The 55,377-nt window shown below is 52.6% G+C and overlaps 5 protein-coding genes across 5 annotated transcripts; all 5 read left to right on the plus strand.

Moving 5' to 3' along the window:
• Positions 1 to 1,692: 1,692 nt before the first annotated feature.
• LOC128047519 (cathelin-related peptide SC5) lies at positions 1,693 to 3,564 on the plus strand. Its single transcript, XM_052639746.1, has 4 exons — positions 1,693 to 1,893; positions 2,524 to 2,631; positions 2,794 to 2,865; positions 3,463 to 3,564. The coding sequence occupies exons 1-4, from the start codon at positions 1,693 to 1,695 to the stop codon at positions 3,562 to 3,564; spliced, it is 483 nt and encodes a 160-aa protein (XP_052495706.1).
• Positions 3,565 to 9,055: 5,491 nt separating this feature from the next.
• On the plus strand, positions 9,056 to 10,604 carry LOC128047318 (cathelicidin-2-like). Its single transcript, XM_052639456.1, has 4 exons — positions 9,056 to 9,253; positions 9,367 to 9,474; positions 9,619 to 9,690; positions 10,503 to 10,604. The coding sequence occupies exons 1-4, from the start codon at positions 9,056 to 9,058 to the stop codon at positions 10,602 to 10,604; spliced, it is 480 nt and encodes a 159-aa protein (XP_052495416.1).
• Positions 10,605 to 21,614: 11,010 nt separating this feature from the next.
• LOC128047431 (cathelicidin-6) lies at positions 21,615 to 23,431 on the plus strand. The gene is made up of 4 exons (XM_052639637.1): positions 21,615 to 21,812; positions 22,443 to 22,550; positions 22,692 to 22,763; positions 23,333 to 23,431. Exons 1-4 carry the CDS (start codon positions 21,615 to 21,617, stop codon positions 23,429 to 23,431), a joined length of 477 nt encoding a protein of 158 aa, XP_052495597.1.
• Positions 23,432 to 28,499: 5,068 nt separating this feature from the next.
• On the plus strand, positions 28,500 to 29,592 carry LOC128044872 (cathelicidin-3-like). Its single transcript, XM_052637289.1, is given in 4 exon segments — positions 28,500 to 28,528; positions 28,530 to 28,695; positions 29,272 to 29,379; positions 29,533 to 29,592. Coding segments are annotated over 4 exon segments (363 nt in total).
• Positions 29,593 to 47,753: 18,161 nt separating this feature from the next.
• Positions 47,754 to 49,819, plus strand: LOC128054233 (cathelicidin-3). The gene is made up of 4 exons (XM_052646851.1): positions 47,754 to 47,951; positions 48,580 to 48,687; positions 48,841 to 48,912; positions 49,505 to 49,819. Exons 1-4 carry the CDS (start codon positions 47,754 to 47,756, stop codon positions 49,685 to 49,687), a joined length of 561 nt encoding a protein of 186 aa, XP_052502811.1. The 3' UTR covers positions 49,688 to 49,819.
• Positions 49,820 to 55,377: the final 5,558 nt, after the last annotated feature.

A 55,377-nucleotide genomic window follows, 5' to 3' on the forward strand; every position in this document is an offset into this window, starting at 1 on the left:
CTCCACCTGCCCAGACAAGCAGGGGGTTGGGGAGGGCAGTGAGAGCATTAATAGAGTCAGGGGTCGGGGGCTACATGCAGAAACAGCACAGTCATCTTTAACAGTCATCTTCAAATTGGTCATTAGTGGTCTGACCAGCATCATCCTGATTGTTTTAGGTACAGTTAATCTTCAGTTCCAGAGTCCATTTGTTCCCATTTCTTTGCAGTCAGTTCTTGGAACTGTGGCAGCTCATGTCCTGGGAACAGTCTGCTCAGCATGTAGTTAACTTCTCCACCTGGGGTTTTGGCATCTGTAAGACAGCTCCCAGGATACACTCAGAATATTATCTATAGCCCTTGGGAAAGAACTAAGGTCCTTGACTATGCTTAATGACTACATTATTTAATCTCCTTTGACTGTTTTTCCTTTGTTTCAGGATTTCTCACTTCTCAGATTAAATTTATCCTTCGACTAAAGTTTTCCATAGCTAAAAGACAGACAGAAGACACGGTAGGGCGGCAAGCCTCATTGGGAAAGAAACTGATGCACGGAAAGATCAAAGACAAAAGCTCCACAGCCAATGCCATCCATCTGGGTCACCACTTTCTGAGGTACAACCAAACTGTCCCATGTGGACAACTGGGGGTGTTCACAGGTGCCTTGAACTCAGAGATACAGAGCAGTGATGCGGGTCCAGGAGAACTGGTGTTTTCAGAAGGGCCGCCCCAGGAACGTGTGAGGACGGACGGGGAGGGGAGAAGCAGCTGGCATGCACCTGAGCCAGCCCTGCTTCCTAAGAGGACAGTCCTTGGAGGAGACTCAGCAGGAGTCCCAGGGAGGAGGAGGGGACCCAGGAGAACAACACTGGGGAGAATCGGCTAAGGGGGAATTTCAGGAGGACAGAGCGATGCCCAGAGTCTGTATAGATAAAGACAAAGCTTGAGTGTGACTTTTGGATCCAGTAAGGAAGGACAAGCAAGCCTGCGGGGGTCTTGAGCATGAGAGAGGGCAAAAAAGTGTAGTCAGTGACCTACATGACTTTTCTTCATACTGGGATGGGAGGTATCAGGGACACAGGCCATATCTGCTAAGGACTTGAGATGGGACATTTTTAGAGTGACAAAGGAGGTGGAGAACAACCCAGGAGAGGGGACAAATGGAGCCAAACCCCTGACTGGCTGAGGGTTGGTTCCAGAGGACTGAATAGTATGGGATGGATGTCGAAGGGGTACTTCTAGAAGGGGTCGGTACTGTTATCTATTCTTCAAGTGTTAAGTGATTGTCTACTGGGTGCCAGGCAGTGCCTAGAGCTGGAGGTGGAAAGGTGAATACACTCCTCTGCCCTGAATCCTGAGGAGACCAGAGTGTGGAGGCAGAGGGGTTGTAGACACTGCCTGGTCCCCGCGTCTCCTGCGGACTCAACCCTCTTGAGCAAGCCTGCCTGTGACATTTCCCATGGGGTCCAGGGGAGGCCAAGGTATTGTAGGAGATGGAGAAACCATTTCTTCACCTTGCACAGGAGACAGAATTCACTCGCTGCCCTGCAGTCCTGTGAGGCAATAGCAGGGGCCGAGGCAAGTCCAGCTCACACCCTGGGAGGAGGGCAGGAATGGGGCGGGTCAGGAAGGCTCCCGGTTAAACTTTTGCATCAGAGCCCAGACTGGGCATAAAGGAGGGTCCCTCAGGTTGGGAGGAGGCAGACTGGGGACCATGGAGACCCAAAGGGCCAGCCTTTCCCTGGGACGGCGTTCACTGTGGCTCCTGCTGCTGGGACTAGTGCTGCCCTCGGCCAGCGCCCAGGCCCTCAGCTACAGGGAGGCCGTGCTTCGTGCTGTGGATCAGCTCAATGAGAAGTCCTCAGAAGCTAATCTCTACCGCCTCCTGGAGCTAGACCCGCCTCCCGAGCAGGATGTGAGTTGGGGAGGGGACTGGGAAGGGGATCTGTCTTCTGACATCCTCGGCCACACTGTCGCCCCTTCACTCAGGCTGGTCATCCTGTCAGGAAGGCACTTTTCCCTCTAGGTGGGCTCCCATCTCTTCCAGGAAACCTTCCCAGACCTGGGTCATCTCCCAGCACCAGGCTTCCTGCCTTAGCCTCTCTGCTGTGGGATCAGGCGCCCTGCACACCTGGCTCAGGCTCCCTGGACTTCTGGGAGCTCCAGGGATGGAGGGGTCACAGGCTCTGTGAGGTGACTTCCCTGCTAATGTCCCCCCTGCTCCTCGGTGTCTCCCTGCCAGGAGGGCCTCTGTCAGCCTGGAGGCTCCAGTGACAAGGGCTCTCCCTGCAGGCGGCCCTGACCTCCCTGGGCCCCTCTGAGGGGAGGCGCTGCCAGCAGCGCTGCTGTGAGGGCCGCTCCTGCTCTCTGTGTGCCCGTGAGGCCGGGCACGGGCTCTGTGCCCTCTCCTGTGCTCCTAGCACCAAGCCCAGGGCCGGACACACAGGGGGCAGGAGAGGCTGCCTTCTGGGTGGGGGGCAGGGACACAGGTCAGAGAAGGAAACATGAGCCCGAGCCGAGTCTTCCCATTTTATTCCTGGATCAGGACGAGAACTCAAACATCCCAAAGCCTGTGAGCTTCAGGGTGAAGGAGACTGTGTGCCCCAGGACGAGCCAGCAGCCCGCGGAGCAGTGTGACTTCAAGGAGAATGGGGTGAGCCTGGGGGCTGGGAGTGAGGGCTGGGATCAGAGCTTCTCAGCACAAGCTGAACTGGGAATTTCAGGGAAGGTTTCCAGCCCCTGGCGGGTGAGGTAAGGTGAGGCTGGGAGGTTATGACCCAGGGTTTCCAGGTTGACCTGGAGCTTCCCTTTCCAGCTGCTGAAAGAGTGTGTGGGGACAGTCACCTTGGACCAGGTCGGGAATAACTTCGACATCACCTGTGCTGCGGTGAGTGACCCCTCCTGGGTTGCGAGGCTTCTGGGGGATAGTGTGTCAAACATCCTTTGGACCAATGACCCACTGCCCTATCCAGGGCAGAGAAAGGCCCTCCCACCCGGGCCTCTCCTTCCCCTGAGCCCCAGGTCTCTAGCCCTGGCTCTGCATCCCTTAGAGCAGGGGTTCTCTACTGGGGTCCCCACCCGGGAACTGAGAGGCAGATTCTCAGCCCCACTGAGATCTCCTGAATCCAACTCTGAGGTGGGGTCCAGCCATTTGTATTTTCACAAGGCCTCCAGGAGATTCTGACTGTGCTGAAGTTTGAGCGGCACTGACTCGAGTCGTGAGCTTTCAGCCCCTGCTGTCATCCAGCTTTGCTGGGATGGACTTGTGACCCCAGAAAACCCTATGTCATCTGTGGGCCTCAGTTTCCTCATATGTCTGTGGTGTGGAGATTCAACCAGAGGCTCCAACGTTTGCAGCCAGAGGGTGTCTGGGCCCTAAAACCTCCTGAAATCGCCCAGTTAGTGGGGATGCCCAAGTGGGGAGGGTTTTGCTCTTACCCTGGGTCCCTCCCTCCACAGTAACGTGTTTCTTCTCGTTGCACAGCCCCAGAGTGTCAGGGGACTTGGAAGACTGGGTAGGAAGATAGTACATGGTTTGAAGAAGTATGGCCCAACTGTTATCCGACTAATTGCAATAGCTGGGTGAATTGTGGGCCCAGGAAAGAGTCCTAAGGGTCTGCCAGCCCTGGTGAAGACTTCTGGACTCTGAGAAATAAATTCTTGTGAGAACAAATTCCTCCAAGCCTCAGTTTCAATTGTCTCCCCTTCTCCCACTTATCATGACTGAGCTGTTTACTCTGGGAGGCCCTCAGTGTCGGGTGTGTGTATGTGTGTGTGTTTAAGTGTGTGTATGTGTTTGTGTTATCACTCCTGTATGTGTATGTGTGTGATCTCTCCTGTGTGTATGTATGTGTGTATGTGTGTGTGTGAACTCACTCCTGTGAACACAGAGAAGTGTGAGGCTCCTGTTCCTTCCAGGAGGGCACGGGGGAGGCAGCAGGCCCAGGAGCTCCAGGACAGTGTCTCCACTCTTGGAGAGTGTCTCCACTCCCTCCCGAGCCCTTCAGCCACCCCTGGCCTCCTCCTCCAACACCCAGTAGGACGTAAGGAGACCTGCTGTGTGTGCAGTGCTGGTGGGAATGCTGCTCCTGCTCATGTGGAGCTGACAGTCCACGAGCGGCCAGGCTTCTCACCTTGTTAAACATTCACAGAGACGAAGTTCAGTCTCAGGGCTGAGCCTGCAGGTGCAACGCCCAGGACATACCTCTTGCCTTCGACAATCTTAATTTTGAAATAGCCCATCCCTCCTGGCTTTTCCTGTGGCATTGAGACACATCACCGTTTTTTCAGCTGGGTCCCAGACTGAAGCAGTGGGCTTGTGTTTAGGGATCAGTTCAGTCTGGTTCAGTTGCTCAGTCGTGTCAGACTCTTTACGATCCCATGAACCGCAGCACGCCAGGCCTCCCTGTCCATCACCAACTCCTGGAGTTCACCCAAACCCATGTCCATTGAGTCGGTGATGCCATCCAACCATCTCATCCTCTGTCGTCCCCTTCTCCTCCTGCCCTCAATCTTTCCCAGCATCAGGGTCTTTTCCAATGAGTCAGCTCCTCACATCAGGTGGCCAAGGTATTGGAGTTTCAGCTTCAACATCAGTCCTTCCAATGAACACCCAGGATTGATCTCCCTTAGGATGGACTGGTTGGATCTCCTTGTAGCCCAAGGGACTCTCAAGAATCTTCTCCAACACTGCAATTCAAAAACATCAATTCTTCTGTATTCAGCTTTCTTTATAGTCCAACTCTCACATCCATACATGACCACTGGAAAAACCACACCCTTGACTAGATGGACCTTTGTTGGCAAAGTAATATCTCTGCTTTTGAATATGCTGTCTAGGTTGGTCATAACTTTCCTTCCAAGGAGTAAGCGTCTTTTAATTTCATGGCTGCAATCACCATCTGCAGTGATTTTGGAGCCCCCCCAAATAAAGTCAGCCACTGTTTCCACTGTTTCCCCATCTATTTGCCATGAAGTGATGGGACCGGATGCCATGGTCTTCGTTTTCTGAATGTTGAGCTTTAAGTCAACTTTTTCACTCTCCTCTTTCACTTTCATCGAGAGGCTCTTTAGTTCTTCTTCACTTTCTGCCATAAGGGTGGTGTTATCTGCATATTTGAGGTTATTGATATTTCTCCCGGCAATCTTGATTCCAGCTTGTGCTTCACCCAGCCCAGCGTTTCTCATGACGTACTCTGCATAGAAGTTAAATAAGCATGGTGACAATATAGAGCCTTGATGCACTCCTTTTCCTATTTGGAACCAGTCTGTTGTTCCATGTCCAGTTCTAACTGTTGCTTCTTGACCTGCATACAGATTTCTCAAGAGGCAGGTCAAGTGGTCTGGTATTCCCATCTCCTTCAGAATTTTCCACAGTTTATTGTGATCCACACAGTCCAAGGCTTTGGCATAGTCAATAAAGCAGAAATCGATGTTTTTCTGGAACTCTCTTGCTTTTTCCATGATCCAGTGGATGCTGGCAATTTGATCTTTGGTTCCTCTGCCTTTTCTAAAACCAGCTTGAACGTCAGGGAGTTCACGGTTCACGTATTGCTGAAGCCTGGCTTGGAGAATTTTGAGCATTACTTTACTAGCGTGTGAGGTGAGTGCAATTGTGCGGTAGTTTGAGCATTCTTTGGCATTGCCTTTCTTTGGAATTGGAATGAAAACTGACCTTTTCCAGTCCTGTGGCCACTGCTGAGTTTTCCAAATTTGCTGACATATTGAGTGCAGCACTTTCACAGCATCATCTTTCAGGATTTGAAATAGCTCAACTGGAATTCCATCACCTCCACTAGCTTTGTTCATAGTGATGCTTCCTAAGGCACACTTGACTTCACATTCCAAGATGTCTGGCTCTAGGTGAGTGTGAGTGATCACACCATCATCATTATCTGGGTCATGAATGGTACAAAATTTGCGCCATTATATACAAGCATCTTGTCCATCAGGGTGAAGAGCTCTGCATGAGGCTGTGAGAGACACAGTAACACACAGATCACATGTCTACTTGCTTATGTGTTTCAGACACTGCCCATGTCCTGCCCACTCCGCGTTCTCTAGTTGACCTTTGCCCTAGGGCAGGCTGGAAGCACTGGGGGGTTTGCACCAAAGGAGTAGCTTCAACCAACCACCGGGGGGACATGATGGAAAAAGACCTCCTCTTTCTGATTCCTTGGGTGGCCCACTCCCAGAAGTGTCCCACCTCTGCCTGAGGTCCCCAGCCTCAGGCCTGTCCAGTCCATTCAGTTTTACCTCAGTGTTGACCATATGTCCCTTGCTATGGACCAGGCCCTCAACATGTATACGTGACCACTGATAGCAGAAGGAAATAATGCCAACAATTTTTCCATCTCGACCCGTGAGAAGGAGACAGAACTGGTCCCGGACAGAGAGGCGTGCAGGCCTTGTCAATGCCTTCTACAGAGATTGGGGCAAGTCTGCTGCTTGACGTTTTGACCTCTCACCCCTGCGAAAACAGGTAACAGACTATTTCATGAATGCCACTGAGCGTCAGTTCGCGGCATGCTTGGCTCCTGTCCTGTGCACTCGGCCTGTGGATGTGACTGTGAGCGGACGAAAAAGCCCCGCCCCCACCTCAGTCAGTCCTAAGGCAGGGGTGCACTTCCAGTTCCAGCATTTTTGTGGGTGACGCTGAGGCTCGTCTCGGGGTGAGCACCTCTCTGCTCAGCTCCTTCCTCTGCCCTCTCCTCCCTTCGTGCTCCCTCCTTATGACCACCCCCCTCAAGGTTCACACGCCCCTTACTTTCCTGCCGAGGTCCTGCTTCTTGAGAACACGGGCTGTGATGACAGTGGGGCGGTGCAGAGTCCGTCCGCTCATCTCAGGTGGGTCAGGTGTGGGGCTCAATGTGCAGATAAGAGAGAAGGGCCTCAGCAGTCCAGGGTGGTGGAGCAGAGTGGGGTGGGGTTGAGGCAGCGCAATAAGCCAAGGGGACATTGAGGGTTTCACAAAGCAGTCAGAGTGGTACAGGTACAGGAGGTCAAGAGGTCCGTGGAGTTGGAATTTCAGTAACCACGTGTATTGCTAGTTAGTTTCTATTGTAATCATCTCCCTTTCCTCCTTTGACTTGGGAAAAGATACAGCTTGATCAAGGTGCCTCTGGGGCAATATCTGGGCTGTGTAACCGGGTTTCACAAAGCCCAACTTTCTTTCCTTCTCCAAGACTGAGTGGGCAACCAGCACCATCCATCCAGGCTGTCACTTTCCAAGGTGGCCTGGCCAAGCCCCCAAGGGTCCCCCAGGGCAACTGAGTCCACGAGCCACCCTGGACCCCTGGACACATGGTGCTTCCCTGCTGGTGATGGATTCGAAAGGGCTCCGTGGTCTCAGGACTCCTCTGTCCCTTGGGAACACTGTTTCTCCCAGCTGTGCTCTCTTGTCCTCCCAGTGGACCCCGCTTCCCCCTTGGTGTCCAACCAGAGCACTGGGCAGGGAGTCACTGAGGTCAAATCAGAAGGGATGTTCTAAAGTCTCTGCGAGCCAAGAGAAGTCTCTTTGTGTGGTTGAGGTCAGGGAAGGCGTCTCAAGGTGGAAGGGCAGGTCAAGCAGAGACATCAGGTGTAGAGATGGGAGGAGAGCAGGAGGCCGCAAGGTGTCTTCCAGTTGGGGTGGACAGGGCACCCTGACACCTGAGAACTGGAGGGATGTCCCCACTGTGTACAGTGGGAGTGTCAAGATTCAGACCCGACTGCCAAGCAGGGATCTGTGTATTCTGAAATCAGGGGATACAATGGTCATTCAGCGTTTTGTCTTAGCACCTAGAAATTGGTATGCAGGGAGGATTGTGCTGTGGGAGAACCTGAAAATCAGGGAAGGTGGAGTCTGGAGGTTGTGACTTCACTGAGAGGAGAGAAGACAGGGTAGGCCCAGGGCAGGGGTGGAGGGAGGTCAGGGGAGTGTCCTCAGGAGGGAGAAGGAGCAGGAGGTTCCCAGGCTTCCAGCTCCAGGCTCCAGCAGCAGCACCCAGCCAACAGCCCAGTGCGGACCATCGGCGTTCATGGGCGTCTTGAACCCAGAGACAGAGCAGTGATGCGTGTTCAGGAGAACTGGCGTCTTGAGAAGGGCTGTCCCCAGGAACGTGTGAGGACAGGGAGGAGAAGCAGCCCGGATGCTCCTGAGCCAGCCCTGCCTCCTAAGAGGAGACTCTTTGGAGGAGAGTCAGCAGGAGTCCCCAGGGAGGAGGCGGGGCCCCAGGAAAGCAGGGATGGGGAGAATTGGTCAGGGGCAACTTCAGGAGCACAGGGGGTCCCCGGAGTCTATGGAGATGAAGACACGGCTTAAATGTGAATATGGATCCAGTGAGGCCTGGGCAGCCTGCAGTGGCCTTGAGTGTAGAGAGGGCACTGAATTGGGGTCACAATGCAGATGACCCTTCCCATGCTTGGTTCAAGAGGGATCAGTGGAACGCGCCATGTCTTGCAGGGACAGGGGGAGGGTTGCTGTGAAGGAGAACTTTTTCAGTGAGAAAATAGTGGAGATGAATCTAGGAGAGGGCACCAAGGGAGCCAAGCCCTGACTGGCTGAGGTCTCAGCCCAGAGGACAGGATGGTGTAGGGTTGATGTCTGCCTAGGGATGGGCTGGAAATGTAAGTCTACAGCAGGAGTTGATGGTCTTACCATCTTCAAGTGGTAACTGAGTGCCTATTAGGTGCCAGACAGGGCCAAGAGCTGGCGATTGAGACGTGAATACACTCCTTTACTCTGGATCCTGAGGGGCCCATGGTGCAGAGTCAGAGGGGATGTGGACAGTGCCTGGCACCTCCTCTCCTGGAGGACACAACCCCCTTGAGCAAGCCTGCCTGTGACACTTCCTATGGACAGGCCAAAACACTCAGGAGATGGAGAAACCATTTCTTCACCTTGCATAGGGTCCTCCCTGCCCACTGCCCAGCAGTCCTGTGAGGCCACAGCAGGGGCTGAGGCAAGTCCTTCTCACATGCTGGGAGGAGGGCAGGGATGGGGCGGATGAGGAAGACTCCTGGTTGATCGATTGCATCAGGCCCAGGCTGAGCATAAAAGGAGGGTTCCTCAGGCTGGGAGGATGAGGACCGGGACCATGGAGACCCAGGGAGCCAGCCTCTTGCTGGGGCGCTTGTCATTGTGGCTCCTGCTGCTGGGACTAGTGGTGCCCTCGGCCAGCGCCCAGGCCCTCGGCTACAGGGAGGCCGTGCTTCGTGCCGTGGGTCAGCTCAACGAGCGGTCCTCAGAAGCTAATCTCTACCGCCTCCTGGAGCTAGACCCTGCACCCAATGATGTGAGTTATGAAGGGATCTGGGGAGGGGGCCAGCTAGTTGGGGGGCAGGGAGACAGATCAGAGGAAGAAGAAAGAGCCCAAACCCAGTTTCCCCTACTTTGACCCGTGACCAGGAGGTCGACCCAGGCACCAGAAAGCCCGTGAGCTTCACGGTGAAAGAGACCGTGTGCCCCAGGACCACCCAGCAGCCCCCGGAGGAGTGTGACTTCAAGGAGAATGGGGTGAGGCTTGCGGGGGGTGGGAAGGGAATGTCAGATGCTTCCCCGGGGTCAGACAGTGGGCTTGGGGATGATTTCCAACTCCTGGGAGGGGGCCGGGAGGTTATTGCCCAGGGGGTTCCTTTGACCTTGAGCCTCCCTTTGCAGCGGGTGAAACAGTGTGTGGGGACAGTCTCCTTGGATCCGTCCAATGACCAGTTTGACATAAACTGTAATGAGGTGAGTGGCCCCTTCTGGACTCAGGGGGTACTGGGCGGGGTAAGTATGTGAACGATCCTTTGGACCAATGGCCCCACTGCCCCATCGAGGGCAGAGAAAGACCCTCCCACCAGGCCCAGCTTCCCTGAGCCCCAGGTCTCCAGCCCTGGCTGTGCATCCCTTAAAGCAGTGGTTCTCTAATGGGGTCCCCACCCGGGGACAGGAAGGCAGATTCTCAGCACCACTCAAACCAACTGAATCCGACTCTGGGGTGAGGTCCAGCCGTTTGTATTTTCACAAGGCCTGCAGGGGATTCTGACTGTGCAGAAGCTTGAGAGGCACTGACTCAGTAATGATCTTTTATGCCCTGCTTTCCTGGGATGGGTTTGTGACCCTGACATACACTGACATTGAAGTCACTCAGTCGTGTCCAACTCCTTGCGACCCCATGGACTATAGCCTACCAGGCTCCTCCGTCCATAGAATGTTCCAGGCAAGAGTACTGGAGTGGGTTGCCATTTCCTTCTCCAGGAGATCTTCCCGACCCAGGGATCGAACCGGGGTCTCCCTCCTTGTAGGCAGACGCTTTGCCGTCTGAGCCACCAGGGAAGTCTTGTGACCCTGGGAAGCCCCGTGTCATCTGTAGGCCTCAGTTTCATCTCTGTCTGTGGTATGGAGATTTAACCATATGCTTCAAGGATCACAGCCAGAGGGTGATCTGGGTCCCCAAGGTTCCTGGAGTCCACTAGGAATGGCCTTTCAGATGTGGAGGGAGGGTCTTGTCTTGACCTTCCCCCGGTTCTCACAAGAAATCTGTTTTTATTGGTTCATAGCTTCAGAGTGTCAGATTTCGTCGACCATTCCGACGTCCACGAATCCGAACATTTCCCCCACCGTTCTATCCACCCTTTAGAAGATTTCTTGGTAGACGGTGAACAGTAGGCAGATAACTCCCTGATAAGAGCTTCTGATGAATCAGAAGCCCAGGGAGGACCTCTTGGGATCTCTTTTGGCCTGAGTCAGCATCCAAAAAATAAAATCTTGTGAAAACAACTTCCTCCAGCTTTCAATTTCAGTTGTCTCCCCTCTTCCAACTTACCATGACCGTTAGCACTGTCTTTGTATGTGTGTGTGTGTGTGCTTGTGTCTGTGTGTGTGTGTGTGTGTGTGTCTGTGTGATCACTCCTGTGAACACAGAGAAGCATGAGGCCCCTGTTCCTTCCAGGAGGGCACGGGGGCAGGCAGCAGCCCCAGAAGCTCCAGGACAGCGTCCCCACACCCAGGTCCCTCCCGAGCCCTTCACCCGCCCCTGCCCTCCTCCTCCAACACCCAGTAGGACATACGGAGACCTGCTGTGTGTGCAGTGCTGGTGGGAATGCTGCTTCTGGTCACGTGGAGCTGACTGACGGTCCACGAGGGGTCAGGCTGCTCACCTTGCTAAACACTCACAGAGATGCAGTTCAGTCTCAGGGTTAAGTCTGCATGAGACACGCCCGGAACATTCCTCTTCCCCATGGTGATCTTAACTCTGGAAAGTCCACACCTCCTGACTTTTCTGTGGCATTCAGACACATCACTGTCTTTCTAGTTGGCTCCTACAGTTTAGTGGTGGGTCTGTGTGACGGAATCCGATGATATAAAACTTCTCAATAAAAAGAAGCATTCTGCTCATCGGGGCGATGAGCTGAATACTGTGTGAGACGCAGAAAGTGACACACAGGTCACATCTCTCTTTCCCCGGGTGTTCAGACACTGTCTATGTCCTGCCCACTCCCCAAGCTCTATCTGACCTTTGCACTCGAGCAGACTGGAAGCACCAGGAAGTTTGTATTCTGGTAGCAGCTTCAACCAGCCATTGGAAGGACTGGGGGGAAAACACCTCCTCTTCCTCACCCTTGGGGTGGCCCACTCCCAGATATGCATATCCCTGTGTGAGGTCCCCAACGGGATTTAGCCCCAACCACCCCCATCAGCGACCTCTTCATTGACCCCTCCTCTTCTGACTCGTGGCCTGCTCTGTCTCCCCTGTCCACACTTCTGCTGGCTTATTTTCTGGAATCTCCTCCCAAACTCCTTCCACCAAAGGTGTGTCTTAGGTCTCCTGCTGGGTCCACCTGAACAAGACACAGATTGCCTTCTCTGAGAGGGACAGAGGGCAGCATCTCACAGAGCATTTACTCTGCTACCTGTCAGGCTTGGCTCCTCTTGGTGAGCAGGTGGGGCTAAGTTCAGGCAGGTTAGAGGAAACTCACGCTTCTCACTCTAGGGAACATGGCCTCTGATGGCAGTGGAGTCGTGGAGAGTCCGTCCACTCGTTCCATACGGGTCAGGTGCGGGGCCTGATGTCGGGACAAGAGAGAAGGGCCCAAGGGGTCCAGGGTGGTGGTGCAGGAGGGGGCGCTCCTGGGGGCCAGTGCTAAAAGCCAAGATGCACTGAAGGTCTCACAATATGATGAGAGGGCACAGGAGGTCAAGAGGCCCAGGGAGAAGACTCGTCATGATTCTCAGTGTTTGTGTACGTGTGAAGGTCACTCACTTCAGGGCAGGGGGCAGCTTCCGTGGTTGCGGCATTGAAATCAAAGACAGAGTGGAGGAGGTCAAGAGATCAGGAAGAGGGGAGCCAATCGGCATGAACCAGAAAGGGCTTCTCCATCCCCCAGACTCATGCTGTATCAAGGAGGGAAACTGGACTGTTAACTAGGCAAGGACCTTGTGGATCTTGATTGTGTTCCTCCGTGCATGAATGAAGCTGTAAGATATACCATGCAGCCCGCTGTTCTCCCATGTGCCACTCTGCCTCTGTGTCACCCCCAGCTGGAGCAGGGTAGGACGCTGGCAGGGGAGGCAGAGAGCTACATTGTTGCTTTCATGGCCCCTAGGCACTTTCAACTGTGTGGACTCATTCATCCTCAAAGACGTATTTAATGCTATATTTTACAACTCAGTTCAGTTCAGTTCAGTGGCTCAGTCGTATGTGACTCTGTCTGATGTTCAGAGCCTCAAGGAGCACCACCCCTATCACCGGAAGGGTGAAAAATGAAAATCTCCACAAAATGACTCTTCCTGGGAAAGAGGAAAACGGGGCACTTGGAGGGAAACATCTAGAGGCAAAGGTGGCCGATCACATTCCAGATGCAGCTCTCTCAGACGTGGGGTCTGTGTCAGAGCTCCCAGGGGGCTTTGGTCCACTAGGGTCCAGAAGATGCCTGGTCCTTCATGGGTGGATGTGCTAAGTTAAAGGAGTTTGCATGGGCTGTGTTGCCGGGGTCCAGCCCCGGTGGATCCAGGGAATTCGAAGGGTGGACGGCGTTGGCGAGGAAAGACTTGTTTATTTATTAGTATAAGATTAGATTAGGAAGAAATAGTGTAGTAGGAAAATTAAGTGGAGAAAAAGGGATTACATGGAAGGCCAATAAAATTCCAGACAAGGAATTTGCACCATCTACGTTGGGTCACCGGCGCTCGCTTGAATATCTAAGGGTGCCTTGCCTTAGGCTCCCTTTCGCACGAGTCTTAACAGCCAGGGCAAGTAAGTAGACTTGGCGAGCCTCTGCGCCCCAGATGGGAATTCAGCCTGAAGTTAAAATAAAGAGGAAAAAGAGAGAGACACGGGGGAAATCAGTCCAGCGACTGGCTCCGTCCTCTATTGTTCAGAAGGCCTTTTATACTTTTGATAAAACATGGAGATCAATGGGTAGCACAAAGTTGTGCAGCGTTAGCAGTCCAGACTCCTATCAAAACCAGGCTTTTCTCTCTGCATACCTAATTGTATACACAAGTCTTAGGTAATTTACATCATCTTCCAGCCAAAAGGGCCAATTAACATTTTACAGCCTTTTTTCTGATAAGGGTTCGTCAACCAGAAGACTTATTTGTGTTGATCTTTGCAAGGTCTGGTGCCACTCTCAGAAAGCACTAAATAAAGTTACATTCTTACACAGCAAAGATACAGCAACTTATAACAAGTAGAGGGAGTACAGTGATTTACAGCAAAAGAGAAGCAATTAACTCAAAAGTCTAGTGTTGCTAACATCAAAACTACTATGTATCTTTTTCTACATCCTGCTTACATTGAGTAACATCCTTCCAGGTGCCTAAAAGATAAAGGATATGGAGGCCTGGCAGCAGTCATTGAGTCAACAGTGAAAACCCTCTACCAATATAATTTTTAACTCTTTAGAAAAGGCTCTGTATCTTTAAGATGCTTTCAAGCTTTGTGCCTCTCGCGACTGGGGGGCTGTAAGCAAATCACAAGCTGTAAGAGGTCCGGGGAACCTGTTAGGCAAGCTAGAGCGCAATCAGAGGGGGTTAACTGAAACATCCCTTTCAAGTGCAGAAGACTAAAGCTCTGAGTTGACTTTTTCCAGAGAATATTAGAAAAGTGGAAAAGCAGAGCACAAAAGCCAGCAGATTTTTATTTTGGGGGGTGGATGCTCAGGAAATGCCAGGGGGAACTCCTGAAGTCTGATCACGGCCTTGCGTATGTCAGCTTCCTCCCTCATGACCTTGTCACGGGTGGGATTCCTCACGCTGGCTCCCGGCACTGTGCCACTGCTGCTGCTCAGCCTCAAAGACATCTTTTGACACCTGTGCCTGAACATGGCCCCTCGGTCAAGAAACCTTCCCAAATTTACCTGGTTGTGTTTCTCACTGTCTCATGGGCAGTACACCAGAGACTGGCAGTGTGGTCTGGTGTCTGCCTATGAAACTGGATGGTCAAGCCTCAGTCTCTGGGGTATCAAACCTTGTTGCAATAGAATGCTCTGCACTCACTATCTCTTTTATGACTCACATTGATATGCAAGGAAAACGAGCATTCATGGGCCATGTTAATGGAATCAACAAATGAATTAAACCTGCACTGGCTAGGTAGGGTCTCGAGGCATGTGGATACACTATCACATGGGACATGGTGTTCCATTTAAATCCACCATCAGACCTCAAAATATTGACACAGTCTAGCGATGCCAGCACATGAGGCCAAGGAAACCTCACCAAAGTGGCTGACTGCCAGCCTCGCGACTGAGTGACAAAGGGAATTCCAGGGCAACAACAGGGGTGCCATCCCTGTCTAAACAGCATACGTGGGATATGATATTCAAAGACTCTCAGATGGTCTGTGTTTCATATCTGGATTCATAGAACACATCCGATCTGCAACAGCATTGCCTTATAGTAAGAAGCTGGTTGTGAACAGCTACCCAGGTGACTCCCCAGACCTTCAGTGCCCCCAATCTCATATCCAAGTAGTCAGTACTATTGGAAGATGAAATGGACACTAGAGGAAACATCGAAAGGATAACTATACAAGGCTCACCTCCCAGTGGAGCACACACTTAGGGAAGGCAACTTGAATTCTAAATGAGTTGACTCCCTGGGAGGCTATCTTCTAGCTAAGTAGAATGTTTAATTTTGAGGCTCGGAAATGAGGGAAGAGGCCCATCCTGATGGAAGACTCTCAAACCACATGAGTAATCTTTCTCAGCCCACTTGTCTTTTTCCCAGGCACTTCTGGCACCTTCTAGTATTGGAATTTGCAAGCTGCAAAGAAGATCCACGTGGTGGGTGACTCCACCCTAGTTCTCATTGTACTGCCAGCTCTGCTGCTGGAAGGCTATTGATGACAATGATCATGAATATAAGGTGGAAACTCCTAAGGCGATCCTACTGGTGTTTCAGGACATAGGGAGCTGTTCTATGATGGGTCATGGCATAAAAGGATGAAGCTCCTGAGCACGTAGGGAGGAGTCTGGGCACATGGTCTAAGACAGGGGGAGGACTGGGGACAGGAGCAGTGATTGCTAAGGGACTGGGTGTTCAGATCACTTGGTTGTGAAGACAGTAACTACCCTGGTGATGGGAATAGAAGGCCTCTGACTCACAGAGTCTAGGGTGGGAAGACGCACCTTTCATTGCTCTCTCAGCGTTTGTCTGCAGGGCATCTGGTCACTTACACCCAGACTCTACCTCATCAACAACCAATGAAGAGTCTTTTTCTAAAAATTAGTTATTTATTTATGACTGTGCTGAGTCTTCATTGCTGCGCTTGGGCATTCTCTAGTGACGGTGAGTGGGGGTTACTCTTTATTGCAGTGCACAGGCTTCTCATCTGGTGGCTTCTCTTGTTGCAGAGTATGAGCTCTAGAAGGTGGGCTCAGTAGCATACAGGCTTATGGTGGGCTGGCACGGAGGCCTAGTTGCCCCACGGCATGTGGAATATTCACAGAGCAGGGATTGAACCTGCGACCCCTGTATTGGCAGGCAGATTCTTAATCACTAGATCACCAGGGAAGTCCTGAAGAGTCTTAATCTATGGGCTCTTGTTACCTTTCCAACAACTGCCACCTCCAGGAGCGGACAGCCTCCACTAAATGTGACATAACAAGGATGACCTTCTAGATACTGATAAGAGTTTCCTAAGTCTCATCATGAAATTTTGAACTCTTTTTCATGTGTTGCCCAGAATATGGCAGCTGTTCCAAGCTTAAAGACTTGTCAGATTCTGATATCACAAAAGCAATATCTCTTGCTGATCTTGTTGCTACTAAGTATGTGAAAGTCTGGCCTGGACTTACCTACAACACCCAGCTCGTCTCAACTCTCTCTTGTGATGATAAAGAGCATTTTGTGGGCAGGGCGCACGGCTGGTATCAAGAGTGTGTCACCGGTGCAGTCACACAGGCCCCCATGCTTAGGCACTTGCTAATGACTTATTCTTGAGGTCTTGAAATTCTCATGATTTTGAACAAGGGGCCCCACATTTTCATTTGCAAGTGATGGAGCCAGTGGCTGACCAGTGGTAACTCCATACTTGGAATAATACAAGAAGGAGGCCCCGGAAACCATTTTGAGAGTAACCTATTTCCCTCCACCCTTGCCCCAGTTCTCCCTAGGGTCTTCCCCTCCACCCCAGCAACTTCAGCAGCCAGAGGGCAAGGGATAGCCCTGGAAGCAATGGAAAAGAGTAGGAGGTGGACCAGGGCAGAACAGGCCCCCAGTTCAGCCCTTCAGTGTCTAGAGTGCCGCTGGTCAAAAAGAAGAGTCTCCAGAACTTCTTCAACTTCTGAGATTCACGTGAGATACAGGGATCGCCAGAGTGGTGGGTGGTGGGGTCAGAGAGAGGGGTAGGGAGCTAGTCTAAGAAAGATGGAGGCCGTAGATTGGACCAGGGGGCTCCACACTGGACAAGAGCTCTGGGTCCTTCTATCAACCCTGATTTGGCCAAGACCTCTCTCCCAAGGCTGCATCTCACCCCACCCTGGGCCTCAGTTTCCTTCTTGGCTCAGTGAGACTGGTGATGAGCCCTATCCTGCCCTCCTGACAAGAGTGCTGTGAACTCAGAGGAGGTGAGTGCAGAGGAGCCCATTGTACCCGGAGGGCCACACACACAGGTCACATCGTTGGACTCAGGTCTCCAGACTTCTTAGGCAATGTGTTGATGCGGAGGCTGTGAGTGGAGGAGGCAGGACAAAAGGGGCCTCAAAACTCCCTTCGCAGTGTTGTTACCATGACCCTCCCAGGGATTAGTGTCAGGGTTGTTGTGTAGGTGACAGGATGGACCCCAGGGATCCCACTCAGTGTTTTTGTCACTGCCAAATTACTTGGAAGAAAGTTCTTTCAATGAGATTGCCCAAGGGCACACTAGTGACCATCATGGCAGGAACTCCCAGCAAAGGGCGAGAGTTCCCAACTTAAGAAATGGCGGGCTATCAGTCTGGTTTCCTATTCACAGCCAGGGTGTCACACCTACAGAGCATAGCCCCCAGCAGCCCCAGCCCTCCCTTCCCTGGTCCCTGCCACCCATCAGCCCTCCCACTCTCCACCCCACTGTAACCTGCAATTCCAGCTCCCCAAGCTCTTTCCTTTTCTGTTGATTTAAGTCCTTATGGAGGGAGGTTGTTGCTGGAGACAGAATCGGTGGTTTTCTACAGGTGGTGATTAGGCAGGAAGGTGCTTTACAATCTCCTGAATATCTTTACAAAAGAAATAAAGTCAGGTGCTTACCTGTAACTATTGAATTGGACCAGGGACCTGTGACAGATTCCAAGCTGGAAAAAATGGAATCAATGAGATGGTGTTTAGATCCCCAGTTGGTCTGTCTCTCTTACTAGGAGTTGGTCCCTTCTTTCTTTAATTCCCAAAGGGCATACTAGCTGGCCTGGGCTGCTAGTATGAAGTATGTGAAGTCTCCAGATGGCGGGCTGTCTCCCCCTTCCCAGGATACCCATGAGCAGACATAAGACTCCTCTAGGACAAGGCAGTTGTGAGGACTAAATCAGAAAAGGCAGATGCTGGAGACGTGGAAGGCTCGCTCCTCATCACAGGAGGTGCAGACTGAGGATCTGGCAGAGGCCCCTAACAAACAGGATCCAGGGAGGATGGGGAAGGAGAATCTAGTCTGCAATCGTGCAGAGGCAGCAAAGCACAGGGGAGGCCTTCCCTGGTGACTCAGCAGTGAAGAATCTGCCTGCAATGCAGGAGACCCAGGAGCCGCAGGTTCGATCCCTGGGTTGAGATGATTCCCTAGTGGAGGACACAGCAACCCACCCCAGTATTCTTGCCTGAGAAATCTCATGGACAGACAAGCCTGGCGGGCTACAGTTCATGGGGTTGCAAAGAGTCGAACGTGACTTAGCGAATAGACCACCACCACCAGGAAAGCACAGATTTCCAGGCTACCAAACACCTGGTAACCATGTGTGTTTCTAATTATTTGACTTGGGGAAAAGATACAGCTTGACCAAGAGGCCACTGGGGCGATATCTGGGCAGTGTAATGAGGTTGCACACAACTCACTTCTCTTTCCTTCTCCAAGGCTGAGTGGTCAACCAGCATCTCCCATCCAGGCTGCCACCTTCCAAGGTGCCCTGGCCAAGGCTCCAAGGGTCCCACAGGGCAACTGAGTCCACAACCTCCCTGGGCCTCACGGGCACACGGTGCTTCCCTGGCATTGATGGACTGGAATGTTCTTCTTGGCTTCAGCTCTCCTCTGGCCCTTGGGCATAGTATTTCCCCCAGCTGCACTCTCTTTTCCTCCCAGTGTCTCCCTCCCCACCTGGTGTTCAACCAGAGCACTGGGCAGGGAGTCCTGGAGGTCAAATCAGAAGGGATGTCCTGGACTTCCCTGGTGATCCTGTGGGTAAGAATCTGCCTGCCAATGCAGGGGATGTGGGTTGGATCCCTGGTCCAGGAAGATCCCACACAAGGCAAGTAAGCCCTTGGGCCACAGCTACTGAGACCTCACACTCTAGAGCCTGTGCTCCGCAACTAGAGAAGCCACCGCAACGAGAAGCCTGTGCTCCACAACTAGAGCGCAGCCCCTGCTCTATGCAGCCAGACTAGCTGGTGGGCGGCAACGAAGACCAGGACAGCCAGAACGAACTAACTAAAAAGCACATTTTACTAAAAAAGCAAAAGAGAAGAAGGGATGTCCTGAAGGCTTTGGGAGTCAAGGGGAGGAGGTACCACTTTTGGTTAAGGTCAGGGAAAATTTTGCAAGGTGGCATGTCAGGGCAAGCAGAGACACCAGCTGCCGATGTGGGGGCCAAGCAGGAGGCTCCGAGATGGCTTGTGGTTGGAGTGGTCAAGGCAGCTTGAGACCTGACCTGCAGGGCCAGGTTGTGGACACTGAGGAGCTCCAGGAGAACCAGACCCTGCTGTCAGGCGGGGGTCTGTGTGCTCTGAAGGCAGAGGGTGAAATGGTCAAATCAGCATTCTGCCTTTGCATCTAGAAATGGTGTGAAGGGTGGACAGTGGTCTGGGGAGAGCCTGACAATCAGGAAACATGGAGTCTGGAGGTTGTGGCTTCACTGAGAGGAGAGGAGATGGGAGTAGGCCCAGGGCAGGGGTGGCGGGAGGTCAGGGGAGTGTCCTCAGGAGGAAGAAGGAGCAGGTGGGGCTACCAGGCTTCCAGCTCAGGGCTCCTGCAGCAGCACCCAGCCAACAGCCCAGTGTAGACCACCAGGGCATTCATGGGAGTCTTGAACCCAGAGGCACAGTCCAGTATGTGTGTGATGGGCACTGGTGTCTTGAGAAGGGCCGTCCCCAGGAATGTGTGAGGACTGCGAGGAGAAGCAGCCCGGATGCTCCTGAGCCAGTCCTGCCTCCTAAGAGGAGAGTCCTTGGAGAAGACTCAGCAGGAGCCCCAGGGAGGAGGAGGGGACCCAGGAGAGCAGGGATGGGGAGAATTGGTCCGGGGGCAATTTTAGGAGGACAGTGTCTCCCCAGCACCTGTGAAGATGAAGAGGCTGAGTGTAGCAACAGGCCACAACTGCTGACTTCTTTAGTGTAAGGAAGTCAGAGAAGAGTAGGAGAGGGGACACGTGAAGCCGAACCCCCTGACTGGCTGAGGGCTGCAGAGAGACGAGGATGGTCTGACCTTGTGACTGCCTAAGGACAGGCTGGATGGGTGAGACTGTAGAAGGGATTGGCGCTGTCATCCAATCATCCAACTTTACCTATGTGCCTACTGGGTGCCTAGAGGAGGGGTTGTTGCTGTTCAGTCACTCAGTTGTGTCCTACTTTTTATGACCCCATGGACGCCAGGCGTCCCTGTCCTTCACTATCTCCCAGAGTTTGCTCGAACTCATATCCATTGAGTCAGTGGTGCCATCCAGCCATCTTGTCCTCCGTTGTCCCCTTCTCCTCCTGCCCTCAATCTTTCCCAGCATCAACGTCTTTTCCAGTGAGTCGGCTCTTCGCATCAGGTGGCCAAAATATTGGAGCTTCAGCTTCAGCATCAGTTCCTCCAATGAATATTCAGGGCTGATTTCCTTTAGGATGGACTGGTTTGAGTCCAAGGGACTGTCAAGAGTCTTCTCCAACACCACAGTTCGAGAGCATCAATTCTTTGGTGCTCAGCCTTCTTTATGGTCCAACTTTCACATCCATACATGACTGCTAGAAAAACCATGGCTTTGACTAGATGGACCTTCGTTGGTAAAGTAATGTTTCTGCTTTTACGTATGCTATGTAGATTTGTCATAACTTTTCTTCCAAGGAGCAAGCGTCTTTTAATTTCATGGCCACAGTCACCATTCACAGTGATTTTGGAGCCCAAGAAAATAACGTCTGTTAATGTTCCCATTGTTTCCCCATCTATTTGCCATGAAGTGATGTGACCACATACCATGATCTTCATTTTTTGAATGTTGAGTTTTAAACCTGCTTTTCACTGTCCTCTTTCACTTTCATCAAGGGGCTCTTTAGTTCCTCTTTGCTTCCTGCCGTAAGGGTGGTGTCCTTTGCATATCTGAGGTTACTGATATTTCTCCTGACAATCTTGATTCTAGCTTGAGCTTTATCTGGCCCGGTGTTTCGAATGATGTACTCTGCATGTAAGTTATATAAGCAGGGTGACAATATACAGCCTGGATGTACTCCTTTCCTAATTTGGAATCAACCCACTGTTCTATGTCCAGTTCTAAGTGTTGCCTTTTGACCTGCATACAGGTTTCTCAAGAGGCAGGTCAGGTGGTCTGGTATTCCCATCTCTTGAAGAATTTTCCACAGTTTGTTATGGTCCACACAGTCAAAATCTTTTACGTAGTCAATGAAGCAGGTTGAATAGCAAATACACTCCTTTACACTGAATCCTGAGGTGTGGAGGCAGAGGGGATGTAGATAGTGCCTGGCCCCTCCATCTTCTGGAGGACTCAATCCTCTTGAGCAAGACTGCCTGTGACACTCCCAGTGGGGTTCAGGAAAGGCCAGTAAGTTGTCAGGGAGATGGAGAAACCATTTTTTCACCTTGCACAGGGGCCTCCCTGCCCACTGTTCAGAAATCCCATGAGGCAACAGCAGGGGCTGAAGCAAGTCCAGCTCACACCCTGGGAGGAGGGCAGGGATGGGGCAGGTCAGGAAGACTCCTGGTTGAACCATTGCATCAGGCCCAGGCTGAGCATAAAGGCAGATCCTGCAGTTTGGGAGGTGGCAAATTGGGGACCATGGAGACCCAGAGGGCCAGCCTCTCCCTGGGACGGTGCTCACTGTGGCTCCTGCTGCTGGGACTAGTGCTGCCCTCGGCCAGCGCCCAGGCCCTCAGCTACAGGGAGGCCGTGCTTCATGCTGTCGATCGCATCAATGAGCAGTCCTCAGAAGCGAATCTCTACCGCCTCCTGGAGCTTGACCCGCCTCCCAAGGACGTGAGTTGGGGGATAGGGTAGGGAGGGGGCCGTCTCCCGCCTGCCTTGGCCACATTCTCACTCCTTTCACTCTGGCTGGTCCTCCTGTCAGGAAGGCACTTTTCCCTCTAGGTGGGCTCCCATCTCTTCCAGGAAACCTTCCCAGACCTGGGGCCCCTCCCAGCACCGGGCTTCCTGCCTTAGCCTCTCTGCTGTGGGATCAGGCGCCCTGCACACCTGGCTCAGGCTCCCTGGACTTCTGGGAGCTCCAGGGATGGAGGGGTCACAGGCTCTGTGAGGTGACTTCCCTGCTAATGTCCCCCCTGCACCTCGGTGTCTCCCTGCCAGGAGGGCCTCTGTCAGCCTGGAGGCTCCAGTGACAAGGTCTCTCCCTGCAGGCGGCCCTGACCTCCCTGGGCCCCTCTGAGGGGAGGCGCTGCCAGCAGCGCTGCTGTGAAGGCCGCTCCTGCTCTCTGTGTGCCCGTGAGGCCGGGCATGGGCTCTGTGCCCTCCCCTGTACTCCCAGCACCAAGCCCAGGGCCGGACACACAGGGGGCTGGAGAGGCTGCTGTCCGGGTGGGAGGCAGGGAGACAGATGAGAGAAAGAAACATGAGCCTGAGCCGAGTCTCCCCATTTTGTTCCTGGATCAGGATGAGAATCCAAACATCCCGAAGCCTGTGAGCTTCAGGGTGAAGGAGACTGTGTGCCCCAGGACGAGCCAGCAGCCCGCGGAGCAGTGTGACTTCAAAGAGAATGGGGTGAGCCTGGGGGCGGGGGCCACGGGTGAATGCTTCCCAAGCTGCTGAACAAGGGGCTTCAAGGAAATTTTTAGTCCCTGGGCAGAGCCTGGGAGGTTATGGCCTGGGGGTTCCAGTTTGACCTCCAGCCTCTCCTTCCAGCTGGTGAAGCAATGTGTAGGGACAGTCACTCTGGATGCAGTGAAAGGCAAAATGAACATCACCTGCGAGGAGGTGAGTGGCCCTTTCTGTCCTGCAGGAACTGCTAAGGTGATGGGTTGTGGAACATTCTTAGGACCAAAGACCAGGGCAGAGGAAGGCCCTCCTGCCCTGGCCACTCCCTCCCGCAAGCCCCAGGTCTCCAGCACTGGTTCTGTGTCTTTAAGAGCAATGGTTCGCTAATGGGGTCCCCACCTAGGAACTGGCAGAATTGCAGATTCTCAGCCCAACTCAGACCTGTGGGGTGGGGTGTAGCCATTTGTCTTTTCACAAGGCCTCCAGGAGATTCTGATGGTTTGAGAGGCACTTACTCAAGTAATGGTCTTTTAGCCCAGCTCGCTTCCATCTTTGCCGGGATGGGCCTGTGACCCTGGTAAGCCCCTTGTCACCCGAGGGCCTCAGTTTGCTCTTTTGTCTATAGGTGTCGGGGTTCAACCTTGTGCTTCAAAGGTTGCCTCCAAAGGGCATGCTGGGGCTCCACATCTCCTGGTGTGGGCCTGGGAGCCCGTGTATAGGTGCAGATGGGTCTGGTCTTACCCCTGGTTCCCTTTCCCACAAGTAACCTGCTTCTTCCTGGTTCACAGTTGCAGAGTGTTGGGAGATTTAAACGATTTCGTAAGAAGTTCCAAAAACTCTGGCGCAAAGTTGGCCCATTCGTTGGCCCAATACTCAGTTATGGGTAAATTGTGAGCCCATGGAAGAATCCTACGTGTGTCCTCCCTGGCTCAGGCTTCTGGATTCTGAGAAAGTAAAGTCTTCTGAAAACAACTTCCTCCAAGCTTTAATTTCACTTGTCTCCTCTCACTTAGTGGGACCAAATCTTTACCTCTGGGAGCCCTCCTATGTGTGTGTGTATATGTGTGTCTGTGAGAGTGTTTTTTTTGTGTGTGTGATCACAAATGCACAGTACAGAAGTGGTTGTTATTTCCAGGAGGGGACTGGGGGCTGGCAGCAGGGCTAAGAGATCCAGGACAGCATCTTTATTCTCAGGTCCCTCCATGCCCAGAACCCGACCATGAACATGCGTATGTGAACACTGATTTCAACAACAAAGAATGAATGTATTTCACCTCAGGAGGGAGATGTAATTGGCCTTTGTGTGGGAGGTCAGCAGGCCTTGTCAGTGAGTCAAGTACAGGGCCTGATGTGGAGAAGGACCCAAGGTGTCCAGGGTGGTGGTACAACAGGTGGGAGGGTTGGGGCTGTGCTGTAAGCCCAGGAGAATCAAGGATTTTACAAAGTGGTCAGAGTAGCACAGGAGTCAAAGAGATCCAGGGAGTTGACATGTTGCATGTACAGAGGAATTATGCACTAACACTAAGTGCACAACTTGTGAAGTTTTTGCTGTACAAATACATGTGTGTAATGCACCTAGAAAGGCTTCCCTGGTGGCTCAGTGGTAAAAAATCTGCCTGTGAATTCAGGAGATGTGAGTTTGATCCCTGGATCAGGGAGATCCCCTGGAGGAGGAAATGGCAGCCCACTTTCATATTCTTGCCCTGAAAATCCCATGGACGGAGGAGCCTGGCCGGCTACAGTCCATGCGGTTGTAGTCTTAGTGACTAAACATCACAATAGCATTGCGCTTAGAAATCTCTGTATCCCGCTTCTAGTTGCTTCCCCATCTCCATAATCATGGCCCTGACTTTGGAACACTTAGGTTAGTGTAACTAGCGTTTGAAATTCATAGAAAATTATATTGTAGCATATAGAGTCTCATTTGCACAATTTTTTCATGCTATATGTGTGTGAGAACTCATCATGTTTTTGTATGTAATTATAGTTGGGGAATTTTTTATTGCTGACTTAGTATTCTGGGCTTCCCTGGTAGCTCAGTTGGTAAAGAATCCATCTGCAAAGCAGGAGACCCAGGTCCGATCCTTGGGTGGGGAAGATCCCCTGGGGAAGGAAATGGCAACCCACTCCAGTATTCCTGCCTGGAAAATCCCATGGACAGAGGAGCCCGGCGGACTACAGTCTATGGGGTCGCAAAGAATTGGACACGACTTAGCGGCTAAACCACTACCACCTAGTATTCCACTGTATGAATATACCAAATATATTTACTCTCACTACTAAGAAATGTCTGTGGAGTTTATACATCGTTGGTTTTAAATCCCTTATGGACATAGCACTCCCAGTTACACATGTCTGGAAGGGTTTCAGTTCCCAAGGCTAAGAGAAGATGCACGAGACATCTTGGCTCCTTTGTCCCCGGCCATGTGAATGAGCGTCCATGAGGGAGGCTTCTGAAGAGTGGGACTTCTGGGGGGACCCCGATAATGTATTGTGTTGTGCAGGCTTTCTCCTAGTGAGCATGTTGAGGGGTAGTATGGAGTGGGCAGGTGCTCTTTTCCCCAGGAGTTAGAGAAAGCTTTCTGGAAACTGACTCCTCTGACCCTCAGCTTCAAGGTCAGAGGGGGAAAATGTCTCCACGGAGGAGAGGAGGGCCTTCTGTGCATTTTACAGACAAGGAGGAGAAAGGGCAGCTGGTGAGAGTCAGCTTTACATTCACACCACTGGTCAGCAGGTTGGGCAGAGGGAGGGACGGGAAGTCAAGGTGCTCAGCCTTGGCCTTGCTCGTTCTCTTCACTGCTTTGTTCTCTTTGCTGGGAGGTCTTGGGCTCTGGGCTGGAATGAGGACATGTATAAACACAGATGAGGCTGTGCTTTGTCCCGTTAGGGTTTAAGTGCAGAGCATGATGGGAAATGCTATGTGGCTCAACCAGACTGGGAGGGGAGATAGAGGAGGACTGGGAAAGTTGGGCGCCCCAGGGTGGGGACGAGGTAGTGACAACAGTCTTGCAGCAGCCTCTGCCAGGACCTGTGCTCCCATCACTGGGTTGCTGATCCTCTGTTGGGTTAGGAGGGGGCATGGCCAGAGATCCTAGGATCCATTCTGACCATCTCAGGGCACAGAAGTTGTCGCACACCTGAGGCTGCTCCTCTGCGCCCTCCTTTCCCTCTCCCCCTGCTTCTCTCTCTCTAAGCAAGAGCCTGCAGAGAGAACTGCAGGAAAATGGAGCCACAGGGGTTTCTCAGTTTTGTCTGACGCCATGTGAATTGGGTTCACTCTCATTCGCTGCTGAGAGTTCCACCAGAGCAGAATATTTGCAAGGAAGTCACAGCTGGTGAGAGGCAAACCAAGGATTCAAACTCTCATCTGCCTGACTCCAGTGTCGAAGGAGCTGGGTAGCCGCTGGGGGCAGCTTCTGGTCCCGCTGATATTAACAGCTGTTATGGAGCATCAGTTATGGGCCAGGTGCTCCCAAGTTCTTTTCCATGGTGGACTCCTTTATCAGACCTCGTCTCTGAGCAGCCACCTGTCCCCATGGAAGGATGGGGAAGGGGACTTCAGTGCTAAGGTTTAGGAAATGCAATGATGCAGAGGCAGGAAAGCACAGGGAGGGTGCCAGGCACCAGTAACCATGTGTGTTGCTAATTATTTTCTACTGTAATCACCTCCTTTTCCATCTGTGACTTGGGAAAAGGATACCATTTGACTAAAAAGCCTCTCAGGCAATACCTGGACTGTGAAACCACATCACACAGAGGCCCACCTCTCCTTCCTTCTCCAAGGCTGATGTGTAACCAGCGCCATCCATCCAGCTGCCGCCTTCCGAGGGGCCCTGTCCAAGCCCCCAAGGGTCCCACAGGAACAACTGAGTCCAAGAGTTACCCCAGACCTCACAACTACATGGTCATTCCTCCCAAGACCTGTATAAGAATTTCCTTCTGAGCCCGTGGCCCCTCTATTCTTTTGGTTTATTATCTTCCCAGCTATGTTCTCAAACCATTTCCACACCAGCCACCCCAGCGTGGTGTCCCAATCAGGGCACTGGACAGAAAGTCACTTGGGGTCAAATCAGAAGAGACTTCCTGAAGGCTGTGGGAGCCAAGAAGTAGAGGTGCTGAGTCTCCTTGGACATCAGGGAAGGCTTCCCAGGGAGGAAGGTCAGGGCAAGCAGAGGGATCAGGGGCAGAGATGGGAGATGAGCAGGAGGCTCCGAGAGGCCTGAGGGGTTATGGGGGACGGGGCAGCCTGACATCCAAGGCCCGCAAGTCTGGGGTGAGAACAACTAAGAATAGCAACCGTCCAGGCCCTATGCCAGGTGAGGGGAATGTGGGCTCGGGAGGCAGGGGGTGACATGGTCAAATGGACGGTGTATTGGAGCCCCTAGAAAATCACGTGGAGGGTGGACAGTGGTCAGGGAGAGCCTGATAATCAGGGAAGATGGAATCTGGAGGTTGTGGCTTCACTGAGAGGAGAGAAGACAGGGTAGGCCCAGGGCAGGGGTGGAGGGAGGTCAGGGGAGTGTCCTCAGGAGGGAGAAGGAGAAGGAGGCTCCCAGGCTTCCAGCTCCGGGCTCCTGCGGCAGCACCCAGCCAACAGCCCAGTGCGGACCACCGGCGTTCATGGGAGTCTTGAACCCAGAGACGGAGCAGTGATGCGTGTTCAGGAGAACTGGTGTCTTGAGAAGGGCCGTCCCCAGGAACGTGTGAGGACAGGGAGGAGAAGCAGCCCGGATGCTCCTGAGCCAGCCCTGCCTCCTAAGAGGAGACTCCTTGGAGGAGAGTCAGCAGGAGCCCCCAGGGAGGAGGAGGGGCCCCAGGAAAGCAGGGATGGGGAGAATTGGTCAGGGGCAAGTTCAGGAGCACAGGGGGTCCCCGGAGTCTATGGAGATGAATGTGAATGCAGATCCAGTGAGGACTGGGCAGCCTTGAGTGTAGAGAGGGCACTGAATTGGGGTCACAGTGCAGATGACCTTTCTCATGCTTGACTGGGGAGGGGTCAGTTGAATAGGCAATGCCTGTTGGGGGGGGTATCTGTGAAGCAGGACTGTACTTTTTACCATTTTTATTTTGTATTATAGTATAGCTGATTAAGCTAGAGGAGAACAAAGCAACCCACTCCAGTATTCTTGCCTGGAGAATCCCATGGATAGTGGAGCCTGGCAGGCCACAGTCCATAGGGTCTCAAAGAGTCTCAGAGTCAGACATGACTGCAGTGAATGAGCAGGCACGCATGCATGCATAGCTGATTAACAAACATGTTATGATAGCTTCAGGTGAACAGCAAAGGGACTCAGCCCTCTGTATATATGTATCCATTCTCTTCCAACCTGGAGGCGAACTTCCTGACTGAGAAACAGTGGAGATGAATCTAGGAGAGGGGACAGATGGAGCCAAGCTCCTGACAGGCTGAGGGCTGGCCCCAAAGACAGGATGGTGTGGGGTTGATGGCTGCCTAGGGACAGGCTGGGTGGGTAAGGCTCAGAAGGGGTTGGTCCTGTCATCCACTCATCAAATGTTAAATGAGTGCATATTGTGTGCCAGGCAGTGCCTAGAGCTGGGGGTTGAGTGCTGAATACACTCCTTTACCCTGAATCCTGAGGAGCTCATGGTGTGGAGGCAGAGGGGATGCAGACAGTGACTGGTCCCTCCCTCTCCTGGAGGACACAACCCTTTTGAGCAAGCCCGCTGGTGACACTCCCCATGGGATCCAGGAGAGGCCAAGAAGTTGTCAGGAGATGCAGAAACCATTTCTTCACCTTGCAAACGGGCCTCCCTGCCCACTGCCCAGAAATCCCATGAGGCAACAGGAAGGCTTGAGGTAAGACCAGCCCACACCCTGGGAGGAGGGCAGGGATGGGGCAGGTCAGGAAGACTCTTGGTAGAGCCTTTGCATCAGGGCTCAGACTGAGCAGAAAAGGAGGGTCCCTCGGGCTGGGAGGAGACAGACTGGGGGCCATGGAGACCCAGAGGGCCAGCCTCTCCCTGGTCACTGTGGCTCCTGCTGCTGGGACTAGTGCTGCCCTCGGCCAGCGCCCAGGCCCTCAGCTACAGGGAGGCCGTGCTTCGTGCTGTCGATCAGCTCAGTGAGCGGTCCTCAGAAGCTAACCTCTACCGCCTCCTGGAGCCATCTCTCCCCAGCCTTGGCCACACTGTCGCCCCCTCGCTCAGGCTGGTCCTCCTGTCAGGAAGGCACTTTTCCCTCTAGGTGGGCTCCTACTTCTTCTTTTTCAGGAGACCTTTCCAGACCTGGGTCATCTCCCAGCACCGCGCTTCCTGCCTTAGCATCTCTGCTGTGGGATCAGGTGCCCTGCACACCTGGCTCAGGCTCCCTGGACTTCTGGGAGCTCCAGGGATGGAGGGGTCACAGGCTCTGTGAGGTGACTTCCCTGCTAATGTCCCCCTGAACCTCAGTGTCTCCCTGCCAGGAGGGCCTCTGTCAGCCTGGAGGCTCCAGTGACAAGGGCTCTCCCTGCAGGCGGCCCTGACCTCCCTGGGCCCCTCTGAGGGGAGGCGCTGCCAGCAGCGCTGCTGTGAGGGCCGCTCCTGCTCTCTGTGTGCCCATGAGGCCGGGCGTGGGCTCTGTGCCCTCCCCTGTGCTCCCAGCACCAAGCCCAGGGCCCAACACACAGGGGGCTGGAGAGGCTGCTGTCCGGGTCGGGGGCAGGGAGACAGATGAGAGAAGGAAACATGAGCCAAGCCCAGTCTCCCCATTTTGATCGTTGACCAGGCAGAGGACCGGGGAGCTCGAAAGCCTGTGAGCTTCATGGTGAAGGAGACTGTGTGCCCCAGGCCGAGCCAGCAGCCCCCAGAGCAGTGTGACTTCAAGGAGGATGGGGTGAGCCTGGGGGAGGGGAGTGAAGGAGGATGCTTTCCAGGGAGCTGATCCGGGAACTTCAGGGGACACTTTCTTGTCCCTGCGGTGAGGTGGGGTGTGGCTGGCAGGTTATAGCCCAGGAGTTCCAGTTTGACGTCGAGCCTCCTTCTCCAGGTGGTGAAAGAATATGGGCTGACAGTCACCGTGGACCACTGGGACGATGTATTCGCATAAGCCGTTATGAGGTGAGTGGCTGCTTCTGTGGTGTGCAGCTGACAATGCTGTGGTGTTTGGAACATGCTTTGGATCAATAACTCCCTCCTCAATCCAGGGCAGACCTTGCCCCTGCCTTCCTGAGCCCTAGGTCTCTAGTCCTGGCTCTGCATACCTTAGAGCAGTATGGTCTGATGGGGCCCCCAAGAAGAAACTAACAGAGAGGCAGGTTCTTGGCTCCACTCAGTTCAGTTCAGTTCAGTTGCTCAGTCGTGTCCGACTCCTTACGACCCCATGAATCGCAGCACGCCAGGCCTCCCTGTCCATCACCATCTCCCAGAGTTCACTGAGACTCACGTCCAGCGAGTCCGTGATGCCATCCAGCCATCTCATCCTCGGTCGTCCCCTTCTCCTCCTGCCCCCAATCCCTCCCAGCATCAGAGTCTTTTCCAACCTCCTGAATCAGACTCTGGGGTGGAGCCCAGGCATTTGGATTTTCACAAAGCCTCTAGGGGGTTGTGAATATGCCAGGCACTGACTGAACTCATGGGCTTTCAGCCTCTGTTCCATCCAGCTTTGCTGGGATGGGCTTGGACACTGGAAAGGCCCAGGCTTCCTGTGGGCCTCAGTTTCCTCATCTGTTTATGGGTGTAGGGATTCAATTGCACGTGCCAAGGGTCACAGCCAGAGGTGAACTGGGACCCCAAGATTCCTGGAGTCCACCACAAATGGAATGTCAGATGGGAAGGGATGGGCCATGTCTTGACTGTCACCCAGTTCTTACCAGAAACCTGTTTTTATTGGTGCACAGCTTAAGAGTTTCAGGACATTTGGCTCATCGGCGTTCAATCCCACGAGAGCCCCTGGCAGTGGTTCCCTCCACCCACCTCCGTGCTCCATGGTTGGCTCCAGAAACAGTACCTCCATCTCCATTCCCCAGGCCACAGTTAAACGATATGCAGATGACTCCCTCATAGGGGTTTTTGGTGAATCAGAAGCTCAGGGAAGACCTCTTGGGATCAGTTTTGCCCTGTGTCAGCATCTGAAAAATAAAAATCTTGTGAAAACAACTTCCTTCAGCCTTCAGTTTCAATTGTCTCCCCTCTTCTAACTTACCGGGACCTGTTAGGGGTGTGTGTATGTGTGTGTGTGTGTCTGTCTGTCTGTCTGTGTATGGATGTGTGTCTATGTGCATGTGTGTATCTATGTCTGTGTGTGAGATCACTCCTGTGAACACAGAGAAGCGTGAGGCCCCTGTTAATTCCAGGAGGGCACGGGGGACGCAGTAGCCCCAGGAGCTCCAGGACAGCGTCCCCACCCCCAGGTCCCTCCCGAGCCCTTCACTCGCCCCTGCCCTCCTCCTCCAACACCCATTAGGACGTACGGAGACCTGCTGTGTGTACAGTGCTGGTGGGAATGCTGCTCCTGCTCACGTGGAGCTGACAGTCCACAAGGGGCCAGGCTTCTCACCTTGTAAAACACTCACAGAGACGCAGTTCAGTCTCAGGGCTGAGTCTGCAGGTGCAACACCCAGAACGTACCTCTGGCCTTTAATTCTGAAATTGCCTGCCCCGCCTGGTTTTTCCTGTGGCATTGTTACACAGCAGTTTCTTCAGCTGGGTCCCAGATTGAAGTGGTGGGCTTGTGTTTAGGGATCACATGGTACAAAATTTGCACCATTAAATACAAGCATCTTTTCCATCAGGGTGAAGAGCGCTGCATGAGGGTGAGAGGCACAGAATCACATGTCAATTTGCCTGTGTGTTTCAGACACTGCCCATGTCCTGCCCACTCCCCATTCTCTAGCTGACCTTTGCTCTGCGGCAGACTGGAAGCACTGGGGAGTTTGAATCCAGGGAGCAGCTTCAACTAACCACTGAGGGGACTTGATGGAAAAACACCTCTTCTTCCTCCTTGGGTGGCCCGCTTGCAGATGTTTCACCCCTCTGCCTGAGGTCCCCAGCTGGGTTGAGCCCATGTCCGCTTCCTCACTGATGTGTTCATCGACACCTTTTCTGATTCAGGTCCTGCCCTGTCTCCCCTCTCTACACTCCAGCCGGTGCCTTCTGGAATCGCCTCCCAAACAAACGACTTCTACGAAATGCTTGTCTTAGGTCTGCTTCTGGCCAACTTGTTCCTGAGAGGGACAGAGGGTAGGGTCTCACAGAGCATTTACTTTGTTACCTGTTGGGCTTGTCTTCTCTTGGTGAGCTGGAGGGGCTGGTTTCAGGCAGTTTAGAGGAACCTCACGCTTCTCACTCTACATCAGCCCAAGCTGAGGGAAGAAACTCTACAGAGGAAACTGAGCGGGCTTTATTGGGTCTGTGCCCGAAGATACAGACTTGCCAGAGCCAACTGCTAAATGGTCTGGATATTTTTGAGCTGGTTGTTATATTCTTGGTAGCTTGAAATCAGCCTTGGTAGGAATATTTACATCATGGAAATTGGCAAACACTCCATATCAGGCCTGTCACAGTTGGCATGTTCCCGCCCAAACAGAGAGGGGGACCACTCATCAGGAGGACACGGCGTCTGTGCAGGTCAGATGTGTTTTCAACTCCTTCCCAGGATTGCCCATCCTGCTTCCATGGCAACCCACCTGTAGCCTCAGGCCTATCTTGCCCTTTCATGTTTTATATCAGTGTTGACCAGATGTCCCTTGGCATGGAGGAAGCACTCAGCTTGCATATGTGACCTCTGATAGCAGACAGGAAATGATGCCAACAATGTGTCCGTCTCAGCCCTTGAGAAGGAGACAGAACTGCTCCCAGGCAGGGAGGCGTGCAGGCCTTGTCAATGCCTTCTACAGTGATTGGGGAGAGAGAGTCTGCTGCTTGACCTTTTGACCTCTTGACCTCTTACCCCTGAGAAGACAAGTGACAGACTGTTTCATGAATGGCACAGGGCATCTCTCCGTGACAAGCTTGAGTCGTCAGTTCTTCTGCAATGGACGGGGCCGAAGCCCAGCAGGAGGGAAAGAAGGCGTTCTGGGGAGAAAATTACTCAGGAAAAAGCTCAGTGACTGGAGTGGTAGGATTAGAAGTACCACTCAGTTCAGTGCTCAAGGCAGGCATGCAAAAATAGTGCATGAACTTCCAAATTCTCTATTTCCAGGATCACCTACATTTTGCCTAAAGTGTTTGTTTCTCTCTTTCTCTTTCCGTCCTTCTCTCTCCCACTCTCCCTGTGTCTCTGTCTCCCAGCGTTTTCTATGTCCCCAGAGTTTGGCTTTATTCACCTGTGGTCCAATCACTAGGTGGGGAGCCCATCGCTGGTGCAGAGTGAGTCTGTTACTCACAGTCCCCGGGGGAGGAGGAGCAGGTCGTGCTGGCCCACAGGAGAGGACAGTCACAGCCCGTGTGATGTTCTCGGGGAAGGAATGGGCAAGGCGGGAGGGTGAGACCAGGTTGAGGATGGATTAGCTTGAATAATTTCAAGGGCTGGTGTGGGTGTGGGGCTCCCCAATTTGTTGGTACCTGGCCCTGGGGTTGCTAGGACAGAGATTTAGAGTCTCAGTGATAGAAAGGGTGGGATGGGGGTGCTGGTCAGTTTGCATGTGAGAGGCGGACTGAGGGAGAGAGTGTGTGGTCTCCAGGCATCTACTAACCCTGGGTGGAGCAGTGAGATGTGAAAACATCAGATACAGAAACTAGAAACGCTGGGTAACACAGGATCACTTGTATTACATAATCATTGACACATTTGGAGTTTAATCTCATATCTCAAAATTCTTTTCTTCTTTCAGATAGTACCTTATTCTCTCTTACTTTTCTGCCTTCTTTAGATTTTGTTTTAGGATCCTAGCTTGCAAGATGTTAGTTCTCCAAACAAGGATTGAACCCGAGACTCTGGCATTGAGAGCACCAAGTCCTAACCACTGGTCGGCCACAGAGTTCCCCTTTGGATTTTTTTTTTTTTAATGATTCTGTTATATGTCTACTTTCGGCTGACTATTTTTACTTCTGTTTAAAATACTTTTATGTGATTATGGTAGGGTTTACAGACAGAATTCATCTGTCATCAATGCATCTGTATTCAATAATATATCAACATACAGTGGAAGGGACTTGCCACAATATACTGACAACATTGTCTAGTGATTTAATGTGTAGATGATGCTTGTTGTTTGGGAAGCCAAAAGTTTCCATCTAATTGCTCTGCCTTCTGTGTTATCAATAGTGCAGGCATGACTGAACAATAACAGCAATACTCAGAGGCCTTTTCGCTGAGTGAAGTTTCTTGAAACCATGAGTGCATTCCACAAAACGGAATCCGTCAAGCATCAATGTGAAATTGCTCCCTTTTATAAAGTAAAGGCAGGAGGAGAAGGGGATTGAAGGCAGAAGGAAAAGGGGGCAACAGAGGATGAGATGGTTGGATGGCATCACCTACTTGATGGATATGAGTTTGAGCAGGCTCAGGAAATCGGTGATGGACAGGGAAGCCTGGTCTGCTGCAGTCCATGGGGTCGCAAAGAGTCAGATGCGACTGAGTGACTGAACTGAACTGATGAAGTAAAGACCTTGATGCTCCTGGTACTAGGACTACCTCTGTGCTGAACATGAAATGCCCTTTAAAAGCTGGTCCCTTTTTCTCTTCGTAGTAAGCAAAGCCACACTCCATGGGGCTGCGGCCCCACGTGGTCCTGATGACATCCCTGATGACTCCTCTTTAGGCTGGGATGGTACTATAGGATGTCTTTTTTAGGTCACAAATGTTCCCTTTCAGGATTTCCCTGATGGTACAATGGTTAACACTCTGCCCTTCGAGTGTAGTGGGCACTGGTTTGATCCTAGGTTGGGGAAGCTCCGTAGCCATTCCGTGTGGCCAAAAAAAGGAAATAGTGACTGAATCCAACTAGAACGCAGTTAATAAAAATGTATGATGCAGGGCACCCAAAGTCAGTGCTCTGTGACAACCTGGAGGGATAGGGTGGGAATGGAGGTGGGAGGGGAGGTTCAGATAGAGAGGACCCATGTATACCTATGGCCGCTTCATACTGATGTATGGCAAAAACCATCACAATATTGTAAAGCAATTATCCTCCAGTTAATATATTGTATAACCCTTACTGTGAGGGGTGCTGACATTGGGGAAAGCCCAGTTAGGACAGTGACATTGGTACAAATGCCCAGTGGGAGCCCTCCAGGCTCTCCTGCTCGGCTTGGCCACACGCGTGCCAGGTTGCTTCAGTCGTGTCCGCCTTTTTGTGACCCCATAGACTGTAGCCCTCCAGGCTCCTCTGTCCACGGGATTCTCCAGGCCAGAATACCGGAGTGGGTTGCCATTTCCTTCTCTGGGGGATCTTCCCCCGCTCGGCCACAGGGTGGCAGTAAAGCAGTTTAGGAGACAAGAGTGGAAGTTTAGGAAGGCACTCACATCAGCGGGAGAGCTGGGGATGCAGAAGAGCTTCAAGAAAGCAACTCGCGGGATGTGCAGACTGCCGTCCACTCAGGCCGATCTGCCCTAGAAGCCTTTCCAGTGACACGTGTGGGGGGACTGAGAACCACACAGCCTGGGGCCTGGGGCAGAAGGAAGCCGATAGCAGGCAACGGTCCTCCTGCAGATACGGACACAGCACAAGCCTGACGCTGCAGCCCATTCAAGAGGCGTCACTGGCTTGTTACTGGGCATCAGTGGATGTTCAGAGCCTCAAAGAGCAACACGCCTATCACGGGAAGGGTGAAAAATGAAAATCTCAACAAAATGGTCCTTTCCCCAAAAACAGGAAAATGGGGCATTTGGAGGGAAACATCTAGAGGAAAACGTGGCTGGTCACATTCTAGATGCAGCTGTCTCAGGGGTCTGTGTCAGCGCTCCTGGGGTGGGGGGTGGGGTGGTTTGGTCCACCACCGTCCTGAAAATGCCTAGCCCTTCATGGATGGATCAGCTAAGTTAAATGTGGATGTGTGGGCTGTGCCGCTGGGCAGGAGGGGAGGCTGTCCCAGCCCAGGAAGCAGCTTGCAATGCGGGACCTCCTGGGCTTGTGCAGGCGGGTGGGGTGGAGGGTGCTGGGCTGGACAGGAAGACAGGGGCCTAGTCACGAGCTCCAGATGCCCCCAGGGGTGGACGGCTGGAGATGCTGAGGGGAGTGGAAAGAGCACTGATCTGGGAGTCCAGCCCTAGGCTTGCCACGGCCACCCCCTGGCCTTGCTAAGCTCCCCTCTCTCTTGCTCTCCTGGGGCCTGGGTGCCCTTCTGGACAATGGGAGCTGCAAAGGCACTGCGCTTCTGTATTGGTGTGTTCAGAGCCCTACTTTTTTTCTTTCTCACTCCCTCTCTCTCTGTCTTTTTTTTTTTTTTTTAAACAGAAATCACTTTATGTTCTTTACACAGGAAGAAGTTTTTCTTTTTGCTTTTGGCTGCACTGGGTCTTAGTTGCTGTGTGCTGGCTCTGTCTAGGTGCGGCGAGTGGGGGCTACGGTCTAGTTGCGATGTGTGGAATCGTTTCTCATGCTGCGGATCACAGGCTCCCGGGCACCGGGGCTGCAGTAGTTGCGTCGCATGGGCTTAGTTGCGTCTCGGCATTTGGGATCTTCCCTGACCAGGCAATGAACTTGTGTCTCCTGCACTGGCAAGCAGATTCCTAACTAGCTGACTCCGGGGAACGTCCCCTTCTTTACTTCTTAGAGAAGACTTTAGAGAACCAGTAAATCTAAACGACACGTGCCTGTTGTATTTCCAAGGGAATTAAAACCTCTACTATCTGAGGAACTCCAGAAGCAGGTACTTGGTGTCCTTCTTGCCATCACTGCATTTTGGGGGCTGGGGACAGGGCCAGAATCATGGGTGTGTCACCAGGGAGGTCACACAGGCCCCTGTGCTCAGGAGGGCTGGGTACGTGGTTTAATGCTCTATATATCCCTGAGGTCTTGAAATTCTATATACCTTTTGGAGCTGGGAGGCTGCAATTTCAATTTGCTAGTGGTATAGCTGGTTCTGGGCAGTGGTGACTCCACACCTCCCACAACACATGAAGGAGTCTATGGAAGTCGTTCTGAGAAAACTTATTTCCCTGTGAACTTGCCCAGAGAATCCCCGAGTCCTTGCCCCCAGCCTTGAGCAGTCAGAGGGCAGGGGAGAGCCCAGGAAGGGAAGGAAGAGAGTGGCAACACAAGTCAGAAGGGGATCCCCACCAGCCCTTCCCTGCACAGAGTGCTTTTGAACTGATGCTCAGCTTTCAACTGTCTTCAAAAGCACTGGGCTGCAGGAGAGAGGCAGGGCAGGTCAGGATGATGGTTGCTGGGGTCGTACAGGGAACCAGGGAGCTAGTCTGAGAGACAGGGAGGCCCCAGTGGGCCCCAGGAAACTCACACAGGAACCAGAGCTCTGGGTGTCACCATCCACCCTGACTTGGCCAAGAGCTCCCTCCCAAGGCCACACCCCACCCGACCCTGGGTCTCAATTTCCTCTCTGGTCTTGTAAGACTGGTGGTGTTGTGCCCTGCCTCCTGACAAGAGTGCTGTGAGCTCAGAGTGGGTGGATGCGTGGGAGACCATTGTACCCTGAAGGACCATACACCCAGGTCACATCCTTGGACTTACGTCTCCAGACTCCGTAGACAACACAGCCATGGGAGGCTGTGAGGTGGGGGCAGGACACAAGAGGCCTCAGGCTCCAGTGTTGTCACCATGACCATCCTAATGATTAGTGTTAGGGTTGTTGCTTTGGTGACAGGATGGACCTGGGGTCCTCAGTCAGTGCTGCTGCCACTGGCAAATTACTTGGAAGAAAACTCTTTCAACGAGGTTGCCCAAGGGTGCACAGGTGACCATCAGGGCAGGATCTCCCAGAAGAATGGAGAGGGTCATCTGTTTCAGGGATAGCAGGGGGGATCTCACTGATGTCCTCATAGCTTGGGTTTCACACCATCACAGCATGGCTCCCACCAGCTCAGCTCCACCCGCCATGGGTTCTGCCACCCATCAGCCCTCCCAGTCTCCACCCCCCCCCCCCCCCACCTACCTGCAATCCTAGCTTCCTAGGCTCCTCTTTTGTCTGTTGGTTTAAACAAGATGGGGCTTCCCTGGTGGCTTACACAGTAAAGAATCTGCCTGAAATGTGGGAGACCTGAGTTTGACCTGTGGGTTGGGAAGATCCCCTGGAGAAGGGAATGGCAAACCACTCCAGTATTCTTGCCTGGAGAATTCCACGGACAGAGGAGCCTGGTGGGCTACAGTCCATGGGATCGCAAAGAGTTGCACACGGCTTAGCTACTTTCACTTCACTTTGATCGAGAAGGTCATTTCAGATAGGAAAGAAACACCTAGAGAGGCAGTTTTTTTGCTGGAGACATGATCAGTGGTTCTCAGCTGGTAATCAGAGGCCAGAAAGGTGTCTTTAAAATCTACTAAATTATTTTTGGAAATAAGAAACGTAGGTCTTCCCTGGTGATGTAGACATCGCCACCTGAGTCTGTTGGGCTTACGTGAGTGGTAGGGCTGGGCAAAGTGTGTTCTGATCAGCAATCTGTCCTTCTGCTCAGGGGTTGGTGCCTGCTCTAGTCACTTTACAAAGTGGACCTGACTAGAGCATCTGAAGGGGCAGTTTCTGCCTTCCCAGGACATCTCTGTGCAAATGGATTGAACAAGGAAAATCCAGGATATAGGACAGGATCACCCAAGTACCAGGGACCTGGAAGTGGAAGGGTGTGTGTGCCTGTGTGAAGTGCCCTCTCTTACTCCATCCTCCTGGCAGTTGGGCTCCAGATGGCTTGACCTGCCTCCTGTTTGCAGCACATGGGGGTCCTTCTTGGAATACCACATGTGGGTCTCATTGACTCTTCAGCTGGTCAGAGAGCTGGTGGGTGTCCCCACAGTCGGGGGCACGGCAGCCTGGAGTTCAGTTCTCTTTTCCGTGGAGGGTCTGGACAGGAAGGAAGGGTGAGAGGCGCAAAGGAGGGGGCCGTGCAGGATCCCGGCTCATTCCTGAGTGAGCTGGGGGGAAGGCTGCATGTCGGTTTCTCAAGGACCAGATATGGAGTCAGGGACCACGTGCCTGGGGACGAGGATGTGGTGTCTTTCCTGAGAAGACCTCAGCTCTGACAGGCTGTGAGCACTAAACAGAAAAGCTGGTTGCTGGAGGAAGGGAAGGTTCACCACCAACACAGGAGGGGCAGCCTGAGGACACAGACGCGGAGCCTCCAATGGATCCAGGGAGGATGGGGGAGGGAACTTCAGTTTGGCGTTTGAGCAAATGCCCAAACCCAGAGGCAGATAAGCACAGGGCGGGTTTCAGGCTTACCTAATGGCCAGCAACCATGTGTACTACCAGTTGTTTCTACTGTGGACATTCCTTTTCCTCGGTTGAGTTGGAAAAAGGATACAGTTTGACCAAGAGGTCGCTGGGGCAATACCTGGACTGTGAAACCAGGTTGCACAGAGGCCCACCTCTCCTTCCTTCTCCAAGGCTGACGTGTAACCGGCACCATAAGACCCAGCTGAGGGGCTTTGGCCCAGTCCCCAAGAGTCCCATAAAGGCAACTGAATCCAAGAAATAGTACAGGCCTCAAGTCACATGACCAGGTGAAAGGGAAGATGGATGAAAATTTGCTTCATCACTTTCAGACATCTTCATCATTTTGGTTCATTGTCTTTCCCAGCTGTGCTCTCCCAGCGCTGGCCTCCTCAGCCTGCTTTCTCAGCCAGAGCACTGGACAGGGAGATACTGAGGTCCAATCAGAAGGGAAGTCCTGCAGGCTGCGTGCGTGAAGAGGAGGAGATGATGAGTCTAGCTGGAGATCAGGGAAGGCTTCCCAAGGTGGAGGTGAGGGCACACAGAGGGATCAGAGGCAGAGATGGGAGGAGAGCAGGAGGCTCAGAGGGGCCTGGGTGGTTGAGATGTAAGCGGCAGCCTGACACCTGAGGCCCGCAGGGCTGGGAGTGAGGAAAACGGAAAATAGCAGCCTTGGCCCTGATGCCTGGTGCGGGGAGTGCGGGCGGCTGAAGACAGGACTTGAAAAGGTCAAACTGGTGGTGTGTTGGGACTTCCAGAAAATGGTGTGGAGAGTGGAGAGTGGTCAGAGGAGAGCCAGGAAATCAGGGGAGGTGGAGTGTGGAGGTTGTGGCTGCACTGAGAGGAGAGAAGACAGGGTAGGCCCAGGGCAGGGGTGGAGGGAGGTCAGGGGAGTGTCCTCAGGAGGGAGAAGGAGCAGGAGGCTCCCAGGCTTCCAGCTCCAGGCTCCAGCAGCAGCACCCAGCCAACAGCCCAGTGCGGACCACCAGGGCCTTCATGAGAGTCTTGAACCCAGAGACAGATCAGTGATGCGTGTTCAGGAGAACTGGCGTCTTGAGAAGGTCCGGAGCTCCAGGACAGCATCCCCACCCTCAGGTCCCTCCAGAGGCCTTCACCCGCCCCTGCCCTCCTCCTCCAACACCCAGTAGGACGTACGGAGACCTGCTTTGTGTGCAGTGCTGGTGGGAATGCTGCTCCTGCTCACGTGGAGCTGACAGTCCACGAGGGGCCAGGCTTCTCACCTTGTTAAACACTCACAGAGTCACAGTTCAGTTTCAGGGTTGAGCATGCGAGTACAATGCCCCAAATGTTCCTCTTGCCCTGGACAATCTTAATTCTGGAATAGCCTGCCCCTCCTGGCTTTTCCTGTGGTTTTGAGACACACTACCATTTCTTCAGCTGGGTCCCAGATTGAAGCAGGGGGCTTGTGTTTAGGGATCACATGACACAAAAATTTGCACCATTAAATACAAGCGTCCTGCTCTTTGGGGTGAAGAGTTCTGCATGAGTGTGAGAGACACACACAGAGTGACACACAGGTCACATCACTGTTCGCCTGGGTGTTTCAGACACTGTCCACGCCCCACCCACTCCTTATCCTCTAGCCAATCTTTGCTCTGGGGCAGACCGGAAGCATTGGTTTGGGGCTGGAGGGCTGTTTGATCCAGGAAGCAACTTCATTCACCCATTGCAGAGACTTGGTGGAAAAACACCTCCTCTTCCTCAAGCCGTGGGTGGCCCGTTTCCAGACATGTCACACCACTCCCTGATGTCCACAGCTGGGTTGAGCCCCTGTCTCCCATTTTTGTAACCTCTTCATTGAAACACATCCTGTTTGACTCAGGTCCTGCCCTGTCTCCCGTTTCTACACTCCTGCCGGTGCTTTCTGGAATCATCTCCCAAATGAAACACTGTGTTAGCCAGAAAGTAATATCCTGAAATCCCGAACAACTTTTTGGCCAACACAATACTTCCACGAAACCCTTGTCTTAGGTCTGCCTCGGAGCCAACCTGAACCAAGACACAGGTTCCCTTCTCTGAGAGGGCCAGAGGGTAGGAACTCACGGAGCACTTACTCTGCTACCTGTCGGGCTTGGCTCCTCTTGGTGAGCAGGCGGGGCTGATTTCAGGCAGGTTAGAGGAACCTCCTGCTTCTCACTCTACATCACTCTACTTCATCCAGCATTCGGGGATGAATGCCACAGGGAGACACGGGGCTGTGTTGTGTCTGCGCCTGAGGAGTCAGGCTTGCCAGAGCTACAGGTTAAATGGTCAGGATTTCTTTTTTTGAGCTAGTTGTTAAACTCTGGGTAGCTTGAAGTTGGTGGCTGTTCCTGCTGACAGGTTGATGCCTCCCAAGCTCCGGGCCACCCCACTCCTGCCTGTGCCGCTGAGGCAGTGAAGACCGCAGGAAAGAGACGTGGTACTAGAACACACAGCTGGAGTCCGCTGTTGCTGACGAAACTGAGCAGCATCCTGCGACTGGAGCAGTCCTTCCCTGCTGTCTTTATGGCTGAGTTTGGTGACTGCTCCTCTTCCCGACCTCACTCCATTCTATGATGCCATCATTGCTCTGAGAGGTTTCCTTGAGCCAACATGCATTTCCTCTTAGGCATGTGAAGATAAATTTCACCCTGGTGGCTCAGCTTTGTAGGTCAGATGCTAGGAGCCATGATGGGTGTCTCTGCTTTCTGTTCACAGGGCCAGTCAAGATGCTGATAAGGCTGAATTCCTTCCAATAACCTCTAGGGGAAAACTGCTTTCAAGCTCGTTCAGGTTGATGGCAGAATTTGGTCCTTTGTGCTTGTAGGATTGAGACCATGAATCTCTTGCGTGCTGTTGGCTGGGGTTGGTCTCAGTTCCTAGAGGCTGTAACCAGGCCTTTGCTCATCTTTCTCCATCTTCAAAGGCAGCAATGGCCAGTGGAGGCCTTCCCTTTCTCCTAATCTCTCTGACTTCTGAGAGCTTGAATTTCCTAATAATTTTTGATTCAAGGGACATGTATTTTAATCTTACAAGTTAAGTAGCTGGCCCTGGCCAGTGGTGTCTCCACACTTCCCACATCACTTAAAGGAGACCCTGGAAGTTATTCTCAGAGCAACTGATTTTACTCCATCCTTGTGGGGAAAACATCCAGATGTCTTTTTGAAGCCTTGAGAACAGAACAAGAAATATAGTTAAAAATAACCAGAGTACCTGGGCTGATTAGCCAAGGTCAGTGAGTCCTGCATGAGTAGTGGGAAAGTGAAAGATGAGGACTCAGGAATATCGGGTCACCACAAGTTAGAACGCTGCTTGCGAACGCACTGATGGGTTCTCTGATGTTCCTGTGGGGATCTTTGCTTCCAGCCATCTGGAGCCCTTTGTACAGAAAATAACACAGAAGTTCCAAAGAAAATCATTCACTGGGGACGTGACTGGGAACATGGGAAACTTATGCTATCTAAAAAACCCAGACACTTTCTGCATACCAAGAGCTCAATAAAAGCGATATCGAATTTGTCAGCGGGGTTCTTGATCCTCGAGATCTTGAGTCTCCCGGTCCCATCTTTAAAACTTTAATTCTGTCTGTAGTTTCTTTTTTCCAAACTGTGTGTTGACCCACTTTTGATCCCTACCCGCTGTGCTGGCCACAGCACATACTTACCCAGCTTTCATGTGCTGTCTTCACTCGTAGTCTTGAGCACCAGAGGACAGGGGACAGCTCAGGAAGGGAAGAAAGAGAGTGGGAGTTGGCACAGCACAGAAAGGGACCCCCAGAGCAGCCTGTCAATGCTCATTGTGCTGCAAGTCAAAAAGCTGAATCTCCAGGCCGCTTGAAGCAGTGGGCTGCAGGAGCGATGCAGGGCTGACCAGGGTGGTGATGGGGGCCAGGCAGAGGCGGCCTGGGGGTCATCTGAGACAGAAGTAGGAGGCCTCATATCGGACCGGGAAAAGTTTACTCAAGAGCTGGAGCCGAGTGCTGCCATCAGCACCGGCCTAGACCTCCCTCCCGAGGCCACACCGCCACCCCACCCAGGGCCTCCGTTTCCTCCCTGGTCTGATGGTGGTAAGCCCTGCCCTGCCTCCTGACAAGAGTGCTGTGAGGACTTCCCTGGTGGTCCAGTGGTTAATAATGTGCTTGCCAATGCAGGGGACACCGGTTCGATTTCTGGTCCGGGAAGATTCCACGTGCCGCAGGGCAATGAAGTCCGTGTACCACAACCACTGAGCCGCCTGCCCTAAAGCCTGTGGTCTGCCACAGGAAAAGCCGCTGAGATCAGAAGCCTGCACACCGCAACTAGAGAGTGGCCCCCACTCGCCACAACTAGAGAAAGCCCGTGCTCAGCAATGAAGACCTGAAAAAAATTAAAAAAACTCTTAGGTAGCCAGCACTGCTGCTGTTTAGTTGCTATGTCATGTCCGACTCTTTCAGGACCCCATTGACTGTAGTCCCCGAGGTTCCTCTGTCCATGGGATTCTCCAGGTAGGGATACTGGAGTTGGTTGCCACTTCCTCCTCCAGGGGATCTTCCTGACCCAGGGATCAAACCCGAATCTTCTGCTTGTCAGGTGGATTCTTTACTACTGAGCCACCTGGAAAGCCCATATATCACACATAGCAGTATTATATATTTTACAAAAGAGTGCTGTGAGCTTAGAGGAGGTGGATTCACAGCAGCCCTTTGTATCCTGAAGGACCACACACACAGGTCCGTTTCTTGGACTCAGGTCTCCAGGTTCCATAGATAACATACCTGTGGGAGACTAGTTGGAGGGCAGGACACAAGGGGCCCCACTCTCCCCTCACAGAGTTTTCATCATGACCATCCCAGAGATTCATGTTCGGGTTATTGCACTGGATGGACCCCAGGCACCTCACTCACTGGAAGGAAACTGGCGCCACTGGAGGAAAACTCACTTCAATGAGCTCACCCATGGGCAAACAGGTGGCCATGGCGGCAAGGAGCCGTGGAGGGAGCCCCCAGCTTCAGCAGCTTCAGGGGCAGTGGGGGGGACCTGCTCTGTGCCCACTGCAGAGCTTGGGTTTCACACCAGCACAGCATGGCTTTCACAAAACACAGTTCTAGCCCACCCCGTCCCTGCCACTCATCAGTCCTCCCAGTCTCCATCCCTATCCAACCCACAATCCCTCTTGCCCAGCTCCTCCCTTGTGTGTTGTTTTTAATCAAGGTCAGTATCTGAAAAGAGTTTCCCCCTCGGGAGGCAGTTTGCTGTTGGAGACATGAACAGTGGTTCTTTGCTTGTGGTGAGCAGTCTGAAAGGCGCTTTTAAAATCTCCAAATTACTTTGTTCTGTTTCTTCTTTTTCTTTCCTTTTAAAAAATTTGACTGTTTATTTATTTTGACTGTGCCAGGTCTCTCACTGCTTTGCAGTGAAGGGCTACAGCTTTGTCCAGTTGCACCAAACAGGGGCTGGACTCTGGCTGTGGTATGCAGACTCCTCAGTGCGGTGGCTTCTCTTGTTGCAGAGCATGGGCTCTAGGCATGCAGGCTTCGCTAGTTGCAGCACGTGGGCTCAGTAGCTGTGGGTTGTGGACTCTAGAGCACAGGATCAGGAGTTGGGGCCCACAGGCCTAGTTGTCCTACGGCATGTGGGATCTTCCTGGACCAGGGATCGAACCTGTGTCTCCTGCTTTGATGGAAGGATTCTTTACCATTGTATCACTAGGGAAGTCCTTTCTTTTTCTTTCTTTCTTTCTGGTTTAATTTTTGCTGGCTTCCAAACTGTTTTTTGGAAATCAGAAAAGCAAGTGCCGCCTGGATCTATTGAGGTTGAACCTGGGATCAGGAGAGAGGTGGATTCATGAGAAATAGAATCAGAGGAGATTACATTCTGATTTCCAGTCCCTCATTCTCCCCAGGAGTTGGTCCCTTCTGTCTTTCCAAAGTGAATCAGTTCAGTTCAGTTGCTCAGTCGTGTCTGACTCTTTGCGAACCCATGGATCGCAGCACGCCAGACCTCCCTGTCCATCACCAACTCCTGGAGTTTACTCAAACTCATGTCCATCGAGTCGGTGATGCCATCCAGCCATCGCATCCTCTGTCGTTCCCTTCTCCTCCTGACCCTAATCCCTCCCAGCATCAGAGTCTTTTCCAATGAGTCAACTCTTCGCATGAGGTGGACAAAGTACTGGAGTTCCAAAGTGCATAGTAGATGGCAAAACCTCAGAGGAGCTGCTGGAAGAGTGTTCCTACTTCCCCAGGGCACTCATGGACAGATGAAAGACATATACTAGGACAAGCCAGTCAGTGGGAAGGGAACACAGAGGCACACAGGGAAGAATGTGTGGGCTTCGTGAGAAGGGACTTGTCTTCCTCCATCCTCCCAGAAGTTGATGTCTGCATGGGCTCAGCCCACTTCCTGCTTGAAGTTCGTGGTCTCCAGGAGGCTGACCCTGAGGTCCTGAGGGTTTGCAGTCTTTGTCCTGGTAGAAGAATGAAAGAGCATTTGCTTTCCTGATGCACCCAAGGCATCCAGGGTCCTGTCTGGGGAGAGAACAGTCCCTCAGTCTCTCTGCTGACAGGTCTGGCCGGGACCCCCAGCTGCCCTGTCTACACCCATGTCCCCAGTAAAAACCCACTCACAGAAGTGGTACCCATGCCCCACAGTCGGTTCACTGCCTGGGGCTGCCCCTGAGCCTGGTTCTCTTCTGCAAAGCTCAGGCACCTTCCCGCTCAGCCCCTACCCAGGCCGAGGTCACCTTGTCACACAGTCCCAGATCCTGTGGAGAGGAGCTGGTAGGATGTTTGCTGTGCTTGGTGGTGGTGAGATTTGGACCCTGAGCTTAGCTCAGCTGAGGCCCTTGGAATCACTGGGCTCAAGGCTGACTCTGAGCAGTCACCCCGATGCCCTGCAAGTACTCTGGCTACGGTGTGGGTGGTGCAGCCTCTGTTGGTTTTATGTCCCCCGCCCTCCAGTACTTGGGGGTGGGATGGTGCTGCCCTCTTGCAAGCTGATCTGCTTCATCAAACCCCGTGCCTGGGAAGCCCAGGCTAGCTGAGGAGTTTCCAGGAGGACTTAGCCTCCCCATCTCCTCGCTTCACCTGAAGTGGTCAGTGGGAAGAAGGAAGTAGACACTAGCAGAGAGAGGGTCCTGATGCTCAACCTTCCTTCCCTGTTTCCTGCAGAGGGCAGGAGGGATGGCCAAATTGCCCATCACTGGTCCCCGAGAGGTGGATAGCATGCTGGGTTAGTGGAAGGATTGGGTCCCCCACTAGGTCTGCCATTTCCTACTGAGGGGAGAGGTGTCCTTGATTGAAAGATTTGCCTGTGGGTTTCATTTTCCATGACAACTGATCTATACAGAGAGCTGGTGGGTGTTCCCAGAGATCTGGGGCCCTGTTTAGAACTGGGTTTCCATTCCGATTGCCCCAGATCCTCAGGGACCAGAAGGGTGGCTGGGAGGAGAAAGGAGGGGGTGATGCAGGATCAAGGCTCCTACCTGAGTTTGTTGGGGGTGAAAAGTGTATGTGGATTTCCCAAAGACCGGATGTGGAGTTGGGGGGAACCTGGCTGGGGACAAGGGTGTGGTGTCTTTCCTGAGAAGAGCTCTGTTCTGACAGGCTGTGAAGACTAAAGCAAGAACCTGGACGCATGGAAGGCTCACACTTGGCATCATAGGAGGCACAGCCTGAACCTGGCAGAGGACACGACACCGCATCCAGAGAGGATGGACGAGGGGACTTCAGTCTGAAGTCTGAGCAAAGGCAAAGGCTCAGAGGCAGGAAAGCATAGGGCGGGTGTCAGGGTTATCAGCCACCCAGTAACCATGTGTATTGCTAGTTAGTTTCTATTGCAATCATCTCCCTTTCCTCCCCTGATTTGGGAGAAGGATACAGCTTGACCAAGGTGCCTCTGGGGCAATATCTGGGCTGTGTAACTAGGTTTCACAAAGCCCAGCTTTCTTTCCTTCTCCAAGACTGAGTGGGCAACTAAACTGTGTATCCAGGCTGCCTCCTTCCAAGGTGGCCTGGCCAAGCCCCCAAGGGTTCCCAGGGCAACTGAGACCACGAGCCACTCCGGGCCTCACGGGCACATGGTCCTTCCCTGCAGGTGATGGATTCGAATGGGCTTCATGGTCTCAGGATTCCTCTGTCCCTTGGGCACATTCTTTTTCCCAGCTGTTCTTTCTTGTCCTCTCAGTGGGCCCCGCTCCCCCATCCCCACCAGTGTTCAACCAGAGCACTGAGCAGGGAGTCACTGAGGTCAAATCAGAAGAGATGTCCTGAAATCTCTGTGAGCCAAGAGAAGTTTCCTTGTGTGGTTGCAGGTCAGGGAAGGCTTCTCAAGTTGGAAGACGGGTCAAACAGAGGTATCAGGTGCAGAGACGGGAGGAGGGCAGGAGGCTTGAGGTGGCTTGTGGTTGGGGTGGATGGGGCACCCTGACACCTGAGAACCTCAGGGCGGGGGTGTGGACAATGATGAGGATCAATATCCAGACCATGATGCCCCTGCCTCAAGGCAGCTGGTCAGTGGCCACATGAGTGGCTGGCAAGAGCCCTAGATGATGGTGTGGAGGGTGGACAGTAGTTAGGGAAGAGCCTGGAACACAAAGAAGTTAAACTGTGGGGCTTGTGGCTTCACTGAGATGAAAGGAGACGGCGGGAGGAGCTGGGCAGGAGTGGAGGGAGGTCAGAGGGCATGTAGACACTGTGTACTCCTTCCCTCTTGGAGGGCACAACCCACCTGAGCAAGCCTTACTATGACACTTCCCATGTGCCCCAGAGAGGCCAAGATATTAAGAGAGATGGAGAAACCATTTCTTCACCTTGCACAGGGGCCTCCCTGCCCACTGCCCAGAAAACCCATGAGGCAACAGCAAGGACTGTGGCAAGACCAGCTCACACCCTGGGAGGAGGGTAGGGATGGGGAAGGTTCCTGGTTGCATCAGGCCCATGTTGAGCATATAAGAAGCATCCCTCAGGCGGGAGGAGGCTGACCGGTGACCATGGAGACCCAGATGGCCAGCCTCTCGCTGGGACGGTGTTCGTTGTGGCTCCTGCTGCTGGGACTATTGCTGCCCTCGGCCAGCGCCCAGGCCCTCAGCTACAGGGAGGCCGTGCTTCGTGCTGTGGGTCAGCTCAATGAGAAGTCCTCAGAAGTTAATCTCTACCGCCTCCTGGAGCTAGACCCGCCTCCCAAGGATGTGAGTTGGGGAGGGGGCTGGGGACGGGCCCTTCTCCCGCCTGCCTTGGCCACACTGTCACCCCTTCGCTCAGGCTGGTCCTCCTGTCAGGACGGCACTTTTTCCTCTAGGTGGGCTCCCATCTCTTGCAGGAAACCTTCCCAGACCTGGGGCCCCTCCCAGCACCAGGCTTCCTGTCTTAGCCTCTCTGCTGTGGGATCAGGCGACCTGCACACCTGGCTCAGGCTCCCTGGACTTCTGGGAGCTCCAGGGATGGAGGGGTCACAGGCTCTGTGAGGTGACTTCCCTGCTAATGTCCCCCCTGCACCTCGGTTTCTCCCTGCTGGAAGGGCTCTGTCAGCCTGGAGGCTCCAGTGAAAGGAGCTCTCCCTGCAGGCGGCCCTGACCTCCCTGGGCCCCTCTGAGGGGAGGCGCTGCCAGCAGCGCTGCTGTGAGGGCCGCTCCTGCTCTCTGTGTGCCCGTGAGGCCGGGCACGGGCTCTGTGCCCTCCCCTGTGCTCCCAGCACCAAGCCCAGAGCCGGACACACAGGGGGCTGGAGATGCTGCTGTCCGGGTCGGGGGCAGAGACACAGGTCAGAGAAGGAAACATGAGCCTGAGGCCAGTCTCCCCAATTTGATCGTTGACCAGGCGGAGGACCAGGGAGCTCGAAAGCCTGTGAGCTTCAGGGTGAAGGAGACTGTGTGCCCCAGGACGAGCCAGCAGCCCCCGGAGCAGTGTGACTTCAAGGAGAATGGGGTGAGCCTGTGGGCGGGGAGTGAGGGCTGGGATCAATGCTTCTCAGCAAGCTGAACAGGGAACTTCAGGAAGGTTTCCAGCATCTATGGGGTGAGGTGAGCCTGGGAGGTTACGGCCTGGGGGTTCCAGTTTGACCTTGAGCTCCCCTTGCAGCTGGTGAAACAGTGTGTGGGGACAGTCAGCCTGGACACGTCCAATGATGAGTTTGACCTAAACTGTAATGAGGTGAGTGGCCCCTTCTGGTTTTGGAGGATTCTAGGGGGTAGAGTGTGGAGCGTGCTTTGGACCGATGACCCGCTGCCCCATCCAGGGTAGAGAAAAGCCCTCCTACCTGCACCCCTCTCTCCCCCAGGTCCCAGGTCTCCAGCCCTGGCTCTACATCCCTTAGAGCAGTGGTTCTCTGATGCGGTCCCCACCCGGGAACTGACATGAGACAGATTGTTGTGTCTGAGAGCTCCTGAATCAGACTCTGGGGTGGGGTCCAGCCATTTGTATTTTCAGAAGGCCCGCAGGGGATTCTGACTGGGTTGAAGTAGAGAGAAATCCACTCAGTAATGATCTCTAATCCCCTGCTCTAATCCGGCTTTGCTAGGATGGGCTTGTGACCCTTGGAAGCCCTATGTTGGCTGTGGACCTGTTTCTCCCTAGGTGTCTGTATATAGGGATTCAATCATATGCTTCAAAGATAACAGCCAGAGGGTGAACCGGGCCCAACACTCGTGGTTCCCAGTTAGAGGGCTGTTCAGGTGTGAAGTGAGGGATCTTGTCTTGACCCTTGCACAATCCCACAACAAATCTGTTTTGTCATGGTTTACAGCTTCAGAGTGTGAGGAGACTTCGTCCCCGGCGCCCACGTTTGCCAAGGCCAAGGCCAAGGCCAAGGCCAAGGCCAAGGTCATTGCCATTACCACGGCCACAGCCAAGGCCAATACCATTACCTTGGCGACCTCCAAGGCCAATTCCAAGGCCACAGCCACGGCCAATTCCAAGGTGGGTGTGATAATCATTGGGAAGGCCAACATCAAGGTTAGCACTGCGGCCAAGACCAGCGCCAAGCCCACATCCATTCCTGCTGACATCTCCCATTCCAAGGTTTCCTGGAAAACAGCGAAGGATTAGGTGACATCACACCCATTAAAGAATTTTGATGAATCCTGAGTCCACAGAAGGGTCCTAAGGGTTTGACTTGTTTGCCTAGACTTCTGGACGGTGAAAAATAAATTCTGGTGAAGACAACTTTCCCCCACCTTCAGTTTCAATTTTCTCACCTCTTAACACTTACTGAGACCGGGTCCTTAAGTCTGAGAGGCCTCCTTTGAGTGTGTGTGTGTGTGTGTGTGCACCTGTGCATGGGTGTGTATCTATGCACATGTATGTCTCTGTGTGTGTGTGAGATCACTCCTGTGAACACAGAGAAGCGTGAGGCCCCTGTTCCTTCCAGGAGGGCATGGGGGAGCCAGCAGCCTCAGGAACTCCAGGACAGTGTCTACACCCTCAGGTCCCCCCCGAGCCCTTCACCCACTCCTGCCCTCCTCCTCCAACACCCAGTAGGATGTACGGAGACCTGCTGTGTGTGCAGTGCTGGTGGGAATGCTGCTCCAGCTCTCATGGAGCTGACAGTCCATGAGGGGTCAGGCTTCTCACCTTGTTAAACACTCACAGAGTCACAGTTCAGTCTCAGGGCTAAGCTGGAAAGTTCAATGTCCAGAATGTCCCACCTGCCCTTGACAAATTTAACTCTGGAAAAGCCCGCTCCTTTTGCCTTTTCCTGTGGCATCGAGACACATCTCTGTTTCCTTACCTGGTCCCAGATTTCAGTGGTGGGTTTGTGCTTAAGGATCACTTGGTATAAAAATTTGCACCATTAAATAGAAGCATCCTGCTCATTGGGGTAAAGAGCTCTGCATGAGGGTGAGAGACTCAGAATGACACACAGGTCACATGTGTTTGCCCCGGTGTTTCAGACACTGTTCCTGTCCTGCCCACTCCCCATTCTCTAGCTGACCTTTGCTCTGGGGCAGACTGGAAGCACTGGGGAGTTTGAATCCAGGGAGCAGCTTCAACTAACCATTGAGAGGACTTGATGGAAAAACACCTCCTCTTCCTTAGTCCTTGGGCTGTCCTTAGTCCAGACATATCACACCTCTGTCTGAGGTTCCGTGCACTTCAGTGACCTCTTCATTGAACGTACGCTTCTGACTCAGGTCCTGCCCTGTCTCCCGTCTCTACATCCCTGCTGGACCTTTCTGGAATTGCCTCCCGAACAAACTACTTCCACTAATACTTGTCTTAGGTCTGTTTCCGGGTCAAGACACAGATTCCTTTCTCTCAGAGGTACAGAGGGCAGGATCTCACAGAGGGTGTGCTTTGTTACCTGTCAGGTTTGTCTCCTCTTGGTGAGTAGAAGGGGCTGATATCAGGAAAGTTCGTGCGTCTCACTTGACATCACTTCTCACTGTGGGAGGAAACCCTAAAGGGAAACGCAGGGCTCTGTTGTGTCTGTGCCAGTGATACAGGCTTGCCCGAGCCAACTGTAAAATGGTCAGGATTTTTTTTTAGCTGCTGGTTAAGCTCCTGGTAGCTTTGAAATGGTGGACGTTCCTGCCAGTGTGTTGATGCCTCCCAAGCTCCGTGCCACCCGGTCCTGTCCGTGCTGCTGAGGCAATGAGAACTGCAGGGAGAGAGTTGGTACCAGAACACACAACTTGGAGTCCGCCGTTGTTGATGAAACTGAGTAGCAATGTCTTTATTTTCCAAAGCGCACACTAGATGTCAAAACCTGGGAAGAGCCACTGGAAGGGTTGTTTGTTTGTTTGTTTCCTTTTATTTATTAATTTTTATTGGAGCCTAATTACTTTACAATATTGTGGTGGTTTTTGCCACACATCCACATGAATCAGCCATGGGTATACAGGTGTTCCCCATGCTGAACCTCCCTCCCACCTCGCTCCCCATCCCATCCCTCAGGGTCATCCCAGTGCACCAGCCCCGAGCACCCTTTCTCATGCATCGAACCTGGACTGGTGGTCTCTTTCACATATGATAATACACATATTTCAATGCTATTCTCTCAAATCAACCCACCCTCTCCCTCTCCCACAGAGTCCAAAAGTCTGTTCTTTACATCTGTGTCTCTGATTTCACTGTCTCGCATATAGGGTCATCATTACCATCTTTCTAAATTCCATACATATACCTTAATATGCTGTATTGGTGTTTTTCTTTCTGACTTCCTTCGTTCTGTATAATAGGCTCCAGTTTCATCCACCTCATTAGAACTGATTCAAATGCATTCTTTTTAATAGCTGAGTGATATTCCTTTGTGCATATGTACCACAGCTTTCTTATCCATCCATCTGCCGATGGACATCTAGGTTGCTTCCATGTCCTGGCTATTGTAAACAGTGCTGCAATGAACATTGGAGTACAAGTGTCTCTTTCAATTCTGGTTTCCTTGGTGTATATGCCCAGCAGTGGGACTGCTAGGTTATGCGGCAGTTCTGTTTCCAGTTTTTTAAGGACTCTCCACGTCATTCTCCATAGTGGCTGTCCTAGTTTGCATTCCCACCAGCAGTGTAAGAGGGTTTCTTTTTCTCCGCACCCTCTCCAGCATTTACTGTTTGTAGACTTTTTGATAGCAGCCATTCTGACTGGTGTGAGATGGTACCTCATTGTGATTTTGATTTGCATTTCTCTGATAATGAGTGATATTGAGCATTTTTTCATGTGTTTTTTAGTCATCTGTATGTCTTTTCTGGAGAAATATCTGTTTAGTTCTTTGGCCCAGTTTTTGATTGGGTCACATATTTTTCTGGAATTGAGCTGCAGGAGTTGCTTGCATATTTTTGAGATTAATTCTTTGTCAGTTGCTTCATTTGCTATTATTTTATCCCATTCTGAAGGCTGTCTTTTCACCTTGCTTATAGTTTCCTTCGTTGTGCAAAAGCATTTAAGTTTAACTAGGTCCCATTTGTTTATTTTTGCTTTTATTTCCATAGAGGATCCTGCAATGATTTATGTCAGAGAGTGTTTTGCCTATGTTTTCCTCTAGGAGTTTTATAGTTTCTGGTCTTACATTTAGATCTTTAATCCATTTTGAGTTTATTTTTGTGTATGGTGTTAGAAAGTGTTCTAGTTTCGTTCTTTTACGTGTGGTTGACCAGTTTTTCCAGCACCACTTGTTAAAGAGATTGTCTTTTCCCCATTGTATATTCTTGTCTCTTTTGTCAAAAATAACATATCTATAGGTGCGTGGATTTATCTCTGGGCTTTCTATTTTGTTCCATTGATCTATGTTTCTGTCTTTGTGCCAGTACCATACTGTCTTGATGATTGTAGCTTTGTAGTATAGCCTGAAGTCAGGCCGGTTGATTCCTCCAGTTCCATTCTTCTTTCTCAAGATTGCTTTGGCTATTCAAGGTTTTTTATATTTCCATACAAATTGTGAAATTATTTGTTCTAGTTCTCTGAAAAGTACCGCTGGTATCTTGATAGGGATTCCATTGAACCTATAGAGTGCTTCGGGTAGTATACTAATTTTCACTATATTGATTCTTCTGATCCATGAACATGGTATATTTCTCCACCTATCAGTGTCATCTTTGATTTTTTTCACCAGTGTTTTATAGTTTTCTATATACAGATCTTTTGTTCCTGGAAGGGCTGTTTCTACCTTCCCAGGGCACCCATGGACAGATGGAAGACCTCCACTAGGGCATGCCAGTCATTTGGGAGGGAACACAGAGGCACCCAGGAAAGGGGTAGGAGTGTGTGGGCTTCGTGTGAAGGGCCCTGTCTTTCTCCATCCTCACAGAAGTTGATGTCTGCATGGGCTCAGCTCACTTCCTGCTAGAAGGTCATTTTGTCTGGATGGGCTCAGCTCACTTCCTGCTTGAAGGTCATGGTCTCCAGGAGGCTGACCCTGAGGTCCTGAGGGTTTGCAGTCTTTGTCCTGGTAGAAGAATGAAAGAGGATTTGCTTTCCTGATGTACCCAAGGCATCCAGGGTCCTGTTTGGGGAGAGGACAGCCCCTCAGTCTCTCTGCTGACAGGTCTGGCCTGGGCCCCCAGCTGCCTTGTCTATACCCATGTCCCCAGTAAAAACCCACTCACAGAAGTGGTACCCATGCCCCGGTCTTCACTGCCTGGGGCTGTCCCTGAGCCTGGTTCTCTTCTGCAAAGCTCAGGCACCTTCCCGCTCAGCCCCCACCCAGGCCGAGGTCACCTTGTCACACAGTCCCAGATCCTGTGGAGAGGAGCTGGTAGGATGTTTGCTGTGCTTGGTGGTGGTGAGATTTGGAGCCTGAGCTTAGCTCAGCTGAGGCCCTTGGAATCACTGGGCTCAAGGTTGACTCTGAGCAGTCACCCTGATGCCCTCCAAGTACTCTGGCTACAGTGTGGCTGGTGTAGCCTCTGTTGGTTTTATGTCCCCCCCTCCAGTACCTGGGGGTGGGATGGTGCTGCCCTCCTGCCAGCTGACCTGCTTCATCAAACCCTGTGCCTGGGAAACCCCAGGCTAGCTGAGGAGTTTCCAGGAGGACATAGCCTCTCCATCTCCTCGCTTCACCTGAAGTGGTCAGTGGGAAGAAGGAAGTAGACGCTAGCAGAGAGAGGGTCCTGATGCTCAACCTTCCTTCCCTGTTTCCTGCAGAGGGCAGGAGGGATGGCCAAATTGCCCATCACTGGTCCCTGAGAGGTGGATAGCATGCTGGGTCAGTGGAAGGATTGGGTTCCCCACTGGGTCTGCCATTTCCTAGGGAGGGGAGGTGTCCTTCATTGAAAGATATGCCTGTGGGTCTCATTTTCCTTGACAACTGATGTACACAGAGAGCTGGTGAGTGTTCCCAGAGATCTGGGGCCCTGTTTAGAACTGGGTTTCCATTCCGATTGCCCCAGATCCTCAGGGACCAGAAGGGTGGCTGGGAGGAGAAAGGAGGGGGTGATGCAGGATCAAGGCTCCTACCTGAGTTTGTTGGGGGTGAAAAGTGTATGTGGATTTCCCAAAGACCGGATGTGGAGTTGGGGGGAACCTGGCTGAGAACAAGGGCGTGGTGTCTTTCCTGAGAAGAGCTCTGTTCTGACAGGCTGTGAAGACTAAAGCAAGAGCCTGGATGCATGGAAGGCTCACACTTGGCATCATAGGAGGCACAGCCTGAACCTGGCAGAGGACACGACACCGCATCCAGAGAGGATGGGCGAGGGGACTTCAGTCTGAAGTCTGAGCAAAGGCAAAGGCTCAGAGGCAGGAAAGCATAGGGTGGGTGTCAGGTTACCAGTCACCCAGTAACCATGTGTATTGCTAGTTAGTTTCTATTGCAATCATCTCCCTTTCCTCCCCTGATTTGGGAGAAGGATACAGCTTGACCAAGGTGCCTCTGGGGCAATATCTGGGCTGTGTAACTAGGTTTCACAAAGCCCAGCTTTCTTTCCTTCTCCAAGACTGAGTGGGCAACTAAACTGTGTATCCAGGCTGCCTCCTTCCAAGGTGGCCTGGCCAAGCCCCCAAGGGTCTCCCAGGGCAACTGAGACCACGAGCCACTCCGGGCCTCACGGGCACATGGTCCTTCCGTGCAGGTGATGGATTCGAATGGGCTTCATGGTCTCAGGATTCCTCTGTCCCTTGGACACATTCTTTTTCCCAGCTGTTCTTTCTTGTCCTCTCAGTGGGCCCCGCTCCCCCATCCCCACCAGT

This window comes from Budorcas taxicolor, chromosome 1, assembly GCF_023091745.1.
Source record: "Budorcas taxicolor isolate Tak-1 chromosome 1, Takin1.1, whole genome shotgun sequence".
Classification (NCBI taxonomy): domain Eukaryota; kingdom Metazoa; phylum Chordata; class Mammalia; order Artiodactyla; family Bovidae; genus Budorcas; species Budorcas taxicolor.

Coding starts and splice junctions, on each gene's coding strand:
- LOC128047431 (XM_052639637.1), top strand. CDS start 21,615: ATGGAGACCCAGAGGGCCAGCCTCTCCCTGGGACGGTGCTCACTGTGG. Junction 22,551..22,691: donor GTGACTTCAAAGAGAATGGG/GTGAGCCTGGGG, acceptor CTCTCCTTCCAG/CTGGTGAAGCAATGTGTAGG. Junction 22,764..23,332: donor TGAACATCACCTGCGAGGAG/GTGAGTGGCCCT, acceptor CCTGGTTCACAG/TTGCAGAGTGTTGGGAGATT.
- LOC128047519 (XM_052639746.1), top strand. CDS start 1,693: ATGGAGACCCAAAGGGCCAGCCTTTCCCTGGGACGGCGTTCACTGTGG. Junction 1,894..2,523: donor ACCCGCCTCCCGAGCAGGAT/GTGAGTTGGGGA, acceptor TTCCTGGATCAG/GACGAGAACTCAAACATCCC. Junction 2,632..2,793: donor GTGACTTCAAGGAGAATGGG/GTGAGCCTGGGG, acceptor TTCCCTTTCCAG/CTGCTGAAAGAGTGTGTGGG.
- LOC128047318 (XM_052639456.1), top strand. CDS start 9,056: ATGGAGACCCAGGGAGCCAGCCTCTTGCTGGGGCGCTTGTCATTGTGG. Junction 9,475..9,618: donor GTGACTTCAAGGAGAATGGG/GTGAGGCTTGCG, acceptor CTCCCTTTGCAG/CGGGTGAAACAGTGTGTGGG. Junction 9,691..10,502: donor TTGACATAAACTGTAATGAG/GTGAGTGGCCCC, acceptor ATTGGTTCATAG/CTTCAGAGTGTCAGATTTCG.
- LOC128054233 (XM_052646851.1), top strand. CDS start 47,754: ATGGAGACCCAGATGGCCAGCCTCTCGCTGGGACGGTGTTCGTTGTGG. Junction 47,952..48,579: donor TAGACCCGCCTCCCAAGGAT/GTGAGTTGGGGA, acceptor ATCGTTGACCAG/GCGGAGGACCAGGGAGCTCG. Junction 48,688..48,840: donor GTGACTTCAAGGAGAATGGG/GTGAGCCTGTGG, acceptor CTCCCCTTGCAG/CTGGTGAAACAGTGTGTGGG.